This window comes from Oncorhynchus mykiss, chromosome 20, assembly GCF_013265735.2.
Source record: "Oncorhynchus mykiss isolate Arlee chromosome 20, USDA_OmykA_1.1, whole genome shotgun sequence".
NCBI classification, from domain to species: domain Eukaryota; kingdom Metazoa; phylum Chordata; class Actinopteri; order Salmoniformes; family Salmonidae; genus Oncorhynchus; species Oncorhynchus mykiss.
In genome coordinates, this window is record NC_048584.1 from 535,017 (window position 1) to 607,105 (window position 72,089).

General features: G+C 43.1%; 1 protein-coding gene and 1 non-coding gene across 5 annotated transcripts; one reads left to right on the top strand and one right to left on the bottom strand.

The window, feature by feature from the left end:
- Nucleotides 1-470: 470 nt before the first annotated feature.
- Nucleotides 471-39,522, top strand: LOC110498790 (leucine zipper putative tumor suppressor 2 homolog). 4 transcript variants are annotated; one of them, XM_021575413.2, is made up of 6 exons: nt 471-940; nt 19,267-19,387; nt 32,782-33,375; nt 33,544-34,131; nt 34,355-34,618; nt 37,243-39,522. In XM_021575413.2, exons 3-6 carry the CDS (start codon nt 32,815-32,817, stop codon nt 37,981-37,983), a joined length of 2,154 nt encoding a protein of 717 aa, XP_021431088.1. In that variant the 5' UTR covers nt 471-940; nt 19,267-19,387; nt 32,782-32,814; the 3' UTR covers nt 37,984-39,522. The 4 variants fall into 4 exon arrangements, with proteins under 4 accessions (XP_021431088.1, XP_021431089.1, XP_036811474.1 ...); XM_021575414.2 differs by lacking the exons at nt 471-940; nt 19,267-19,387 and adding an exon at nt 26,060-26,342; XM_036955579.1 differs by lacking the exons at nt 471-940; nt 19,267-19,387 and adding an exon at nt 26,799-27,232.
- A 31,424-nt stretch (nt 39,523-70,946) lies between these two features.
- LOC118942461 lies at nt 70,947-71,062 on the bottom strand. Its single transcript, XR_005038397.1, has one exon. It is a non-coding gene; the product is annotated as a U5 spliceosomal RNA (small nuclear RNA).
- Between the last annotated feature and the right edge of the window lie 1,027 nt (nt 71,063-72,089).

The following is a 72,089-nucleotide window of genomic DNA, read 5'->3' on the forward strand; positions in this document are numbered from 1 at the left end:
TGTGTCTGTGTCTGTGTCTGTGTCTGTGTCTGTGTGTGTGTGTGTGTGTGTGTGTGTGTGTGTGTGTGTGTGTGTGTGTGTGTGTGTGTGTAGGGAGCATTGTCACTAGGCAGTGTCTCGGGATAGTGTAATGGGGACCCGGTAACGGGTCATGCTGAGTTCAACAATAGAAACGTTAGTATGTGGAAGAGAAATAACATTCTACCACCGTATATTACTGTATATATGTGGGCTTGTTTCATTTCAGTGAGTAAAAGCCAGTCTATGACGATAGAGGCGAGTCCGGTACGACTTGGTTTTACATATTTAGAATAGAGGGGAAGCTGTTGCGCTAGAACAGGTAGGGAAACTGTGTTACTTATCTTCAGGACAAACAATTGTATAATGAAGTCACCTGTTCATTTACTTGTGACTTAAAGTAGCCTATGACAGTCAGAGTGACATGCTATATGTGTAAAATCTTACACTGAAGGTCACTCACTATTGGTTGTTGTGAGGTGCTGTTATTGTCAGGAAATCATCATTTCCACTTCCATTTGCACATACAGCATCACAAAAACAGCGGTCATAGACAAGGCAAGAGACCCATTTTTCAACTCATTGGTCATCCCATTAGTTGAGCCAGTGGTGGTGTAGCTATTGGGGGCTGGGCTCAGTAAAACAGACTCAACGGGCATTTTTCTACAAGCGTTCAGCACAAATTCAGCAGTCGGAACAGTGTGCTAGAGCGCTCACATCAACAACACGCGACATCGCGTTCGTTACAAAGAGGAAGAGACGGAGATGTTACGCACGAAAACTTTTCCAGCTACAAACGATACATTGAAAGATCAGTTCAAGAGGACAGAACACCCACGCCAAACAGTTATTTTATAAAGAGTTTTTTTTTTTTTTTAAACGGTCAACCTCATCCTGAATTTATGCAGCGAGGCTTTTCATGGTAAGTTTTAATTTTTAATGCTGCAATATGTAACTTTTTGGGCGACTTGACAAAATTCACATAAACGTGATATATCGATCTGTCATTCTCATTGAAAGCAAGTCTAAGAAGCGGTAGATGTATTCTATGTGCTTTATTTCTGTTTCATGTTTTTAAGATTCGTTTTTGCTATCTTTCATTTTTGTACACCAGCTTCAAACAGCTGAAAATACAATGTTTTTGGTTATGGAAAATATATTTCACAGTGGTTCAGATGGTACAGTGATTCTCTGCACGATAATTGCTTGTTTGGTCACATTAACTGAAATTAGGCGAACTATTAGCATTTTTGCAATCAGGAAATGGTGCGATTTCTGAAAAGGGCATTTGTAATTTATACAATGTTGCAGCCTGTGTTATATGTTGTGTAAATGTACTTTTATAATAGTTTTTGTTCACAAGAGACTGAGCGTCCCATATGGGAATAGTAGAAATGTTGAAAGAAGGCAGGCAGTATAGCCTTTTGACACAGGTTTCGGCTGTCATACTTAACTGTCAATTTCTACATGACTTCTTTCAAAAAATTAACTTTTCTGATAGGTTTATCATTATACTGTCAGGCATGTAACATGCATGTCGTGGCATGTTAACTGATGTATGTCTTTATCCTGATAGGTCAATAATGCAGAGCAAGTTGTCAATAACTGGCTCAGGACAGGAATGCATAATGGCAATATTGAGTCCTTTTCATTTTACCGTCCAAACGCATGTATGCAGCCGGCAATACATTTGTGGACCGTTCGCTAAACATTCTCTATTCAGCCTGCATCGGCTTTGATTTCCTCCAAAACTTTATTTAAAGGGCAAGAAAGTTGAAACAGACTGGGAAAATATGCATACTTTCCTTATGAAACACAATTGTCCACCACCATGCTAGAATGGCTAAACGCTAATCCCAAACTGTGTGTATCGCGTTCAGCCAATCAGGTTGAAACTACATCCCAGGGGTTCCGTTTAATTTACGCCTGCTGTGCAGCGGTAGGTTCGGGGTGAGAAATCACACTGCTGCTGCAACACACCTTTCGGGATTAGCCTTTAGCGACTCTAGTATGGTGGTGGAAAATGGTGTTTCATAAAGAAAGTATGCATACCCCCCCCCCTCCCCCCTCCCCTCCTGGCCATTAAATGAAGTTAAGGAGATAATCGAAACCTATGCAGCCTGAAGGGAGAATGTTTTAGGTACGAATCGGTCCACGAGGGATATGTATGTATGGCCAGCTGCACCCAGTGCGTTTGGACGGTAGAATGAAAACGACTCAATATCGCCGCCGGCCTTTGGGCTAGGTTTACAGGAGACGTTGAATATAGCGATTTGCCTTTATGCCCAGGAAGAAGCCATTCAACTTTTCAAGCTTAATAATGTCAAAATACTGTACAGTGCATTCGGACAGTATTCAGACCCCTTGACGTTCCCCACATTCTGCTACGTTACAGCCTTATTCTAAAATGTATAGTTTGTTTCCCCCTTATCAATCTACACACAACCACAATTTGGAATTTATGACCAAAATATTGTTGGTTAAAGCAACAGGTGGATAGTGTTTTTGAGTGCTTGTTTGTGTAATTTGCTAAAAAAGCATTTCCTCTTGTCTGTATGTGCAGCCTGTCCTCTGACAGGAATCCTCTGTAAATAAAGACAGAGCACTTTGCTAGCTAGGGAAATGGTGCCTTCAGAAAGTATTCACACCCCTTGACTTTTTCCACGTTTTGTTATTAACAGCCTGAATTTAGATTCCATTTAGATTTTGTCACTGATCTACACACGATATCCCATAATGTCGAAGTGGAATTCTATTTTTAGATCCTATTTTTAGTCCGTACGTATTTACCCCTTTATAGCAAGCCAAAATAACTTCAGGAGTAAACATGTGCTGAACAAGTCAGATAATAAGTTGCATGGACTAACTCTGTGCATTAATCGTGTTTAACGTGATTTTTGAATGACTACCCCATATCTGTACACCGCACATACAATTATCTGTAAGGTCCCTCAGTTGAGCAGTGAATTTCAAGCACAGATTCAACGACAAAGACTAGGGAGGTTTTTCCAATGCCTCGTAAAGAAGGGCACCAATTGATAGATCGAAAAAAATGTAAAATAAAAGCTGATATTGAATATTTTTGAGCATATTGAAGTTATTGGACTTTGGATGGTGTATAAATACACCCAGTCACTACAAAGATACAGGTGTCCTTCCTAACTCAGTTGACAGAGAGGAACGAAACCGCTCAGGGATTTCACTGCGGCCAATGGTGATTTTTAAACCAGTTACAAAGTTCAATGGCTGTGATAGCAGAACTGAGGATGGATCAACAACATTGTAGTTACTCCACAGTGCTAACCTAAATGACAGAGGGTAAAGAAGGAAGGCTGTACAGAATATATATTTATTTATATATTGCACAATACAAATGTATTGCCAGCTGCATACTATGCAGATGAAGGTTTGCAAAGCTCTCAGACTTACCCAGAAAGACTCACAGCTGTAATAGTTGCCAAAGGTGATTCTAACATGTATTGACTCTGGGGGTTTAATACTTATCTCATCAAAATATATTAGTGTTTTATTTTCCATTAATACAATAACAAATAATACAAATCTTCCACTTTGCATTAGAGTATTTTATGTAGATCGTTGACAAAAAAAAGACAAATCCATTTTAATCCCACTTTGTAACAACAACAAAATGTGGAAAAAGTCAAGGGGTGTGAATAGTTTCTGATGGCACTGTATGTTGTTAACGTTTGAATTCAAGTCAAGTGCTTACTTTAGCAAACAGCCTGGGGGACAATGGAGGACGCAAACATTTGCAGAGCCAAGGGTTATTTACATAGCAGACTTCTTTAGAGACATTGTAGGCAGATACAGTGTCTCTTCCAGGTCTTTACCAGGACTGCAATCTCAGCCTTGGGACGCTTTAGGTGTTGTCAAATTCCTACATACAACCTTTTGGACATGCAATGAGTCATCTGAAATTGTTCCCTTTGCTACAGTGAGAGACACTGGTCTTGTTTAAAATATATTTGACCAAGGACTTTGACTGAGAACTCATTTACAGCAACAAGCTGGAGAATAGTTACTGGGGATGGATGAGCCAATTGGAAGCTTGGGATTTTATTTTATTTATATTTCACCTTTATTTAACCAGGTAGGCAAGTTGAGAACAAGTTCTCATTTACAATTGCTACCTGGCCAAGATAAAGCAAAGCAGTTCGACACATACAACGACACAGAGTTACACATGGAGTAAAACAAATATACAGTCAATAATACAGTATAAACAAGTCTATATACGATGTGAGCAAATGAGGTGAGATAAGGGAGGTAAAGGCAAAAAAAAAAGGCCATGGTGGCAAAGTAAATACAATATAGCAAGTAAAACACTGGAATGGTAGATTTGCAGTGGAAGAATGTGCAAAGTAGAAATAAAAATATAGGGGTGCAAAGGAGCAAAATAAATAAATAAAATAGATACAGTAGGGAAAGAGGTAGTTTCAATGACGGCCTAGGAACGGTGGGTTAACTGCCTCGTTCAGGGGCAGAACGACAGATTTTCACCTTGTCAGCTCGGGGGATCCAATCTTGCAACCTCACAGTTAACTAGTCCATCGCAATAACGACCTGCCTCTCTCTCGTTGCACTCCACAAGGAAGTTGCTAGCTAGCATTAAAATTATCTTATAAAAAAACAATCAATCATAATCACTAGTTAACTACACATGGTTGATGAAATTACTAGATAGCATATAATCTGACTGAGCATACAAGTCTCTAAGTATCTGACTAAGCGGTGGTAGGCAGAAGCAGGCTCATAAACATTCATTCAAACAGCACTTTCGTGCGTTTTGCCAGCAGCTCTTCGTTGTGCGTCAAGCATTGCGCTGTTTGACTTCAAGCCTATCAACTCCTGAGATGAGGCTGGTGTAACCGAAGTGAAATGGCTAGCTAGTTAGCGCGCGCTAATAGCGTTTCATTATTTACTTGAGGCTAAATAGATTTTATTGATGTATTATATTAAGTTAAGTGTTCATTCAGTATTGTTGTAATTGTCATTATTACAAATAAATAAATACAAATCGGCAGATTAATCAATATCGGCTTTTTTGGTCCTCCAATAATCGGTATTGGCTTTTTTGGTCCTCCAATAATCGCTATCGGCTTTTTTGGTCCTCCAATAATCGCTATCGGCTTTTTTGGTCCTCCAATTATCGCTATCGGCTTTTTTGGTCCTCCAATAATCGGTAAAAAATCATAATCGGTCGACCTCTAAGTACTTTGATCTTTAGTGACCACAGAGAGTCAGGACACCCGTTTCACTTCCCATCCAATAGACGGCACCCTACAATGTCCCCAGATCACTGCCCTGGGATCTTTTTATTTTATTTTTTAGGCCGGAGTAAAGAGTGCCTCCTACTGGCCCTCCAACTCCACTTTCAGCAGAATCTGGTCTTCCATCCAGGGACCGACCAGGACCAACCCTGTTTAGCTTCAGAGGCAAGCCAGCAGTGGGATGCAGGGTGGTATGCTGCTGAAAGTATCCTCCCAGCACCTCCCTTCCCACTCCCACTCTTGCATTGTATTGCTTTGCACAACAATTTACTGCTGTTGGTGCATTTTTATGGATGTGCAGTATCAGTATTTGTTATACATAAGGCAGCAGAGAGCAGGCTTTAGATGTGCTTCTCTGAGACAATCCTCACGCAGAAGAGGCTGCATCTCTTTAATGAAGCTAAAACTGTAATGCCTAATCTGGGCTCGAGGACCAAAGGGAATTTAAGACCGGATCTGAAAGAAATGCTGTCATTTTTCTTCTGTTCAATGATCAAGTTCATTTTTGTAACCTGTTATACTGCACTGTATGTAGCATTGGACTTGTTTGGAAAAGGGATCAAGCTCTTCAAGTAGTGAAAAAGGGTGAGGTAGAGGGCTTTGTCAATATTTCAAAGTAGTCTTTGAGCATTTCGCTGTGTCATGGAGGAATTCCCCTTGTGGGACAGAAGGAGCTTGGGGAATATGAGGAAGAGGGTTTGTGTTGTTTATTGTAACCAGGGCCGTGTCCCCTTCCCTGTTCAGTGGATGAACTGCTTGTGTAGATACATTGTTTTTGCCCTTGAAAGATATTGAAACTGAAGGTCAAGTCCCTCTAGATAAGAATACCAGTAGTATGGGGGATGTTTGTTTGTATAACAGGGAAGGTAAAGTGCCATTGTGTTTCTGTGATTACTGTAGTTCATTTCAAATGGTGCATCTTGTAATGTGCTTGGACAGGTACTTTTTCCCCATGTCTTCAGGGTCTGTGGGTTGTCTTATGTTTCTCTCCCGCTGCTGAGTCCACCTCCTGTTTCTCATTCTAATTTCTGATGTTGCATAGTCTCCTTCCCACTCACTTCACCACAGTATGTTAAACAGTTTAAAACAACAACGCCATGGGTGGAAAAGTCTTGTTCTTTGTATATTTGGGTTGGGAGAAGTCTATGAAATGACTCAATCGTTTACGAGTAGAGGGAGGGCTGAGCTGAGCACTGACGACTTTATCAGATTGACGACTTTATCAGATTGACGAGATCAGAACTTCAGGGAGGCTCGGCCCCTAACCTGAAGGCTAATAAAAGGTTCTGCTTGTGTCTCGCTTCTGTCTCAACATACTGTTGAGATTTTCAGGTCTATTGTGTGTGTGTGTGCATGTGCGAGTGTGTGCCTACCACCTATCGACTTCTATCGGTCTGTGTTTGTAAAAGATCTGTCAACAGTACCACCTACCTTTTTAGAATGGATCCTTTCCAATGCTCGATGATAGACCACAGATCAGGGCCACTGTCTTAGCCCCAGGCTTTAGTGATGTTCTAAGCTCAGTGAACAGCTGGGCCACACAGGTGTCTGAACGGCATAGACGGACAGGGGACAGTCAAAGGGACAGGGGGAACCCACCAGTTCTCAGTCCCTGTGAAAGGTTGAAGGTCTTCTGAGCCAAAATGTTGGTATAAGATCCAGATAAACTGGAGATGGATTTTAATTGAAGGCTCAATACTGTACGTCATGTCTCATCTTCAGAGGCAGGAGTTTTTCCTGGTCTGGTCACGATATGGTTAGGGGCCTTGCAAAAAAAAAATTCTGAGTTGTATAGTGTATCCCAATGAACTAGTCCTTCGAGCCGGATCATAAACAGGGTCTCTCTGCCTCATGTTGTAAGCAGCTCTCTCAACCTCAGTAATCTCCTTGAGTGTCAAACGCAGACAACCGGAGTACAAACCCTGATATCTCCCGACTGTATTCAGTCAGTACTCCACCACTGTAACTACATTAACCTCTTTATCTTGCTCCAAAGCTCGCTCTTTCTTTTACATATCCCAATATTATTTTGGATGATATTATATAGATACTTTGACTCCAAGTTTCCACTTTTTCCCCCCCTATGTAGCTTTAGCTAGCGCTTGTCGGTTGTACCTGTGCCAAAACTCTTGTGTATTTCATTTTATAGCATGTTGTCCATCTTATTTTTAAATAGTGAGCCAACATGTGTCAGCACTTTTATTTCCATGACTGATCAAAGCTAATTGTTTTTCATGATCATCTCGTCTCTTTGCAGCAGACATACACTGAGTGTACAAAACATTAAGGACACCTGCTCTTTCCTTTACAAAGACTGACCAGGTAATCCAGGTGAAAGCTTTGTTCCCTTATTGATGTCACTTGTTAAATCCACTTCAATCAGTGCAGATGAAGGGAAGGCTACCGGTTTAAAGAAAGATTTTTAAGCATTGAGACAATTGAGACATTGATTATGTATGTGTGCCATTCAGAAGATGAATGGACAAGACAAAAGATTTAAGTGCCTTTGAACGGGGTATGGTAGTAGGTGCCAGGCGCACCAGTTTGTGTCAAGAACTGCAACGCTGCTGTGTTTTTCACGCTCAACAGATTCCCGTGTATCAAGAATGGTCCACCACCCAACTTAACACAGCTGTGGTAATCATTGGAGTCAACATGGGCCAGCATCCCTGTGGAACGCCTTTGACACCTTGTAGAGTCCATGCCCCGATGAATTAAGGCTCGGAGGGCAAAAGGGGGGGTGCAACTCAAGATTGAGTTCTTAATGTTTTGTATACTCGGTGTGTAGTGAGCAATATGTATGGCGCATCAAATCTCAATAAAATCACAGTATCAAATTGCAATAGCCTACATATAGAATCGTGAGAATCGCAATACATATCGTATCGGTACCTAAAGTATCGTGATATCTTATCGTGAGGTCCCTGGAAATTCCCAGCCCTAATTTTTACACGGACTGTCAGTCACAAGTCTCATGGTCTTTGGTGATTGAATGTCAGTAAAATACTACTTTTGTGATGGTTCATTGCAGTACTGTTTTGCAGATAGGGATGTGTTATTACAGAAGGAAGAATGACATTGACTAGGCGGCTAGGATAGAGCTGGGTGAAATCGACAAAAATCCATATTGTGATGACTTAATGTAATTCTTTAAACTATCCTTTTCCATCAAATACTAGTTTGCTGGTTTTCGCCATCAATTGTCCCAATAACAATGACCCATATTAGCAAACTTATTTTATTTCAAAATTCACATTTCTATAATATAGGCTACTTATCGTATTGAACGATATCTGCAAAATGCCTGGGATAAGTGGTCGGTGTCGATATTTTTCAGTTTATCTTCTCGGCTCTAGGCTAGGACCCAGGGCTGTTCGTTGGGGACAGTTAGACAGTCTAGCACCTTGTCTTGGGTCTGGGCCTTGCCGATTTCAATCAAGGAATGTTAATAATAGGTTAGCCTTGTGTCTGTTCTGGTTACTGTCAATTCAGATGAATAAAATACTCTGGATACAAATTGTAGAGGTTGAAAAATAACATGGTTAAAATGCAAAGTCCTTCCTGAGTGCTTTGTGATTGGCCGCGGTAGTTTGTGTGATGAATACATTCCCAGCTGGTGTGGGACGGCCCTCATGGACTATACTCAAATACTCTTGCTGCTTTTCACTTTCCCCTCCCTAAAGTTTCCTGCAGCCGTCAAGGTATTAGCCAGGCTTATGGAACTGGGACGACCCTTCCCCGAGGTTGTTTGTTTGGTTATTTTTAAATACACTTTCTCATTGCTCTTGCCTGATTAGCCTCCCACTAAGATAGAAAGGCAGATGTGTATATACACACACGGGCACACACACACAATGAAAAGCAGACACTGGTCAGGTGTAGGTGACCCTTTGATAAGCAGAACATAATAGTAGTTGTCCTGTAGGAAGAAGCTGTTTGAGTGATTGGGTGCGATAGGCGAATTGAAGCAGGACGTGTTGTAGGTGGGAGGCAGAGGGTGATGTACGGGGGGGGCTGTTGGAGCAGAGTGGAGGACTACGTGGGGGGCAGACGTGTCATACCGTTGCATAACGGCTTAAGCTGAGGGGAACTGGGTCTGAAGTAATTTGTCTGGAGAGGTGGTCTGCCTCTACTGCTGACACACACAGTGGGGTGGCCACCTACAGTGGGCTTTAGTTACTGACTACCTCCCTGTAATCTCTGTTCTTTTCATTCACCAAGGAGGGGAGTCGTACACTTGACTCCACATGACCCTTGATTCACAATGTGCAGTGGTCTCATATTCCATTAAAGGGTAATGTAGGGAGTAGCACAAAACCTACTCCCTACATTATAGTTATAGTAGTTATAGTTTTAGCATATGGTCATTTTAGAATGTCTATGGAAGTATCTATGCAATTCCGAACCCAGTCCTTGTGTCTGACGATATTCCCTCCGTACCCTCCAGCCACTCTACTGTACATTAGAATTTGGAATGGTATTGTCCTCTTATTCTGCGTGTTTTCAGGACAGGGGAAATTACTGAGGTTTCGGTTGCTCTTTTCCCTAATGGATAAGTATACTAGTGTTCTCCTGGGCAGATAGATGCCTGTATAATTTCTGTGCCATTCCGTCCATAAACAAATGCTATCTCTTGGACAGAATGACACATTTACACATTCGTACAGTTCAGCCTTGCTCACGCAACCTTGACAGTGGCACCTAGTTTGAACTGGTGGTATTGGAGCTGGTAGAAATGGCCCCTAACTGCCTGTCCATGGTCAGATTTTAAAAAATCCTCCTCATATTAAAGGGTAGAATTTTGGACGAGGTAACCTGATCCTAGATTGGTGGTTAGCAAGAACCTCTACCTCGACTGTTTACATTACAATCATGGACCAACTGTTGTTTCATCACTTCCTTATTCCACCTCTGTGGCCATTTCCTTAATTCCACCTAGGGTGTGGTCCCATCACTGCTGAAGCCTTTAGCCCGATACCAGATCTGTTTGTGCTGTATAGCCAACCAACTCCTTGGCACGCGGCTGTGCAATAACAAACCCTTGTGGGGAGTCTGAATCCAACTTTGAATCAGACTTAATTGAAAGAAAATGCCATTTAAACACCGGGGGATGCAGAACAGTAAAATGGACACAAACTATTTAATCCAACTGGACATTCATGGCCCACTTTGTCTCTCTAGATGTTTAAGGGTGTTTTTAAATGATGACCTTGATCTGAAGGGTATGTAGCCTATGTCTTAATGTTTAGCCTAGTGTGGAACACTGAACACTGAGATGCAAAGTGTGATCTGACTCAGTCTGATCTCAGTCCTGGGGGATCCCGGGGATTTTTGGTCAGATTTGGATGATAGATTGCTGGTTGTCCTGCCTGCAGATTATAGGGCTTAATCTGTCCTTACTTTTTTCTCTCTTTTGCCGTTCCTCACAATCCCAAACTGTCAATCAACGAAGTCTGTTTTTGAAGGGCACGTTATCTTGTCACGCATACCCTCAAACAAAAGTATGTTCATCAATTCTTTAACTGAGCAGCGTAAACCCTTGACCTAGAACGGAATGGTTGCATATTTAGATGTGTCCTTTCCTTGCTCTCCGGCCATCCAAATACACCCTGAGCCCCAGCACTGAACAGCAGGCTTTTTGGGCAGGGTGCTCTTGGCCAGGCTTTTATCATGGAAGTGTGTGGTAGCTTCAATCAGGGTTCAACTCCCCCCTAATGACCAATATCCAACAGCTCGCCATGGGGGTCTGACCTGACCTGACCTGGGCCCGGCAGGATGGACACTATGACTGCGTCCCACATCCTGGCATTTTAGTCATTCTCAAAACGTTCTTCTCTCACAGACTAAAACTATATTAAATAGTAATGTATGAGAATCGGGACATTATGGACCTGATGTTTGTGGCAAGAACAGCTGAACCCCCTGCCTGATAAGAATTAGATATTGTAAAGTTGTACACTTCTCTTTTTTTCTTTTTTTTCCGCTGTACATCACATCCTCTATCTTATCAGTTACTGGTCATAAATACTATAACCAGGTGATATGTACATTTATGGCTCAGCCAAGGTTTTGTCCTACTCCCTGTTTTCTCTCCTCTGGGATTTCCTTCCCTAGTGGGTGACTCAAATCGTCTTTTCATTTCTGTCTGAAACTGAAGCTGCAAGTTATGTTTTATGCATGCTTTGTACCAAGGCAGCCGACAGGGGGTGGAGAAAGAGCGATAGTGAGAGAGAATGAGATGAAGAGCGAAAGGGGAGAACAGAGATTATTTGTGGAAACAGACATTTATTCACACTAAAGGCACAATTGAGTGCCATATGCACAGCCAATGACTTTGCAAAGCAGAGAATTGACCTAATACTTCCCCTTTTAGGGTAGGTTTATAAGTCCTTGCAAACACCCTTAGTATGTGACTAAATCAATCAATATACAGGTTAGATATCCAAGCATACCCTCGGCTATGAACCTGTAAACCTCTCCCCTCAATAAGAGATTATAACAGATAAGAGATATCAAATAGCTGGAGATCTCCATTACTTCACTATCCTACACTACTGTTAGATCTGGGATTCGAACTGGTTCGCTAGCCCGCCTCTTCAACCCCAAGGTAGCCTGCTAAAAAGGCCTGTCGATAGTAATGGGTCAGAGGTTAGAGTTATCGATTGCTGTCTATGAAGGGTCTTGTTTGGCAGATGAATAATGAAATGGTAATCTGAGAATTATCTCGCTTTCTCTCTCTGCATGGCGTTTAATCCCACTCTCTTTGGCAGCTGGTGGGGCAATAACGTGGATTACTGCTGCCAATCGATCCAGAGTAGGAGGTAAGAGAGGGCTGTCGCAGCTAAGCAGCTAGTGGGCTGTGTGTGGGACAACAATCAGCCTCCAGGAGTTACTATGATGTTGTCATATCATCTGATATGTCTTGGAAGCATCTCTCTAGCAAACACTGCATACCAAGGGTATTATCCAACACTGGCATTATATTGCCACAGTGATGTTTATGAAGCCAGTTTTAAAGCCTGGATTGGCTTGAGCTGCATTATGTGTGGGAAGCCACAGTCCTCTTAGCAATTCCATCTGTTTACCAACATATTTACTCTGCCTGGCTGAAGGAAAAAATGTAAATAGGGCTCAAAGCATTTTCCAATATTCCTTGCTTGTAATTGAAGAATCAAGAGCTTAGCGAACATCTCTGATATCCAGGATATATATTAAAGGCCCAATACAGTCAAAATTCAGTTTTCATGTGTTTTATAACATATTGTACAACAGGTGAAACTAGCTAACACTGTTAAAGTGTGAATACATTTGATCAGTGTTATTTCCTGATGGTTGCTAGTTGAAAATACAATCTACACAGTACCTTCTAATCAGCAGGTTCTGCATGGGTGGAGTTTTGTCTTTGCCTGGTGACATCACCAGGCGGTATTTAAGCAATAAGGCACAAGGGGGTGTGGTATATGTCTTGGATACAGCCCTTAGCTGTGGTATATTGGCCATATACCACAAACCCCAGAGGTGCCTTATTGCTATTATAAACTGGTTACCAACAAAATTAGAGCAGTAACAAGAAATGTTTTCTTACCCGTGGTATATGGTCTGATATACCACAGCTGTAAGCCAATCAGCATTCAGGGCTTGAACCACCCAGTTTAGAAAAGTTCATATAGACCAATAACAAAGCGAGTTCCAAACCACTGCCAATGACAGATTTTTTTTCAGATAACATATCCCACCCATACTATTCCAAGATAGTACTAGCACAATTCTTGCTTGAGAAATAGTTTTTGGCTAAAAAGCTATTTTTCTTTTTACCATTTTAATGGGAAACTACTACAGTAAGGTACTTCATTGTTACTCCAAAATGGTTTGATATTGAGATCAAAATGGCTGCAGTGCATTGGGCCTTTAACCAGTTACCTACTTATGTTATTTCAGCTTTAGTGTCACCACAAAAATGTACACAATGTTTTCACCAAACAGCAAACATCTTACAAGGTAAGCTTCAATTTGGTCTGCGTTTGAGCTATAGCTACATGGGGGGTATCAAATGAATCCCTAGATTGGTAGGAACAAATCTAGCTTATTTCCAATGTTATCCGATGATGATGCATGACGTAATGGCAACATCGAATGTCCACCTAGTTACTTTCTTTTTGTGCATCAAAAATATGATGTTGCCTGCTTACGGCATGAAGCAGGTATCCATATCCCCTGTATGTCCCACGACACCACCACAATGTTTGAGAGAGGTGGTTGTAGAAATGTAGTTTTTATAGTGAACCATAACTCTTCGGCAAAAACAGTGCAATTACCACATTCGGACACTTTGGAGAGGTTGAAAGGACACGAATGTACCCTGGATACCCCATAACACCACAGTGTTTGCGTGAGGTTGATATGGTAGAACATTTATTTTTATATTGAACAAATAGCATTTAGTGATTGTAATTATGTAATATGACTGGACTTGTCTAATTTACAGACATATACCACTGACCTCACCTGACACCACTTACTAAAACATCTGCCCATTTCTAGTTGTTAGGTCTATCAATCACATTTTTTTTCTGATATTTTTCACATGTTGTGGAAGCCATCTGATGTGTTTTCAGCTCTGGGGAATCAATAATTCACTTTTAGCTTTTCAATGAAAGATGACTTTGAAAAACGGTTTTGTGTGTGCTTGATCTTGTGTCTTCTGATCATTTGCTCATAATCTCCCATATGTCTTCTTACATGTCAGAATCATGTAATTACATATGAATAGCAGTTACTTTTGGGTATGTAGAAATCTACATTTTGCAATTCTTGCTTGAGAAATAGATTTTTGGCTAAAATGCCATTTTTCTTTTTGCCATTTTAATGGGAAACTAGTACTTCATTGTTACTCAGAAATGGTTTGATATTGAGATCAAAATGGCTGCAGTGCATTGGGGCTTTAACCAGTTACCTACTTATGTTATTTCAACTTCAGATTCACCACCGTTTTTCAATGTTCCCCTGAAATTAAGTACAAAGATCATTTGAGGAACTACCATTGTTTTCGAGCCTTGTTAGGCACTAACTGACCCCATGGGATTAACGATGCCTATGGTTTTTGTGTGAAAATGACACCAGAGTGCACTGGACAGAGGTGGGTTGTAGTGTGTACTTAAGTACATTTCTGGAGGAACTAGTACTTTTCAATTTGCTCTCTGTGGGCTGTACTTGTACTCAAGTATTTTGACTCCCGTTACATTTTGCCAAATCACTTCAGTTACATGGATTTATATTATTATATCGTCGCTGTCAGATTGTCACTCTAAATGTTGTGATTTCTTTTTTTTACATGAATCGATACTATAGGTTCCACTTTACGTCTGTAAGAACGTTTCATAACCTCTTGACCTGTTACACCCTGATCTGTTTCACCTGTCTTTGTGCAATGTCTCCGCCCCACTCCAGGAGTCGCCCATCTTCCCCATTATTCCCAGTGTATTATACCTGTGTTCTCTGTTTGTCTGTTGCCAGTTCGTTTTGTTCATCAAGCCTACCAGCGTTTTCCCCCTTGTGACTGTCTGTTTCTATTTCCTGTTTTCACGGTTTTGACCATTGTGCCTGCCCTGAACCTGAGCCTGCCTGCTGTTTTGTACCTTGTCACATCACACTGGATTATTGACCTCTGCCTGCCCTTGACCTGTCGTTTTGCCTGCCCCCTGTTCTAGTAATAAATGTTGATACTTCGACACGGTCTGCATCTGGGTCTTCCCTAAACCCAGAGGTCAAGCTGGCCTGGGGCGAAGGTTCACCTTCCAACAGGGCAAAGACAACGCAGGAGTGGCTTTGGGACAAATCTCTGAATGTCCTTGAGTGGCCCAGCCAGAGCCCGGACTTGAACCCAAATCGAACATCTCTGGAGAGACCTGAAAATAGCTGTGCAGTGACGCTCCCCATCCAACCTGACAGAGCTTGAGAGGATCTGCAGAGAAAAATGGGAGAAACTCCAGGCAGAACAGTTGAAACTGGAGCAGCAGCACGGCCAGGTGGACTGGGGACAGCAAGGAGTCATCCTGTCAGGTTGTCCTGAGGCATGGTCCTAGGGCTCAGGTACTCCGAGAGAGGGAAAGAGAGAATTAGAGAGAACACACTTAAATTCACACAGGACACCGAATAGGACAGGAGAAGTACTCCAGATATAACAAACTGACCCTAGCCCTCCAACACAAACTACTGCAGCATAAATACTGGAGGCTGAGACAGGAGGGGTCAGGAGACACTGTGGCCCCATCCGAGGACACCCCCGGACAGGGCCAAACAGGAAGGATATAACCCCACCCACTTTTCCAAATCACAGCCCCCACACCACTAGAGGGATATCTTCAACCACCAACTTACCATCCTGAGACAAGGCTGAGTATAGCCCACAAAGATCTCCGCCACGGCACAACCCAAGGGGGGGCGCCAACCCAGACAGGACGACCACATCAGTGAATCAACCCACTCAGGTGACGCACCCCCTCCAGGGACGGTATGAGAGAGCCCCAGTAAGCCAGTGACTCAGCCCCTGTAATAGGGTTAGAGTCAGAGAATCCCAGTGGAAAGAGGGGAACCGGCCAGGCAGAGACTTGTGTTTTAAAAACATAACAAGAAGTCAAGAGATCTAAATACATTCCAACTGCACTGTAAATAGCTAGTTAGTGATATCATAAGCTGGCTAATCTAGTGCCAACCATGCAGCTAGCTGACTAATGTTAGCTAGATCAACCAGTCAGCCCAGTGTAGAATCCTTCCTATTCATTGTTCTCTGTCATTGTGTGTTTAGTGTATGTCTAAATGTCATTCTGTTTTAATGACAAGGCCTATAGGCACATCCGTCATGCAGTGAAACATCTCAGTAAGCTTTTTGTAACATATACAGTGCCTTGCGAAAGTATTCTGCCCCCTTGAACTTTGCGACCTTTTGCCACATTTCAGGCTTCAAACATAAAGATATAAAACTGTATTTTTTTGTGAAGAATCAACAACAAGTGGGACACAATCATGAAGTGGAACAACATTTATTGGATATTTCAAACTTTTTTAGGCACTGTAGCTACTATAGTTTGTTGGTGTATTTTTCTTTTTATTTACTTTTATGCTGAAATCTGTCTGATTTGCATACTAGTAACATGATTCATAGTGAAATTTCAGTATTTATTGTTTGACATCACACTTGGTGTAAATATTTCTAGTACGCATTCACCATCACATGTTCTTGAAACTATATTGTAAAATACATTTTTATTAATGCTATTGAAATTGAGAAATTATGCCAACATCTCAGACCGTTTTACTAGGCATGGGCGGTATACAGAATGCCATGCAATACCTTCATAGCAACTCTGTGCCATATTGGGATATTCGGTAATACCGGTACTGAACCCAGGGGGCGCTATTTTCTAACCACACAGCCTCTGTAATCCGAAGGTTAGCAATGCTAACAAGTACATGTAAAATCTCGTAGAGAATGCTAACGAGCGCATTGTGAATATTTTATACAGTCTCTGACCTAAACTATTTTCAGGACAAACATCCCAGCTCATAAAGTTAAACAAGTAACCAACATTTTTTTGCTTCATTTTTTTGCTTCAAGCACAAAACAAATATTAGACAGCAAGGCTCTTGATCCAGGAGGGGATTCTCTGCTGTTACCAAACAAAGCTTTATTTCTAAATTAGAAAACAAAATGCACAACTGCAATGGATTTCCTCTTCCGAGGAGGAAGGAGAGATCGGACCGCAGCGTGGTACGTATCCATAATATATTTTAATGAGAATGAATACAAAATACAAAAAGAACAAGAGAATCAAAATGAAAACCGAAACAGTGGTGCAAACACTGAAACGGAAAATATTCACCCACAAAACACAGGTGGGAAAGTATGATTCTCAATCAGAGACAGAGGCTGCACAGCAGTGAGTGACTCACAAGGCTCTGGTCTCTCTTCATTGGTTGCTTGTAAACAAACACCACATGACTGGGACTACCGGTAAGCTTCAAAATGAAAAGTTGTGACAGGTGAAATGAAGAACGCAATCTTCTTTATCTCCTAACGCATTGCACATATTGACTGCAGGTATTTAGTATGAAACATGTATGCACTCACTGGATAAAATGCTGTTTTTTTTAAATACAAAAGTAGCTACAAATATTCAAGTTTAGAAATTGTTTTTGACAGTACTGAAAAACTATCCTGTGACTATTTCCAAATAACTTAAGTCGTTTTCTGACCGGATATTTAAGTAGTTTCTTAAGAGGGTTACATTTACTTTTACTTGAGTAAATTACAATCTAAGTAACAGTACTTTAACTTTAAGTACAGATCTTCCACAGATCTTCTATCCACTTCTGGCACTGGAGGCAATGAATTACAGTGGTTCAGTCCTACAAATGTGTGTGTGTGTGTGTGATTCAATTAGCATATATACATTGAAAAATAAAGGAGGGAGTGACTCAGTGTGGAGAATGGGGTCAGGGGAATTGATCCTGGCCTGGGTCACATTGAGGAGAGTGCAAGGTATTGAACGTCACAGATAGAAATTCCATGAATGGTGCTGACATGCCAGAGATGTTGATATCTGAACATTCCTCAACATTATGCCCAGCCCTGGTTAGCACAGACAGTCAGCCAGAGTGCTGTGGTTGCCATGGCTACTTTCATATATGAATGCTTTCTCCAGCATAAGTTTGCACTGCAAGTTTGTCCTGTGTCGCCCCTTAAAGAAATGGAGGAAGGAAGGATGTACTATCAGAGTATTAGAACAGCGGCCCAGTCCAAGAGCCTGCTAGGATGAATTCCTGTGATCTGCTGGTAGTCTGATCCGCTTCACAACCAGGCTGCCATGGCTACCAGAGGGCTTTATTTCCCCTTGGAAGCTCTGTATGCCGGACTTGAGTCTTGAGTTTCACCCATACTCTGGCTCTCAGAGGAAGACAAAAGAGGGGACAGAGGCGCTTTAGAGAGGACTAATGAACATAGTGGAGAGGTGAAGTATTCACTCAGCGCTGTCGTAAATGAGGGAAATTCAGTTCGTTAAGTGTTCTCTTATGTTTGCATGGAATTCTACTCTGCGTTCCACCATCATTGACATGATGACTCAGATTTTCCTTGGAAAGGTTACTTCCTCCTTACAAAACAAGAGTAGTATTTCTACACACTCATTACTACACTCATGACCCTTCAGGTTTTCCGGCTCAGTGTTGGTACTGTAGTAGTTTTAGCTAAGATCCTGTGTTCGTGGGTTGTGCTTAGGACTGCTACTGTGACCATATTACCGCCACACCGGCGGTCACGAGTCATTATGGCAGTCAAATTCCACCTGACCATTTAGTTACAGTAATTAGGTCATTAGTAACCTACCAAACTTGCTAACTGCCTGGTACTCCGCACTCTGTTGTCCCTCTAATCACTCTGACATCAATGCAAATGTCAGAAATCAAAAATCTAATCAAACTCTTCATAAGAACCCTGCAGAACATTTCTATGGGCAATTGCATGAGAAAACAGGGAGGGCCTATTAAAAATAGGAAGATCCCCTCCGCTTTCTATAGGCTAGGCCTACTATATTTATCTCTCACCCTTCCTAATATTAAGCACATTGCTTCTCTTTATAACAGGTTGGTATGAAAATGAACCACGGGAGTAGCGTCCTCCATTCACTATTTAAGTGCATAGACACGTATTTTTTTCCACTGCCCCTGTTTCGAGACATTCGCATGATAATGGTCCATTCCAAATCAAAACAAATGTCACACAATTACATTATTTAGCAAAGACTAGATTAAATCAATAATCATCTGATGGGTGATGATATTATCCTCTCACATGTGAATGATGTATTTTCCACTATTAAATTCAAGGCATTATCAAGTGCTTGTCAAATCGTGAATGAGTGACTGGTGCTAATTTCATTTTTCTTTCTGTTTGTTTCTGTAGTCCATGAGCAGAGAGGGAGTAGAGCCCCAGCAGCGGCAGTGAGTCCATGGGATGCACGGCCGACCGGTTCCGCTTACTTCTCTCAGGCCTCCAGAAGCTGAATACAGGGTGCCATTGAGAGGTGAGCGAGCTGGAGAACCCAATGTGCTTCTGATTTTATGTGCTTCGCTCAGTTGGTTCTCCTAGAAAGAGATGGCTTTCTGTCTTTCACATACCTTTTTTATTTTGTCCTGTACCTTGAAGTTACACTCTGTGGAAACATTCTCAAATGACTACCGATATTTATTCTCTGTCAGTGTTACTTTAGAGCTCACAGCTGCTTTTGTCTTTCTGCTCTGTTTTAAGCTCTCAGATAGTCTTCTAGAAGTCACTGCAGCGCTTGGGCTATTGCGGCTCTACGCGAACCACACTAAGACATTATAAGGGTGTTGCTATACTATGTGTTGTAGAATGCATTATGCCCGGTGGGCTTTCAGTAAAGTGCTACCAAGTCAGTGTGTAGTCAAGCCGTTTTGTCCTCTACGTGTGGTTGTTGTTCTCCTAATTCCAGCCGTGCGTGCGAAGTAACCATTTAAATCACTTAACCACACTAGCCTACTTCTCTAGCTACCCCACCTTAGTCTACACTGTCGGAGCATACAACTGATTAAAACAAAACGTTTTCATTGATTGAGGTCAGATGGAGGATTTGCAGGTCATGGCTGAGGCTGAATGGTGTCCCCACTTGACCACACTAAGTGCTGTACCTCTTAAAATGGAGGCGTAACCCCTAATCTCTTTGGCACACCATACTGTAATCCAGAGTACGAGTAAGTAAGGTGTCTTCCAAGTGAATACTCTACAGAGTTGCACTGTATACTGAAACTAGTACAAGAAACTGTTCGGTACTAGAATTTCTGTTACTTTCGGTACTTCTGTCAAATGTGTCTCATGTCATATGTGGATTGAGAGGTTCGAGTCTTGTCGAGTAATTTGTCTTTATCTTCTTAAGGGAGCAGTAGTAAGCTAGCCAGGCTGCTCAAGCCATTTTGGGCAAGCGAGAGGAGAGCGAAAATACTGACAGCATTTTTCCAGCGAAACATAATATACCACGTCCGCAGCTGGTTGACAAAACTGCCGCCAGAAGCAAACTATGGTAATGTTTTGCTTACCAAAACAACTATGCTAAATGTGTTATATAGCAGTGCAGTGCAAGAGGTTTAGTTGAGAAACATTTTTTTTACACATGACTTTTTGCATTGCAACGTTATTCTACTACCAACTAAATTCAAATTCCTTTTTATAGTGACAATGACATGAGCATTATAGTATGATTACAACCCAAAAGTAATTAATCTGTGACCGCAATATATTTAAACTACTTCACTAGCAGTTTGCTAGCAGTCACCACTAGCCAGCCAGCAGCCCTGGGTCATGGCTAGAAGGGATCCAGCTTCTGTCAAATTAACGTCAAAAGTAGAATTTCTTTGTATTTTAGTTACAATTCCTAACCTTAACCTAATTCTCCTAACCTGCTATGTTAATTTTCCTAACCTGCTGATGTTAATTTGACAAACGCAGCCCTGGGAGTTGAAATGTACTCTAGGAAAAGTAGTATACTGTGTAAAATTCATTGGATTTCTATGTTGTGTAGACTATTGCAATATACAAGCTTAGGAAATTAACTTTAAAGTGCTTTTTTGTTATTTTGGAACTAAATGATTAATTCAATATATTACATTATTTAGCTGTAATGAATCATAGAATCATTACCCAAGAACGCCAAGGTAACCTGTGTAAATTACTACCACCCCGTAGCACTCACGTCTGTAGCCATGAAGTGCTTTGAAAGTCTGGTCATGGGTCACAGCATCATCCCAGAAACCCTAGACCCACTACAATTCGCATACTGCCCAATAGATCCACAGATGACTCAAACTCCATTGCACTTCACACTGCCCTTTCCCACCTGGACAAAAGGAACAGCTACGTGAGAATGCTCTTCATTGACTACAGCTCAGCTTTCAACACCATAGTGCCCTCAAAGATCATCACTAAGCTAAGGACACTGGGACTAAACACCTCCCTCTGCAACTGGATCCTGGACTTCCTGATGGGCTGCCGCCAGGTGGTTAAGGGTAGGCAATAACACATCTGCCATGCTGATCCTCATCACAGGGGCCCCTCAGTGGTGCATGCTCAGCCCCCTCCTGTACTCCTTGTTTACCCACAACTGCGTGGCAACGCACGACTCAAACACCATCAAGTTTGCCGACGACACAACGGTGGTAGGCCTGATCACTGACAATGATGAGACCGCCTACAGAGAGGAGGTCAGAGACCTGGCAGAGTTGGTGCCAGGGCAACAATCTCTCCCTCAACTTGAGCAAGACAAAAGAGCTGATCGTGGACTACAGGAAAAGGGGGGCCGAACACGCCCCCATTCACATCAACAGGGCTGTAGTGGAGCAGGTCGAGAGCTTCCAGAGGGTAGTGCGTATGGCACAGTACATCACTGGGGCCAAGCTTCCTGCTATCCAGGACCTCTATACCAGGCGGTGTCAGAGGAAAGCCCCGAGGAAGGCCCCACCCTAGTCATAGAGTGCTATCTCTGCTACCACACAGCAAGCAGTACCGGAGCGCTAAGTCTAGGTCCAAAATGCTCATTAACAGTTTCTACCCACAAGCCATTAGACTGCTAAACAGTTAATCAAATGGCTACCCGGACAATTTGTATTGACCCTCTTTTTTTAAGCTGCTGTTACTTACTGTTTTATCTATGCATTGTCACTTTACCCCTACCTACATGTACATATTGCCTCAATTACTTGAACTAACATGTACCACCGCTCATTGACTTGGTACCAGTACACTATATATTGTTATTGTGTTTCCTTTTTTTCTGTATTTAATTTTTTTATCGTTTTTTTTTTTTTTTTTGCAAATATTTTCTTACTTTTAAAATAATTATTGGTTAGTTCTACACCTGTTGTTTTCGGCGCATGCGACACATACAATTTGATTTGATTTTGATTTAGGTCTAATGAATGTCATATGACCCAATATTATGGTCATAGATTGAATTAACCCTGATATGTATCAAATTAAATTTGAAAACCATTTAGATTTAATTGTACAATGATTTTTTTTGTATGCTCCAAGTCTCAGATATGGTTTTTGCATTTAAACAATGTTTCTGTTACTTAATATGGTTAATTTTTTTTTTTTTTTTTTATTTTTTGAAAGAAATAGAAAATATTTTATTTATTTTAGTAGTTATCGAAATGCTTATTTGTAGGTTCCTTCTCAACAATACAATAAGAAATAATACAAGATAAGAATATTAACATAAAGTAAATGGCTCCATAGAATAGAATAAACATTTTAGCGTAAGTATAATACAGAAAGGCACAATTTATAGTACAATATTTACACATTTATCAGAGAAAGGGAAGGATTGTTTAAATTGTACATTATTAGTAATAGTAAATAAGAGGCTGGTAGGAGCAATTGTGGTGTGTGGATGTGTGCTAAGGTCCAGAGTGTAATTGCAGGTGATCAGTCCAGTTCAAGTTTTCAGCAGTCTGATTGTTTCTACAAGCTGTCTCGGAGCCTGTTGGTATCTATCAGACCTAAGTGAGAGAACAGCTCGTGGTTGTGTGGGGTCCTTGATTTTGTGGGACTTCCTCAGTCGCTGTTTCAGATGTCCTGGAGAGTGGGAACACGGCCCCAGTGATGTACTGGGCCGGATGTAGCAATTCCCGAACATAGAAATTACCATCCCAGGCTGGGATGCAACCGGACAGGATGCTCTCAATGGTGCAGCGGTAGTATTTGGAGAGGACCTGGGGTGGAATGCCGAATTTCTTCATCCGCCTTAGGAAGTAGAGACGCATTTGCGCCCTATTGACAAAAGTGGTGGTGTCGTTAGTCCCTCTTCTGCTTCCTGAAGTCAAAAATCAACTCCTTTTGTTTTGCTGAGGTTGTTGTCCTGGCACAACATTGCCAGTTCACTTACCTCCTTCCTCCCTACAGGCTGACTTGTCGATGTTGTTTATCAGGCCTACAACCGTGGTGTCGTCAGCTGATGGAGTTGGTCTTGTGCGAAGCCATGCAGTTGTGGGTGAACAGGGAGTACAGCAGAGGGCCGAGGACACACCTCTGAGGGGCCCCTGTGCTATTAGAGCTCTTACTAGGAATAGCGATTTACTGATTTTTTTTTCATATCCACTAAGGCAACTCCAGTTAATGCCAATGTCTTTTTCTTGTCAACTTCAAATAATGGAAGTGCCAAGCGGTAAACATCTGGGTGGATTTATTTGTTGAAGCATTTGGGATCATTGTATTTTGATGGTACTAGCCTTGGAATCACAACTGAATCATGCTACGTTAACATTCACTAGTTTTAATTGTGAAGCTAAGTAATTGGTGCCATAGAGAGGGATTTTTGGGAGAGGGTTTTGTTAGGCAGTTTTAGCTCCAGCTCGCGCAGGGAGTGATGTCGTGAAGCGAAAGCAGACCATACACTGATGGATGGCCTAGCTTTCTGTTCACCACAGACATGAGCCTTTTTTATGAAAATATAATGGGGGAACAGCCAGATGGGTACACTGAGATGGCAGGTCTCTCATTGATGGATGAGCACTACCAGCATCAACTTTAAATATAGATCAGCAAGGGATTTGGGGATGACTAAATGTTTTGGTTTGTCCTAGGTAATACCATAATGTCCCAAGTACAGACTGGGGGATTTGAACTGTGAAGGAAGTCATGCTGGAAGTGTTTGTTTAACCTGTTGGATCTCTCCATGCCTCCTTAGCTAGGCTATATCCTGGGGTGTTTCTCAATAGAGTGAAGTGGCATCCTCTCTGATTTACTTTCCTTCATCCAAAGGGGGAAAAAATTAACTGGTGAAAATAATTACCTGGTAGCCATCCACCATATTGCTTTCACCTCTGTAAAACCTCTAAATCAGCCCTTTGAAGGGTCACTGCTGAGTCATGTTAGGTTGTCCGCCACTCCCTCCTCCCCACTGGCCCATAAAGAGGCTGCTGTGTTAATAGTGGCAGCAGTGGAATCTGGGATGATTTGCTGCTATAGGCACTTTCTCTGTCTGCTGGTGGCCTTGGATGGGTGGGCGACTGGGCTCATGATTGATTGTCACCCAGTCTGGACACTCGTGGGGGGTTAGGGGGTTAGGGGGGGGGGGGGGGGTTCTCGTTGTCCACTCTCCTGCAGACAACTTTAGAGCTCTTTTATAGTACCGGATTGGACCAATCACCGGGGTCATGTTCAGTGGCGTAGAGCAGTTTTGTGACCCACCCAGCAAAATCCGAGCCATGAGGCTAAGAGAAAATGTTGCTATTTTTCCTGCTAGAGATAATAAATTACGTGTTTATACAGTGCCTTCAGAAAGTATTAACACCCCTTGAATTTTTCCACATTTTGTTGTGTTACAGCCTGAATATTTAATTGAGATTTTGTAACTGGCCTGCACACAATACCCCATGTCCAAGTGGAATGATATTTTTAGATTTTTTTTATAAATTCATTCAAAAGGAAAAGCTGAAATGTCTTGAGTCAATAAGTATTCACCCCCTCCCTATGTTATGGCAAGCCTAAAGAAGACATTTGAATATCCCTTTGATCATGGTGAAGTTATTAATTACACACTGGATGGTGTATCAATACAACCAGTCACTACAAAGATACAGGCATCCTTCCTAACTCAGTTGCTGGAGAGGAAGGAAACCGCTCAGGGATTTCACAATGAGGCCAATGGTGACTTTAAAACAGAGTTTAATGGTTGTGATATGAGAACTGAGGATGGATCAACAACATTGTAGTTACTCCACAATACTAACCTAAATGGTAGAGTAAAAAGGAAGCCTGTACAGAATACAAATATTCCAAAACATGCATCCTGTTTGCATTAAGGCACTGGCTACACCAGTGGTCACCTTGCTGCACACCCCTATCTCACCCTCACTTTGGTGTCCCTCAAGGTGAGTGGCGAGGTCTACCTTTTCAAACCCTTGCTGTATGAAGGACACAAGCAGAACACTGGGCAGTGTGGCCCACTTGTAGGCCCTTAGAAATTGTGTGTGCTCTAGCCTACTTCTCTAGTAACTACCCTACTTTAGTCTACTCTGTCACACGGCTTAAAACTGATTGAAACACTGTTTTTTTTTTTTTTGATTGTGGCCAGATGGAGGATTTGCAGGACAGTGCTGAGGCTGGGTGGCATGTCTGTTTGGAGTATAGTATAACTCCTCTGGAAACAAGCAGGCTGGAAACCGGGACTGTCTGGGTGTCAGAGGGTGTTTGGACTTCACTGTCTGTCGGTTTCATTAGGCGACTGTTACACACTCAGCGACTGATCTGAAGTGGGACCCTGCTATGAACTGTATAGGGTCCTGTTGCTTGGTTGTGGCATGTTCCCCTCCCCCTTAGCACTAGACAGATATTTATCTTTTGAGGTGAACAGACCATATATCTTTTACACATGCACGGGCACACACAGATACTGCCAGTTATCTGATTCGTTAGGAAAGTATGTCTGCAGCAACATCAAGGGAGCCATAAAAATGACCCTATATCAGCATGCTGGCCCAGTTTCTTTCTTTCCCTCTTTAGACTGGAGTATGGCAGAATTCCCATACGACTGGCCACTCTCTCTCTCTCTCGCTCTCTCTCTTCCTATTTTTACTGCCTGACAAAGGCAGAGAGGCACACTATGCTGTGTGGAGCCTATTTGGTCAAAGCCGCACAGGAGAGAAAAGTGGAGAGAGAGTGGGCGCCAGCCAAGGAGAGAGAAAAAGAGAGGTGGAGTGGGGGAGTTTGTGTGAGGCAGAAGGAGGGGTAGAGAAGGAGGGACCGGAAAGTCCATTCACATTGGTGGCATTTGGCCTGAGCAATGAGCCGCGTTTGGACTCAGAGTGAAGTTTCCCTCAGGAGAAGAGAGTAGAGAGACCGACACAGAGCTACGGGAGGATTGGAACAAATTGAGTGGATATAACTCTTCTGGGAGCTGAACGACTTTGAAGTGGACGAGAGGAGGCCCAGTGCAGAAGCAGCTATGCGGGGGTCAGCTTGGGGTACGTGAGTAGTAACTCTGTGCTGGGGAACTTTTGGGGCTTTGAATAGGGCACTGGGGAAAAGGAAGTTTGATGGAAAATAGAAACAGGCGAGATGGTTTCCACCAGAAACTGTAGACGTAGAACATTTGTAGACCGTGTGAGCCATGAGGGTTAACTGTTACCCTTGATGCCAGGTGGTGTAATTAACCTCTCCTAGAGTTGAGGGCTTTTTATCTATTAGATTTTTGTTTAGTCACACCTACATTTAGTTTAGTGCACTTATTTTGAGTCAGTTGGGATAAGCGAGTCTGCTAAATTATAAATAATAATGGGATGGAAGTGATCAATCCAATGACCAGAGTCATCTAAAATGGGATAGTAGCCAAGGCAATGTCCCATCTCTACTAAAGATCAGTGGTTCCTGGTCCTGGGGACCCAAAAGGGTGCATTTCTGTTTTTGCCCTAGCACTACACACCTGATTCAAATCATCAAAGCCTTTTGATGAGTTGATGATTTGAATCAGCTGTGTAGTACTAGGGCAAAAGGACCAGGATTGAGAACCAGTGCTATAGATGACTATAGCGTGGGAGAGCGCTCTCTCTCTGCTCACTGAAAACAAAAACAAAGACCGTGACAGGCAGAGAAAAGTTCTCCAGGAATGTGTGTGTGTGTGTTGCGTGCGCATACATGGGAGAAGAGGCCTCTCTTCCTCACTGGTCTCATCCTTGGCCATGCTCCCTTAATTTGTTAGGCCACAAATGGAGAGAATGGCATTCAGTACGAGTGTAGGACTGACCTCATTATCCATAGAAGCATGATGACAGTCCGTATCATGATGACAACCTAACAATGTGGGATTTAGCACACTGACTGGGGCTGTGAAAAACGTGTCAATTGTCTTGGAAAGGTAGGTTGTCTGTTGGACCAAAGTAGCAATGTCACATTTTTTCCTCCGTGGTCTACTTTCAATTTTGGACACTGAATCAAGAGGGAAAGAGCGAGGGAGAGTGGATTAGATTAGGAGGGAGATGGAAAGTGGAGGAGGGGATTTCCAGACTGTTTGTTCCCAGCTGCTCATGCATAAACTCTTGCTCTTCATTATCTCACTTTCTCTCATTTTCTCTCTTCTCTCCCTCTCCTCTCTTGTTCTAAATCAGAGGCGCTGCTCTCCGTGCCTGAATCCAAACCAGCCAGTAAAACAGAGCAGACTTTTTACTGCCCCTGACACATCCCCTCTTGTGCACTATTTTTACACCAAAACCCCTCTGGCTGTGTGTGTGTGTGTGTGTCCAACTGACTCACACAGAGGGATTTACTGCGTCCTCTTGGTTTGTATCAAAGAATGTTTGTGTGACGTTGCATACTAGCCAAGCAGGGTCTGCTACACCTATATGTTTGTGTCCATGCATTTCTGTGTGTAACACCCATAAATGCAAAGCTTTCATGTTTGGTCTGCCCCTGTGCTTAGTGTGGACCAGGCCTATACAGCAGATTTCACAGCAGTGAAAAAGTGAATAAGCTAAATGAATGTGCTGCTCTGCTGGCTTGCAGCCTGCATCTCTCGGTCCAGTAGTCTATAACCCCCTGCATCTCTCGGTCCAGTAGTCTGTAACCCCCTGCATCTCTCGGTCCAGTAGTCTATAACCCCCTGCATCTATCGGTCCAGTAGTCTATAACCCCCTGCATCTCTCGGTCCAGTAGTCTATAACCCCCTGCATCTCTCGGTCCAGTAGTCTATAACCCCCTGCATCTATCGGTCCAGTAGTCTATAACCCCCTGCATCTATCGGTCCAGTAGTCTGTAACCCCCTGCATCTCTCGGTCCAGTAGTCTATAACCCCCTGCATCTCTCGGTCCAGTAGTATGTAACCCCCTGCATCTCTCGGTCCAGTAGTCTATAACCCCCTGCATCTCTCGGCCCAGTAGTCTATAACCCCCTGCATCTCTCGGTCCAGTAGTCTATAACCCCCTGCATCTCTCGGTCCAGTAGTCTATAACCCCCTGCATCTCTCGGCCCAGTAGTCTATAACCCCCTGCATCTCTCGGTCCAGTAGTCTGTAACCCCCTGCATCTCTCGGTCCAGTAGTCTATAACCCCCTGCATCTCTCGGTCCAGTAGTCTGTAACCCCCTGCATCTCTCGGTCCAGTAGTATGTAACCCCCTGCATCTCTCGGTCCAGTAGTCTATAACCCCCTGCATCTCTCGGTCCAGTAGTCTATAACCCCCTGCATCTCTCGGTCCAGTAGTCTATAACCCCCTGCATCTCTCGGTCCAGTAGTATGTAACCCCCTGCATCTCTCGGTCCAGTAGTCTGTAACCCCCTGCATCTCTCGGTCCAGTAGTCTATAACCCCCTGCATCTCTCGGTCCAGTAGTATGTAACCCCCTGCATCTCTCGGTCCAGTAGTCTATAACCCCCTGCATCTCTCGGTCCAGTAGTCTATAACCCCCTGCATCTCTCGGTCCAGTAGTCTATAACCCCCTGCATCTCTCGGTCCAGTAGTATGTAACCCCCTGCATCTCTCGGTCCAGTAGTCTATAACCCCCTGCATCTCTCGGTCCAGTAGTCTATAACCCCCTGCATCTCTCGGTCCAGTAGTCTATAACCCCCTGCATCTCTCGGTCCAGTAGTATGTAACCCCCTGCATCTCTCGGTCCAGTAGTCTGTAACCCCCTGCATCTCTCGGTCCAGTAGTATGTAACCCCCTGCATCTCTCGGTCCAGTAGTCTATAACCCCCTGCATCTCTCGGTCCAGTAGTCTATAACCCCCTGCATCTCTCGGTCCAGTAGTCTATAACCCCCTGCATCTCTCGGTCCAGTAGTCTGTAACCCCCTGCATCTCTCGGTCCAGTAGTCTATAACCCCCTGCATCTCTCGGTCCAGTAGTCTATAACCCCCTGCATCTCTCGGTCCAGTAGTCTATAACCCCCTGCATCTCTCGGTCCAGTAGTCTGTAACCCCCTGCATCTCTCGGTCCAGTAGTCTGTAACCCCCTGCATCTATCGGTCCAGTAGTCTATAACCCCCTGCATCTATCGGTCCAGTAGTCTGTAACCCCCTGCATCTCTCGGTCCAGTAGTCTGTAACCCCCTGCATCTCTCGGTCCAGTAGTCTATAACCCCCTGCATCTCTCGGTCCAGTAGTCTATAACCCCCTGCATCTCTCGGTCCAGTAGTCTATAACCCCCTGCATCTATCGGTCCAGTAGTCTGTAACCCCCTGCATCTATCGGTCCGGTAGTCTGTAACCCCCTGCATCTCTCGGTCCGGTAGTCTGTAACCCCCTGCATCTCTCGGTCCGGTAGTCTGTAACCCCCTGCATCTCTCGGTCCGGTAGTCTGTAACCCCCTGCATCTCTCGGTCCGGTAGTCTGTAACCCCCTGCATCTCTCGGTCCGGTAGTCTGTAACCCCCTGCATCTCTCGGTCCGGTAGTCTGTAACCCCCTGCATCTCTCGGTCCGGTAGTCTGTAACCCCCTGGATCTCTCGGTCCGGTGGTCTGTAACCCCCTGCATCTCTCGGTCCGGTGGTCTGTAACCCCCTGCATCTCTCGGTCCGGTAGTCTGTAACCCCCTGCATCTCTCGGTCCGGTAGTCTGTAACCCCCTGCATCTCTCGGTCCGGTGGTCTGTAACCCCCTGCATCTCTCGGTCCGGTGGTCTGTAACCCCCTGCATCTCTCGGTCCGGTGGTCTGTAACCCCCTGCATCTCTCGGTCCGGTGGTCTGTAACCCCCTGCATCTCTCGGTCCGGTGGTCTGTAACCCCCTGCATCTCTCGGTCCGGTGGTCTGTAACCCCCTGCATCTCTCGGTCCGGTGGTCTGTAACCCCCTGCATCTCTCGGTCCGGTGGTCTGTAACCCCCTGCATCTCTCGGTCCGGTGGTCTGTAACCCCCTGCATCTCTCGGTCCGGTGGTCTGTAACCCCCTGCATCTCTCGGTCCGGTGGTCTGTAACCCCCTGCATCTCTCGGTCCGGTGGTCTGTAACCCCCTGCATCTCTCGGTCCGGTGGTCTGTAACCCCCTGCATCTCTCGGTCCGGTGGTCTGTAACCCCCTGCATCTCTCGGTCCGGTGGTCTGTAACCCCCTGCATCTGGAGAAGACAAAGGTAGTGTTCCATTTTTTTTTTTTACCAAATCTGCTAAAGACATGTCCATTTTGATTAGTTAAAATGTCTAAAAATATCTGATGGGTAAGCTGCCATTGCTTCTTTGCCCTTTACGCCCCCTATAGCCGTGTCATGTGAGCGACGACACGCAGTGGTTGTTGAATCAAGGTGGACTGGCCTGGAGCCCTTCCACCTACCAGTGTTATTCAACTGAGAAACCAGTCGTTACGTGGCTGCAGATTCCTATTGCTGAGGGAGTGTCTGTCTGCCTGAACAAATACCTCCAGGGCTTTTCCCAGACAGACACAAACAATCTGCCCAGAGAGCGTCTATGACGCTGCAGTCAGCTGAGTTGAATGAGAAACATGGCTCTATTTTGGGGCCGATGTCCTCCATGACGAAGCAGCGCTGACTTGATGTCTTAACTAGGCAGTGTGATCGGTCTATCTGGTCTCCTTCAGAGTCTTTGAGGTGCTTAAGGAAAGGGTCCTGCCAAATACGAGTCCGCCCCGCCCGTGTGAAACAAAAACAGGACATGCGGTTTGGGGGCTATCAAAGCTGTATAGGAGACGAGTTGATTCTTTGAATCTGGTGTGTTTCCTAGGAATGCGCTGATGAACACTAATCCACTACTCTCTAGTCTGGACAGTCTCACCCATAGTTCAGGGATTACAGCTTCAGAAGAAGACAACTGGGCCCCAAACTACTATGGGTGGAATGCATGGACAAGGCATAAGCAGTCAACCTGCTTATCCTCCCAAAATAGTGTTAGACAGTGTACTTCTGCGAGCACAAATTTGTAAGAGAGGGAATGTGTGTTTTTATGACACTGCACGTACAGATTTTCATACATCTACAGAATGCGTTGTACTTTACTCTGTATGTAGGCCTACAGTATGTCTGTTTGTCATACAACTGGGCCAACCTTCTGAGTCAATCCATTATGATCCAATACATTAAGTAGAGATCACATTTACAACCTCTCCCCTCTGTGCTAATTAGAATGTAGTAATCACAGTTAACCTCAGTTGTAGGCTTTTTTTGTCTTGGCAGGGTGGCACAGTGCGTGGGCAGAGCCAGCAGTGGCCGTCTGGTGCCAAACTGGCTGGCTGTTTTTAAATAAGGAGCTGGCTGGTTGATAGACACGCCACAGTCCCATTAATCATTTTCATGATCTTAACGTGTGTGTGCGGATGCATGTCTATTAGGGGTGTAATGATACACGTATTTGTACCGAACCACATAGGCGCAGGAAGTAGGGGTGCTGAGGGGTGCCGCAGAAGTCACTCCCTGATGAATCTAAATTAAAACTCCTTAAACATGTTGACACATTTGCACCGAAATCACCCCAGGATTCCTAACACCGTATCAGAGTTTACATCCTGACTTCGTAGAGCTCTGACACTCGGCTGTCTCCCACAGGACACACCTGTCCCTGGGACATCCGTGCTGGATGACTCATACAATAGTGATGATGTGTTTATCATGTGCAGCTGGGTGCCAGCAAACACAGAGCGTGACCTCATCGTCACGCGCCTATGTCCTGTCTACTATTGTCTTCATTTCCCCGGCAAACGCTGTGCCTTGGGACTGATGATGTCAGTGTGTGTACTGTGTAGTATCACTGTTTGGATGAGGAGATCATCTGATTTAGATGAGATCACTGGTTGGTAGGAGTCGGTTGCCACCTCACTGGAGCAGGCTAATTGGGACCCTAATAAATCAAATCACTAATAGTTGTTTACCAACCTGTTCGTGAACAGTAGCTTTTGACTTTTTAATGAGAGATGTCATTACCAATTGAGTGCCCTACGATGTTAATTCTCTCCCCCTAGTTTGCACGTCATTGTTTTGAAAGGAGGTTGAAGGGATGTAGGGAGACGGACAGTTGCTTCCCGTCATGAGCATCATGTCAGAGACCATTTCCGATATGAGGCCTGAAGCCAATGTTTGTGCTGCTCTGTCTGTCCATCTATTTTTCATCTACTGTATGTCTACCTGTTAATTTAACTGTAGGAGGAGAACATATTTTCTTTGTATCCGTGTAGTTTTATGGTTTGTTGGTGATGATGAGGTCACAGAAAGTTCAAACATTTATTTTCTGTAATGTTGAATATTTTACATCACAACAAAGCATGTCTGTGAACATTTATTTAGGGAATCATGGAGTCATATATCAATAGAACAATGTTCAGAATGCTGAGCTCTCCTTAACACGACCCTGGATGGTTCGATAGTTCAAACATGCTCCCTCTGATACATATTCCCGCTGTAAAGATTTGCTATCGCTTTGCTACTTTGAAAGTTCCCATTCATTTGACAATGTGTACCCCTGTTTCTCCCTCTGTCCCCCAGATCGTGTGGGTGTCCCACTGAGCAGCAGCCATCATGGCCCTGGTTCAGACTCTGTCCATCCCTGCTGAGTGCCACCACACCCCCGGCCTCAGCGGAAACCCCCGCCCCCGCCCCTCTGCCCCCCACACACCCCCCAACCTCCCCTCCACCTCCAACTCCCAGGAGGCTATGGGCTCCGTCAGCAGCCTTATCGCCCAGCGCCCCGGCCCGGCCCACCTGGTGCGTCACTACCGGCCCGTTGATGTTGTCCCTGAGCCGGGCGCCACCAGGCTCCACAGAACCACGTTGGGCGCCACTTCCTGCCTGGCCTCCTTTGACACATCTCAGGATCCGCTGCTCAGTAGCCTCACTCCGCCTGGCAACAGGAAGCCTTTGATGGTGATTGGCTCCAGTAAGGACAGCGGGACCAATGGGAATTACTCATATCTGAACCAGGACTATGTGGGAGACTGGAATGACAACACTGTGGTTCATGGTAGCCATGGGACCGGGATTGACACAGGGGAGGCCAAGGATCGGCAGCTTGGGAGCCTCAACGGGAACGTGGAAGTACCCCCTCCCAAACTGGTCCCCGTGTCAGGGAAGCTGGAGAAGGTGAGTGTGGCCCAGGCTATATGGAACAGTCATTCAGTCTCTTTGAAGTAGATCAATCCACTCTCACAATAACATGATTAGAAGAAATTAATGAAACATTCACTGAATATACATTAGTTACAACCTCTTACCCAACAAACCATTTGGTCTTTCCCTCTCACCTCTCAGAACATGGAGAAAACAGTGATCCGGCCCACTGCCTTCAAACCCGTCTTCCCCAAGAGTCACAACTCCATGCAGTTCCTTTCCCCTCGCCACGACAGGGCCAGTCTATCAGACTGCCAGAACAACCTCAACCTGTTGTCACCTGGTAGCCAGATGGACACCTTGCCGCCCTGCTCGGAGAATCGCAACTCCTACAGCGGCGGGCGCCACACGGGCGGGGGCAGCCAGACCTGCTCCATGTCTGACTCGGGACGGAATTCCCTGACGAGCCTGCCCCCCTATGGCAGCATCCCCTGCAGCCTGGCCCCCGCAGACTACCCGCCTGGCAGTGCCCACCTGGAGCCCACGAAGACCGCACACGGGCACTCCAACTCGGACAGTGGGTGCTCCTCGTCCAGTAAGAGCACAGGGTCGGTGAGCGGACGTGGCCAGCCCCTGTCGGACAGCGGGTCGAGCGAGCGCTCGCCAGCCCCTGTGGAGGGGGGGTACGAGGGGGTAGTGAGGGACCTGGAGGATAAGCTGAGGGAGAGAAACGTGGAGCTGCAGCAGCTCCGAGACAACCTGGATGAGAATGAAGTGGCTATATGCCAGGTACGTGGTGGGGTAGATGGACAAAAGAGCATTGGACACATTATCTTGTCATATATTCTAAAAAGCATGAAGACACCAATCTCTCTCTCTCTCACACACCATGTACCATCACACACACAATGACAAATGTCATGACTTATTGGGACACTAAAACCCTTACAATCACCACACACACACAATGCCACCTTCACCTACCCAACCCCAGTCTTCCCTCTTTCCCCAGGTTTATGAGGAGAAGCAGAAGCGCTGTGAGCTGGAGCTGGAGGAGTTGCGTCAGAGCTGCGCCACGCGGATGCAGACCCAGTCCCAGAAGGCCCAGCGTGCCCAGCAGGTGCTCCAGCTGCAGGTCTTCCAGCTGCAACAGGAGAAGAAGCTGCTCCAGGAGGACTTCGGCCAGCTGCTGCAGGAGAGGGAGAAGCTGGAGGAGCGCTGTACCTCCTACGAGAAGATTCAGTTAGGGTCCAGGCTGGAGGAGACCAAGTGGGAGGTGAGATAGACCCTCATTGTCTGGCCCCATTCCAAATCCACCCCTACTTTAGTCCCTACCTCCTAGGTCTTAGGCACTTCTGTAGATCTTGTTGATGAAGTGGCTGAGGGTCTGCCTCAATGCTAGCAGTATGTGTCTACTCAGGTACTCTGGTATAGACAATAAAGACACAGTGAATTTTACACAATCCATGAATGCCACTGTAACTCCTTTTGAGTAATTGTTGTCACAGTCGGACAGGCATTTTAAATGAAATGATTCAGTACAATGGGGTACTGATAGTGTAGTATAAATGGTACCCTCAGTAATATGCTTCCCCAGGCATGTTTGGCAGGCTAGAGCCTGGCACGGTGTCCCACCGTCATCAATCACATTATAACAAAGACACCAAGCTCCCTGCTCTCTCTCTAATATAATTCCTCATACACTGAGTGTACAAAACATTAGGAACACTTTCCTATTATTGAGCTGTACCCCCTTTTGCCCTCAGAACAGCCTCAAAATGTAGGGGCATAGACTCTACAAGGTGTCAAAAGTGTTCCACAGGGATGCTGGCCCATGTTGACTCCAATGCTCCCTACAGTTGTGTCAAGTTCGCTGGATGTCTTTTGGGTGGTGAACCATTCTTGATACACAGAGGAAACTGTTATGTGTGAAAAACACAGCAGCGTTGCAGTTCTTGACACAAACTGGTGCGCCTGGCACCTACTACCTACTGTTCAAAAGCACTTAAATCTTCACCCTCCTTAATGGCACACATACACAATCAAAGGCTTAAAGATCCTTTTTTTAACCTGTCTCCTCCCCTTCATCTACACTGATTTGAAGTGGATTTAACAAGTTACATCAATAAGGGATCATGGCTTTCTCCTGGATTCACCTGGTCAGCCTAAGTCATGGAAAGACTTACTAATGTTTTGTACACTCAGTGTGAGGGAATATGAGGGAATATGTGAGGGAATATATTCAAATGTTTACACAGTATACAGTGCATTTGGAAAGGATTCAGACCCCTAGACTTTTTCCACATTTTGTTACGTTACAGCTTTATTCTAAAATGTTTTTGTAATCGTTTTTTTCCTTCATCAATCTACAGACAATACACAATACCCCACAATGACAAAGCAAAAACAGGTTTTTAGAATTTTTTACAAATGTGTTAAAACATTTAAAAAATATATATATGAGTGTGTTCAGACCCTTTACTTATTCAGTATTCAGACCCTAGTACTTTGTTGAAGCACCTTTGGCAGCGATTACAGCCTCGAGTCTTCTTGGGTGTGACGCTATAAGCTCGGCACACCTGTATTTGGGAAGTTTCTCCCATTCTTCTCTGGTTGGATGGGGAGTGTTGCTGCACAGCTATTTTCAGGTCTCTCCAGAGATGTTCCATCGGATTCAAGTCCGGGCTCTGGCTGGGCCACTAAAGGACATTCAGAGACTTGTCCCGAAGCCACTCCTGCATGGTCTTGGCTGTGTGCTTAAAGTCATTGTCCTGTTGGAAGGTGAACCTTCACCCCAGTCTGAGGTCCTGAGTGCTCTGGAGCAGATTGTCTTCAAGGATCTCTCTGTACTTTACTCCTTTCATCTTTCCCTTGATCCTGACAAGTCTCCTAGTCCCTGCCGCCGAATAAACATCCCCACAACATGATGCTGCCACCACCATGCTTCACCGTAGGGATGGTGCCAGGTTTCCTCCAGATGTGACGCCTGGATGTGATGTGACGCATTCAGGCTAAAGAGTGTAATCTTGGTTTCATCAGACCAGAGAATCTTGTTTCTCATGGTATGAGAGTCTTTTAGGTGCCTTTTGGCAAATTTAAAGCGGGCTGTCATGTGCCTTTTACTGAGGAGTGGTTCTGTCTGGCCGCTCTACGATAAAGGCCTGATTGGTGGAGTGCTGCAGAGATGGCTGTCCTTCTGGAAGGTTATCCCATCTCCACAGAGGAACTCTGCAGCTCTGTCAGAGTGACCATCGGGTTCTTGGTCACCTCCCTGACCAAGGTCCTTCTCCCGCGATTGCTCAGTTTGGACGGTTTGCCAGCTCGAGGAAGAGTCTTGGTCGGTTCCAAACTTCTTCAATTTAAGAATAATGGAGGCCACTGTGCTTTTGGTGACCTTCTATTTCGCAGAAATATTTTGGTACCCTTCCCCAGATCTGTGCCTCGACACAATCCTGTCCCCGAGCTCTACGGATAATTCCTTCGACCTCATGGCTTGGTTTTTGCTCTGACATGCACTTTCAACTGTCGGACTTTAAATAGACAGGTATGTGCCTTTCCAAATTTATAACCAATCAATTGAATTTACCACAGGTGGACTCCAATCAAGTTGTAGAAACATCAAGGATGATCAATGGAAACAGGATGCTCCTAAGCTCAATTTCAAGTCTCATAGCAAAGGGTCTGAATACTTAAGTCAATCATTCTAAAAACCTGTTTTCACTTTGTCATTATGGAATATTGTGTGTATATTGATGAGGAATTTATTTTATTGAATACATTTTAGAATAAGGCTGTAAAGTAACAAAATGTGGAAAAAGTCAAGGGGTCTGAATACTTGTCATATTCCCACATATTTGTGGTGTGTTTCCTCTATATGACACTAGTTGTGTTTTCATCCAGGTGTGTCAGAAGTCTGGGGAGATCTCCCTGCTGAAGCAGCAGATGAAAGATGTCCAGGGGGAGCTGGCTCAGCGCATGGGGGAGATCGTCTCTCTGCGTGGACAGCTTCGGGACTCCCTTGGCGAGCTCACCACCAGCCAGGGCCTGCTGCAAGAGGCCACCACTGCCGGCCACACGCGCACCATGGAACTGGAGGTGTGCCAGAACGAGCTGCAGCGCCGCAAGAGTGAGGCCCAGCTCCTACGCCAGAAGGTGGGCCGACTGGAGGAGGAGACGGCCCGCCTCCGTGCTTCCGCCGCCAATCAGACAAGCCTCCAGAGCCCCGCCCACAATGGTGGTGGAGGCAGGCAGTGCCAGGCCTTCCCAGAGGGGGAGGAGCCACACTTGTTGACCTATGAGAGCGACGAGGCCAGGGTCTATGAGAGCGAGGCCCTCCAGAGCCTCCGGCTGCAGATGGAAGGTCTGAGGGCGGAGTTAGTCACAGAACGCCAGCGGGGGGAGGAGCAGGCGTGTAGCTTTGAGGAGGAGCACAGGGTCTGGCAGGAGGAAAAGGACAAGGTGATCCAGTATCAGAAGCAGCTGCAGCAGAACTACGTGGGGATGTACCGGAGGAACCGGGCGCTGGAGCGCATGCTGCGCAAGCTCAGTCTAGAACTGGAGACCCGGGACGAGCTGGAGGAGCAGGATGAAGGCAGTGGCAACGAGATCAACTTTGATGAGATCACAGCTACTGAGATCTGACACCACCACTTTTTCTCTCTGTCTCCTCCGTCTCCCTATCAGCCATATACAACTGATCCCCTAGGAGCGTCTATAGGAATCCAGATGGCCTCTATAATGACTTAGTAGGTCAGGATCCTCCCTTATGGTTCCTTCAGGGTCTCTACAGTATGTAGTAGTCTGTCTATAGTTGGTCTACTCTCCGTATGTTCCTGCTTTTCCATGCCGTCTCACTGTCTCCTTAGTATGGTTGACTCCTGCTGGCTAATGTCGATACACACACACACACATACACTAAAGAATGCACACACACACTTCTGTCACTCACAGACATGGTGAGTTGATGTGGTTGAATGAGAGTTCACTAACCGGGAGAGTGATTTTGAAGTCGGTTGAGTCTCGTACAGTGTGAAGGGAATACATCCAGTTTTTTTTTAGTTTTTTTATTTTATAGCTATTCCTAGAATTACTCGCTGAACATCATGTAAACACATAGGGGGGCTCGGCTCTCTTCCTAGGAATTTGTACTTCCTCGTCATTCACTGTGGGTGGTCTTGTGTTCTTGGTAGGCAGAGCTTGATAACACTAGTGTTCTTCAGCATGTTCTCAGATACTTCAGGTTCAATGGCAAAAAAAGGGAAACGCTTCAATGTTACCAAAAGCCTCCTCATTCCATGTGACACATTTAAGTATCTAAATATGGACCTTAGTGATCTTGAATTTTGTATCTATACAGTATCTCTAGCTAGAAAACGAGACACCGTGGAAATTCAAGGTAAAAGTCGCTAAAGCACACTCCGATATGCTTTCTATTATTGTGAAGAGAATCGACTTTACCTTTGATCTCCCTTCAACGAAATACAAAAGCATGGATGGATGAATCTCTATGGATCTTTGTGTTTCTCTGGCAATATTTGTACGCTGCACTGGCTGTTTGTGAGGGTGCTTTTTGTACAGGCTGTGAGAGAAGACATGCACTAAGTGAGCGACGTTTCGGGCTCTATTCAATCCACATTGCGGAAGTTCCGAGTAATCTAAATTTAAAGGCAATGTTCCCGCGTTAGCAGAGACGGCATTCACAGTAACCACTATATATGTCGGATCAAGCTCTACCGCTTCAGTGACACAGGTTTAATAGAGCCCGTCGTCTTTTAAAAAGTTAAATTACACTGACCATGATAGGACTTATCTTTTCATCAACTTCTGTATAGAAAAACACACCCATTCACAAGAGGATGACACTTAAATGTCCCTTATCGCTGTTAACCCTTCATTGTAGATATCCTTAATACTGACATCGTATATGGTGAAATATCATAGATTTCTTAGAGATATAATCTATTTCAAAGTAAACATAGCCACTGTGAATAGACCAAAGCAATGTCACATGTCCTGTTGGTTCCTTACAGTACCATGTCTGCATATTGGTGTATGTGTGAATGCTACTCATGGTTCTACAGTACAATTTTTTACATTAAATGTGTATTTTCTTGCTGTAAATGTCTTGTACCAACTGACTATGTTTTTAATAAAACGAATAGCTGCTTTTCAAATGGATTACTGATGGTTGGCTCTAAACTTCACTTTATGACAAACTGTTACATGATTACAACGGTTTGGTTAAATTATCATAAAGCATGTATTGAATGGTTGATTCTATTCGGTCAGACAAGGAACATCAAGCCACAGAAGTAAAACATGATCAGATGCTCTTTTATTTTATGATGCCCTGTTTATACACGTACATTGTGATAACATGTCACTCTCCTCCTTTATCTAGGTTGTATCGCCTGTGTAGACACTTCTCTTCTCTATTAGGTCAGACAGTGGTAACATGTCACTCTCCTCCTTTATCTAGATTGTATCGCCTGTGTAGACACTTCTCTTGACACCAAGAATTTGAGAAACTTAGGGCATGTTTATAACTGATATCAACATGTTCATGACTGACAGGTGGATGTGATCTAAGCCTGCCATCTTCTGGTCACTAGCAGCACTCCCACCCACCTCTCCGCACTGGCTCAGACAAACAACCGTCAGTTTACTTCACAGGGGTCCTGAAAGGCAGTCGGATTACAGTTTGCATAAATTAGCTGGTGTGTTAATGATTTAAGTATAATTCTAAGAAATGTCTATATATAGATGTGTATATTTATTTTGCATAATTTTCGAAAGTGTCTGTGATAAATAAAATAACATAACTAATGTAAAAGGAAGAATTGTGTGAACTGGTCTACTATTGGCTCAGAGTGGCTTGATGCTTTAGGACAGCACACAAGTCACTGTCTGCTGATTCCCATGGCGGCAGGTCTCTTCCTCCCCTCGTTTGATTGGTCAGATCCTCCTGGGTCCCCATAGAGGGAACAGAAGTTTCCTATTAGCTCACATAATTCCTTCAGACCTTCACTTTTCACTATAGCCTGTGGAGCTTCTGTTTGTGTTGCTCCTAGGCTTTAGGTCTTGGAACTCTAAACCAACCCCCATTTTTCTGTGAAGGGAGTCAGTCTTTAGTCAGGGACTACAACATTAGTGGGTAGATTATCTTTAATATTGCAGATAGATTGTGGCTTCCATCAATGTAATTGTCTGCATCATTTCCAACACCTCATATTTTTGGGGTAAATATATAAAGTACCAGTCCAAAGTTTGGACACACCTACTCATTCCAGGGTTTTTCTTTATTTTTACTATTTTCTACATTGTAAAATAATAGTGAAGACATCAAAACTATGAAATAACACATGGAATAATGTAGTAACCAAAAAAGTGTTAAACAGATTCCTCAAAGTAGACACCCTTTGCCTTGATGACAGCTTTGCACACACTTTGCATTCTCTCAACCAGCTTCATGAGGTAGTCACCTGGAATGTATTTCAATTAACATGTGTGCCTTGTTAAAAGTGAATTTGTGGAATTTCTTTCCTCAATGCGTTTGAGCCAATCAGTTGTGTTGTGACCATCTTCGGTGGTATACGGAAGATAACCCTATTTGGTAAAAGACTAAGTCCATATTATGGCAAGAACAGCTCAAATAGGCAAAGTAGGACTACAGTCCATAATTACTTTAAGACATGAAGGTCAATCAATCTGGAAAATTTCAAGAACTTTCAAAGTTTCTTCAAGTGCAGTCACAAAAACCACCAAGCGCTATGCTGAAACTGGCTCTCATGAGGACCGCCACAGGAAAGGAAGGCCCAGAGTTACCTCTGCTGCAGAGGATAAGTTCATTAGAGTTACCCGCCTCAGAAATTGCATCCCAAATAAATGCTTCAGAGTTCAAGTAACAGACACATCTAAACATCAACTGTTCAGAGGAGACCGCGTGAATCAGTTCTTCATGGTTGAATTGCTGCAAAGAAACCACTACTAAAGGACACCAATAAGAAGAAGAGACTTGCTTGGGCCAAGAAACACGATCAATGGACATTAGACCGGTGGAAATCTGTCCTTTGGTCTGATGAGTCCAAATTTGAGATTTTTGGTTCCGATTTTTTTTTGGGGGGGGGGGGGGGGTGGCAAAATGACGCCATAGAGAGAACACTGTGTTTCAGCGAGCTCCCGTGGCGTTCGTAAATTTATATTTTTACATTAATCTCCTAGCTTGAAAAAGTGGTAGAATTGGCTAAATACGTTATCCTACAATGAGTCTTGACGGCTATTTCTCAAAAATCTCCAACATGCCCAATAGAACTTCCCTTTTAAATGGTCTCCCTCATGTTTTATGTATCTGGGTATATTTGTAACTCCTAAATCCCAGCAAATGTACAAAGCCAATTTGTTCCCTTATTTGATACAATAAGATAGGATCTGGAGCGCTGGAACTCTCTCCCGATTTCTTGGTTGGGTAGAATATCCCTCTTGAAAATGAACATTTTACCTAGACTACTTTACCCAATCCAAATGATCCCAGTATTACTCTCCAATAAGGTAATAAAGGATGTAAATGGATGGCTAAGTTCCTTTATATGGAGTAAATGCAAGCCAAGACTTAAGATGGCAATATTGCAGCTGCCAAGTTCTATGAGTGGCTTGGACCTGCCCAATATCAGGTTCTATCAATGGTGTGCCCACCTTTGTTATATTTCTGACTGGATCACAAATGATGACTCCTCTATTTGGTTAGACATTGAGACTTCTCTTTCAAAATACCCCTTACAGGATATTTTATTTTTCAGAAGTTTCAAGTCTGTAGAAGATCACTGCAATAATCCCGTTACACTTAACACACTCAAAGTATGGAGGTCAGTTCAAAGCTTCCTGGGAAGGTCCAAACTAACCTCTGCTCTTACCCCAATACTTAACAACCCAGATTTTGGTCCAGGATTTGTAGATGCTGGCTTTCACTTTTGGCTTAATAAGGGCATACGCAGACTAAATGACTTATTTGCTGATAAGATTTTGTCATTTGAGCAGATGGTCGAGAAATATCGACTCCCAAAGCAGGACTTTTTCCGCTTCCTACAAGTAAGACATTATATTCTGAAGAGCACCACCTTAATTGGTAACCATGATGTGTCTGTCATTGAAAGAATGCTTTTTTTCCCACAAAGGAAAATGTCTAAGTCTGTTTTATGATGTTGTAAGGTCCTTTTCTGCTGTCAACACACAGAGGGTGAAACAAGTGTGGGAGAAAGAATTGTCTGTTACTATTGACGAAGAGATGTGGGAGGACATTTGGAGTTATGCAAAAACAATAACTATATGTAATCGTACTAGAGCAATCCAGTTAAGAATAATACACAGATTGCATATATCCCCAAATCACAGACATGCTTTTAACACCTCTTCCTCTTCTCCTCAGTGTCTTAAATGTAAAACTGATACAGGCACCCTAACACATTGTTTATGGTCATGTACCAAAATACAAAGATACTGGTCTGGTGTTCTGCAAGAAATTGAAAAGATCCTAGGGGTTGATCTAGAATTGGACCCAGTTTCTTTACTGTTAGGTCTCCCTAGTAGGCAGGTTACTTCTGTGGGTAAAAGGAGGCTTTACAACATCATTTGCAGCGAGGAAAAACATCATTTTACAGTGGATTAGTGATAAGGTTCCTTCTATTAAAGATTGGCATAAGATACTATTTGATTGGGTGCCTCTGGCTTAGTGGCCCAATATCTGACATGTACATTGCATTCTAAAACAGATCAGTTCTACAAAGTATGGGAACCTTATCTAAATTACCTAGAACCTGAGGTATCAGCTATTATGCTACAAGGATTCTCTTAGAATGGTGGTGATCTATGTATTTCAGAATTACACTGTACATTCCATGTGTGGAACTTCTTGGTTTAAACTGAGCTTTTTTGTTTAATTTCTGTTTGTAAATTTGTTTAAAATGCATGTATTGAGAGACGCAATGATGGGGATGGGGTGAGAGAAGCGCCGAGCGGGAAGAGGAAAATGGTGTATGTGTGTGTGTGTGTGTGTGTGTATGTATGCAGCCCCAACTCAAAAAACATCCTAGATACATCATGCTGAACTGAATTTGCCAAGCACTACGGTACTGATGTTAAAACAGAAGAGATGTTGGTGGCCAGAAACTTTCTTGCACGGAAAAGAGAGGCTGGATGTCCTCCCAAAGATATGCTTGCTGTACATAACCTCCTGGATGATGATATGTTTCCTTCTCTGAAGGAAATCATTCGGGTTGCCCTCACAGTTCCAGTGAGCAGCTGCTCCTGTGAAAAGGTCCTTGAGTGCACTGCGCCGGCTGCACTCCTGGTTGCGTAAGACAATGGGTCAGAAAAGGCTTGCAAGTCTTGCAGTCATGTTCTTTGCGGGTGAAGTGCTTGGGCCACTAAGCCACAATAGTGTTATTGACCACTTTGCCACCTTTAAAAATAGGAGATACACTTTGATGCATCCAACCACAAAATAACCATCAAAAGAGAGAAGCAGGAGGAGCAGTTCTGTAATATAGGTTGTAATATTTTCTTCTTTCTTTTTTATAAGATTTATAATTATTTTTCTGTTTTTTAAATTTTATTTAGCTCATTAGTTGAATTTAGTTTTACGTGGATGATACTGTTTAAATATTAGATCGGTGTCTACCTCAAACTATACTTTTAGCCAACCTTGACCAAAAATAACTAACCTTATTTTGATGTATTTTTAGAGTAACAACAGGTGTAAAATCTATGATGAAAAGATATATATATATATATATTTTTTTTTAATCCTGGGGGAGTATGCCCAGACACCCCTAAAAGAGGCTTAGCCCCCCTATCCATGAATCTCTAGTGACGTCCCTGGCTCAAGGTCATCGGCCACAGATAAAATGAGGTCAAATCACGTTATGTCTACAGTCGCTTTAATTGGACTGATCATGTCAACATCATACTTTCTCAATCTTAGCTAGCAAGCTAACAAGCAGTTATCATCATGAATCACATCTACAATCTACTGGCAAATCCCTTTCAATCCTCCAATCCTCAATCCTTGTCATATGAAGATAAAGTATAGATAAAACGTATCGGTGCTCATCGGCCATAAACATTACACAACTAGTCGGAAATTGCAAATTCAACAATGAGTGGTTTGAAATGATTCAGTGGCTAACTGCAAGCATCTCAAAGCAATCACTATTGTGCTTCCCCTGCCTGCTATTCAGTGGAGGGTGTGTGGTCCAAGTCTGGGTTTAAACATGTCTGAAATGGTTTATTTTCCATGTTTAAAAGGACAAACATTCACATGAAACATCATGGGCCAGAAAAGGTTGAATAGATTGGCCATGCTGTCAATCCAATCCAGCATGACTTCTGCTGCCTTCAAAACAACTGGAAACGCGGAACTCGGAAATCTCAGACTTAAGTGAGTTCAAGACACCTGGGAACTCGTAAAAACAAGCTCGGACTGGGAAAATAGGTTTTGAATGGTCATTCAACTCGGAGTTCCAAGTCGGGAACTCGGGCCTCTGTCCAGAGCTCCGAACTGAAGATCACTAACCTCATGATTCAACCTTGTCGTCATGATTCAGTTGTTTTGAAAGCACCATTAATCCAGAGAATGACAAAGTTTGCCCACAAGGACAGCCGTGCCACATTTGAGTAAGCACAGCACAGTCCAAGAATACGGCTTGTTTACTGCTGCATAAATTATGTAATAAGCAAGGGAGATATGCACACAGTAGCTAATAAAGTAATACTAAGTGTTGTGTAGCAGTAAGCTGTTAGTAGCCCATGTGTCTCCCCCAAATAATTTGGTACCTCCCTATCAGAACTTAGCCTACCTTTCTGACTTGGTGGTGCACATGTAGCCGATAGCCTGTTTTGGAGAAACATCATCATTGAATATTGTAACAGCTTTCATTATCTGCATCTACTGTATGTCCCCGTTCTTTTTCCTACGGTTCTGACTTGGTGGGGGTGGGGGGGGGGGGAATACTGTAAGAACAGCCCATGTTCAGAATTATGTTGCTGTACACTTCAAAAGTGCTGAACAAATACTGCAATTGACTACTCGCTCATTAATGTCTTAATGGAAATTACGGCTTGCCTCTTATCAGCTCATTGTTCCCCCTTAGTTTGTAATTGTCAATTGTTATTTCTTAAATACAGTGCATTCAAAAAGTATTCAGACCCCTTCACTTTTTCCACATTTTGTTTTACATTACAGATTTCTTGTTAAGTTGATTAAATAAGACATAATACCCCATAATGACAATGTGGAAACAGAAATTCCTTATTTACATAAGTATTCAGACCTTTTGCTATGAGACTTGAAATTGCTCTCCGGTGCATTCTGTTTCCACTGATCATCTTTGAGATGTTTCTACAACTTAATTGGAGTCCACCTGTGGTAAATTCAATTGATTGGACATGATTTGGAAAGGCACACACTTGTCTATTTATGGTCCCATAGTTAACAGTGCATGTCAGAGCAAAAACCAAGCCATGAGGTCGAAGGAATTGTCCGTAGGATTCTGTCGAGGGAAACAGGTCTGGGGAATGGTACAAAAACATCCCCAAAGAACACAGTGGCCTCCATCCTTCTTAAATGGAGGAAGTTTGGAACCACCAAGACTCTTCCTAGAGCTGGCCACCCAGCCAAACTAAGCAATCGGGGGAGAAGGGCCTTGGTCAGGGGGTGACCAAGAACCCGATGCTCACTCTGACAGAGCTCCAGAGTTCCTCTGTGGAGATGGGAGAAACTTCCAGAAGGACAACCATCTCTGCAGCACTCCACCAATCAGTTCTATGAGAAACAAGGTTCTCTGGTCTGATGAAACTAAGTTTGAACTCTTTGCCTGAATGCCAAACGTCGGGTCTGGAGGAAACCAGGCTCCAATCATCACCTGATCAATACCATCCCCACGGTGAAGCATGGTGGTGGCAGCATCATGCTGTGGGGATGTTTTTCAGCAGCAGGGACTGGAAGACTAGTCAGGATTGAGGGAAAGATGAACGGAGCAAAGTACAGAGATATCCTTGATGAAAACCTGTTCCAGAGCGCTCAGGACCTCAGACTGGTGTGAAGGTTCACCTTCCAACAGGACAATGACCCTAAACACACCGCCAAGACAACGCAGGAGTGGCTTCGGGACATGTCTCTGAATGTCCTTGAGTAGCCCAGCCAGAACCCGGACTTGAATCCCGATCTAACATATCTGGAGAGACATGAAAATAGCTGTGCAGCGGCGCTCCCCATCCAACCTTACAGAGCTTGAGAGGATCTGCAGTTTTCCACACGGAACTGTTTCGGTTTTGTTTTGTCACGTTGTCGTTTATTGTTTTGTTCAGTGTTCTTATTAAAAACCAAGATTACCTCGCTGCGTATTGGTCTTATCATTACCACGCTGCGTATTGGTCTTATCATTACCACGCTGCGTATTGGTCTTATCATTACCACGCTGCGTATTGGTCCGATCCTCAGAAGAGGAAGAGGAAAGCCGTTACACTTCCTTTGTAGACCACATAGACCTAATAAAATACTAACATGCTGTGTAGTGGCATTGCATCTAAAAAAAAATAGGTTGGTTGGTTGCCCCACCAAGATTGACATGCTAAAATTGCCATAGCACACCACTATTGGGTTTCTTTATGGTACCCAAACCAAAAACATATTTCATTTATTGCTCAGTTATGTATAGAGCCATTGTGGAATGCTCTGCCACCAGAGTTTACTCAGGCAAAAAGCAAGTTTACCTTTACAATATATTTTTTTATCTGTATTTTATCACAGCGCCTCTCCTCTTTCTAGAGATCGATTTTAACTGTACTGTACATATGAATATGTATATATTATATATGAATAGTGTGTAAATATTATTTGTTGTCTCTTGGTGTATTTCCTATATATAACTTTTATTTTATATATAAAAAAATATTTTGAATTTAATGTAATATCTCATGTTGTTCTCGTCTATTACTGTTCTGTACTTTGTCATGTATTTGCAAATTGTATGCGGACCCCAGGAAGAGTAGCTGCTCCATGTGCAGTAGCTAATGGGGATCCTAATAAACAAAATAAACTGAATCAGATGTAGAATGTTATAACCTATAGATCTTTATGCTATCATTGCACTTCTTTGTCCAGATAATGTCATGTAGGAAAATCAAAATTCCACATCTACTAGTCCTCCTCTTCCTCCTGAAAAACAGAATAGGATTTAGATGGAAATTACACACTTCACTGGAAAGTGTAGGCTACTGACATAGCTGTGGGAAAATCACATTTTTTCAATCAATACTAATAATAATGCCAAAATGTTTAATTTTTGTGTACTGGGCCTTTACTAGTCCTGTATTAGCAGACCGATATAGCTGCCTGTAGCGCAGGTCCCCAAAGATTCGGCACCCCCACCAACAAACATCTTCCCGCAGATAAGGCTATAGATTTGTACATTACTAAACCTGTTTATACCTGTATTCCTCAGTCATTCACTCTACACTTGATTATAACGTCTCTTATCTTATGCATGATATTGTAGTTGTACAGTGTAAATGTGTCTCCGTGTTGTGTTCAAGTGACATCTCCGCTCCCTCCTCAGATTGCGTCACATCGGGTTTGACGTCATCCTTCTCTGAGACTTCTTGTGTGGGATCAATAGGTTCACTTGTGATACCGTCACACATCGGCCTCCTATGTTGAGTTTGTCAGAGGGAAACTGGTTGAGTGAGAAACCATGTTTTAAGCCCGTCGCTCTCATTTTGTGGGTAACCTTTCTCTGACATCACATGCCCTATCTCCTTCTCCTCTGAGATTATGATCCCTGTCTGATATCTCTTGGCTGGCTGAACACCTCACAACACATTTCTCCTTCAGACTTGATTCCTCACTGTATTTTCTAGACATCTTCTTCTTCGGCACCCATTTCTCCATGATCTTTCCTATTTATTTTCCTGGTTTGTCATCCATTTATTTAGTATTTCCTTCCCTGAATGAAATGTCAATTGCTAAGTCTTTGGGTAAAAACAGAAGATGGAAATACTCAGAATATCTATAAAAATACATTCTAAATCATAATCAATAATTGAAATCTGTCTTGGGTATGTGTCACATGAAGCCTTCTCTTGGTCCTGATGGTCAGATGGAGGTTTGTCTCTTGTGGGTCCTCAGTCTGAGTGATTCTCGTCTGGTTTGACATCATCATTCTCTGGTCCTGATTCTACTTGTGTAGAATTATCAGGTTCACTAGTTTCTGGTGTATCAGGTTCATCAATCACCTGCTGAAAATATTTGTTGGAAAGAAATGTCTTGGTTCAGATCACTGAATGCCCTTATTCTCCCTCATTTGCTGGTGTTTCTTTTCTGACAGCAGTCCTCTAAATGTTTGATACTGACTGGCCAAAAATCTAAAAAGAAGATATGTTTTTCTGATTGATTACTCTTCTCTTTCCTGCTTCTTGTATTCTTGCTTCTACTCTCTTTTCTATCATTCAGTCCTGAAAACAACATTGACTGTCTCCCACTGGCTATCATTTTTTCAGTAATCTGTTAACTTTCTCTGTCTGTCCAATTTATCCCTTCTGTCTTGTATCATTCCCTCTCTCGTCTGGTACACATACCTATATGTTATTTCTAATTTCCCTCATCTTTGTTGGGTATAAAGCCATCATCTTTTCTTGGCCCTGATGGTCAGGAGAAAGAGGTTTGTGTTTATCTTGTGGATCCTCAGTTTGTCCCCTCTCAGAGTGAGTCTCGTCCGGTTTGACATCATCATTCTCTGGTACTGAGATTGACTCAGCTTCAAATTGGGTAGAATCAGCAGGTTCAGCAGGTGTATAATTCACCTGGTGACCAGTTTGTGATACAAAACAACATTACAATCATTGCAGAAATTCATCCATATCTATAGATTTCTCCACTCTCAGCTCTAGCCTGCATATCTAGCCTTTCCAAATCTTATTTCTTAACCTTAGGGAGAGGGCAAGCCTTTAAAAGAATGTGCAGAAGCAGTCACCATCAACACAGGTTAGAACCAGAAAAGCCCTTAAATGATACAGAGAGGTGCGAAAGATAGGATAATATAGAAACCACCAAAGGCACCCAGGTTTTTGCAGAGTATTCTTGTGATCAGTTAAGATGTCACCTCCTGTTCTGTGTTATCTTTGTCTAGAATTTCTTCAGTGACCTGCTCATTTTCATAGGTGGAGGTGCTGGGTACCTCTGATTTCTCCATGACACCTGGTGATATGACCCAAGTGGTCTGACCAGACCCTTTAGGGTCCTCTTGAAATTTCTGCTGATATGTTGACGGGACTAATAACCCCCTTGAGTCAATTGACGCACCGGTGCTTCAATCTAAGTAACGTAACAAAAAAAAACCATCAAAATCTGTCAGTTTAAGCAAGAGATATCCTTTTTGTTGCATTGGATGCGTCTCAACCCACCAGATCCGCCCATGTCGCACTTCCACATCTGCAGTGGAAGGTGGCAGAGCTACAGCTGTGTTTGACAGACCAGGAGACATCCCGAAAATCTGTCTTCTCAGAAAACATTGGTAGTGTTCCTGTCACGTTTCTTCAAAATCGAACCCAGAAGCAGACCAGGACAAGGAGAGTAGGAAGAAGGTGAGTATTTATTTACAAGTGAATGTGAATGGGTAGATATATCCAGGTGGTGTAGCGGGTAGCGGTGGTGAGTTGATGGGAGTAAATAGGTGGATCCAATGGGGAAGCGGATCTGATCTGATACCGGTCAGAAACTCTAAGGAGGACCTTCCTGGCCCGATGCCAGGAAGGCAACGACGAATGTGGGCCTGGACAGAAGGGACCGAAAGATCCCTCTCCTGAGAAGGAAACAAGGGAGGTTGGTATCCGTACAGGCATTGGAAGGGGGACATCCCAGTGGCAGATGAAGGAAGGGTATTATGGGCATACTCGACCCAGGGTAATTGAGATGACCAAGAGGTGGGATCAGAGGAGACAAGACAACGCAGCGTGGACTCCATCTTCTGGTTGGCTCTCTCCGCCTGACCATTAGATTGGGGGTGAAATCCAGATGTGAGACTGACTGTAGCTCCAATGGCCAAACAGAAGGATTTCCAGACAGCAGAGGTAAACTGAGGACCATGGTCAGAAACAATGTCACAGGGCAACCCGTGGACCCTGAACACCTCCCTAACCAGGATCTCGGACGTCTCAGTGGCAGAAGGCAGCTTGGAGAGGGGAACAAAGTGGGCAAACTTGCTGAATCTATCCACAATGGTCAGAATAACCGTGTTACCAACAGAAGAGGGCAACCCCGTGACAAAATCCAGGGCCAGATGCAACCAAGGTCGCCGGGGAATAGGTAGGGGGTGAAGAAGCCCAGAGCTGGCCCGATTGGTACTCTTATTCTGCGCACAAACAGGACAAGCGGCAACAAACCTCTGAGTATCTTCTCCCATGGCAGGCCACCAAAATTGTCTGCGCAGTAGCGCCATAGTCCGAGCAACACCAGGGTGACAAGCTATCTTGCTGGCGTGGGACCACTGAAGGACAGCAGAACGAACCGACTCAGGCACGAACAACCGAACAGGTGGACCGTTACCGGGCCCGGGCTGTGTCCGAAGAGCCGCCATCACCTCCTCCTCAATCCTCCATGTAACGGCTCCCACGACAACGTTCTGGGGAAGAATCGTCTCAGTCTTGGCCTCACTCTCCTCCGTCTTGGAGAACATCCGGGACAGGGCGTCCGCCTTCCCGTTCTTCGACCCAGGTCGGAACGTCAGGGAAAATTGAAGCGTCCAAAAAACAAAGCCCACCGGGCCTGACGAGAGTTGAGACGTTTAGCCGATTGCACGTAAGCCAGATTCTTGTGGTCAGTCCAGACCACAAACGGTTGCTCCGCTCCCTCCAACCAGTGACGCCACTCCTCCAAGGCAAGCTTCACAGCGAGAAGCTCCCGGTTACCCACATCGTAGTTTCTTTCAGCTGGAGAAAGATGACAAGAGTAGAAGGCGCAGGGATGGAGTTTACCGTCAGTGGAGCTACGCTGGGACAGGATGGCGCCCACCCCCACATCAGACGCATCCACCTCCACAACGAACTGACGGGAAGTGTCAGGTTGAGAGAGAATCGGGGCGTTGGTGAATCGGCTCTTCAAATCTAGAAATGCTCGGTCTGCCTCAGGAGACCAACAGAACTTTCTGGTGCAAGACGTCAGTACAGTTAAAGGAGCGGCCGGCCACCCGGCTGTAATCACGGATAAACCTCCGATAAAAATTTGCAAATCCCAGGAATCTCTGGAGCTGCAATCTCGAACCGGGCTGGACCCAATCCCGAACCGCCCGAACCTTCTCTTGGTCCATCTTGATCTCTCCCCTGGAGATGATGTAACCGAGGAAGGACGTCGTGTGGGCGTGAAAATCACACTTCTCAGCCTTCACGAACAGACGGTTCTCCAATAACCGCTGCAGGACCTGCTTGACATGTTGAACGTGGCTAGAAAGCTCCTTCGAGAAGATGAGGATATCATCCAGGTAAACGAACACAAAAATACCAATCATATCTCTCAGAACGTCATTCACCATACTTTGGAACACAGCAGGAGCGTTGGTCAGTCCAAACGGCATCACCTGGTACTCGAAATGTCCCATCGGAGTATTGAACCCAGTCAACCACTCGTCCCCCTCTTTGATCCGAACCAAATGATAAGCATTACGTAAATCAAGCTTCGTAAAAACCGTAGCACCCTGTAAAGAATCGAAAGCCGAGCTCATCAAGGGCAGGGGATACTTGTTCTTGACCGTAATATCATTCAAACCCCGATAATCAATACACGGTCGAAGAGTGCCATCCTTCTTGCTCACAAAAAAAAAAATCCTGCTCCCAGAGGTGATGACGAGGGCCGAATGAGACTTGCAGCTAGAGACTCCTTGATGTAGGTCTCCAAGGCCTCACGTTCAGGTCGAGAGATACTGTATAACCGTCCTTTGGGAAAGGCGGCTCCAGGAAACAGATTAATCGCACAGTCATAAGGTCGGTGGGGAGGAAGGGACTGAGCCTTCTGTTTACTGAATACTTCACCCAACTCGTGATATGTTTCTGGAACCAGGGACAAATCAGGAGGAGCAGAGTCACTGACCTGACTGGAAATGGCAGGAGAACAGACAGTCCTAAGACAGTTAGCATGACAATCAATGCTCCAACTAGTTACCTTACCCGTCACCCAATCAAACGAGGGATTGTGTTCCTTCAGCCAGGGGTAACCAAGAACCAGAGGAACATGGGGCGAGGACAGAATGAAGAAGGAGATAAACTCTGAATGATTACCCGACAACAACATCTTAACCGGTTCAGTCCTCATAGTGATCTGTGCCAGACTACTGCCGTTCAGAGTGGTTGCTTCAATGGCTTCCCGCAATTGCTCCTTGGAAAGCCCCAGCTGTTCCACCAAGTCAGCATCAATAAAGCTGCCATCGGCACCTGAATCGATAAAAGCGTTCATCTCTAAGCTCTGATCCTTATTCATTAGGGTCGCAGGAAAACGGGGTCTGACAGGATTCTTGAGAGGTTGAATCTGGCTCGCTAAAATTCCTCCCAAAACTAGCGAGCCGGGCAGTTTAACGAGCGCTGTGGACAAGCGGAGATGTAATGTCCTGAGCTACCACAGTAGAGACAGCTGTTGGTCTCACGTCTACGTTGGCGCTCCTCCTTAGTTAGCCCGTGTCGCCCCACTTGCATTGGTTCAGGCTCTGGTGGCAAGACCCCTCCACTAATCCTGTGTGGGGAATAACGATCAATACTTTCTGGTTCACTTCCTGAACCGAATGGTAACAGAGTTGCTGATTGATTGGATGGGCCCCACTGCTTCTCCCTCCTTCTCTCTCGGACTCTATTATCTACCCGAATAGATAAAGTGACCAAGCTGTCTAGGTCACTAGGCTCTGGATAGGATATCAGCTTGTCCTTGAGTTGCTCCGACAACCCCTGGTAAAAAGCTGCTTGTAGTGACTCCTCATTCCAACCACTCTCCACAGACAATGTCCTGAACTCGATCATAAAGTCTGCCACACTGCGAGCTCCTTGGCGAAGAGTGAACAAACGTTTAGCTGCGTCCTTACCTCGGACTGGATGGTCAAAAAGCCTTCTCATCTCTCCCGTGAATTCCTGGTATGAAGCCATGCAGGTCCCCTGACGTTCCCAAACGGCTGAAGCCCATTCCAGAGCTCTTCCACGCAGCAGTTCAATAACAAAGGCTATCCTAGCCTTGTCAGTGGCGTAAGAATGGGGCTGCAGATCAAACACTAACCCACACTGCATAAGAAACGAACGGCATCTTCCCAAATCCCCTTCATATTTATCAGGCGTCGGTACCTTGGGTTCACGGAAGGAAACCGCATCAGGCAGGTGAGTATTTATTTACAAGTGAATGTGAATAGGTAGATATATCCAGGTGGTGTAGCGGGTAGCGGTGGTGAGTTGATGGGAGTAAATAGGTGGATCCAATGGGGAAGCGGAATCCTCCGACGACCAGGCGGGAATGGGGTAAATGATCCGGGTGAGTAACTGAAGACAGAACAAACAGAGGTAAGTTCAAGGCAAGTAATACGTAACAAACAACAAAACAAATTCTATCCAACTTGAGGCTGATACTCTGGCACAACATACTGTTCATGGCTAACGATCCGGCAGGGAATGGATGTCAGGTCCGGGCTTATGAAGAGGAGAGATGATGATCAGGACCAGGTGTGCAGATACAGTGCCTTGCGAAAGTATTCGGCCCCCTTGAACTTTGCGAACTTTTGCCACATTTCAGGCTTCAAACATAAAGATATAAAACTGTATTTTTTTGCGAATAATCAACAACAAGTGGGACACAATCATGAAGTGGAACGACATTTATTGGATATTTCTAACTTTTTTAACAAATCAAAAACTGAAAAATTGGGCGTGCAAAATTATTCAGCCCCCTTAAGTTAATACTTTGTAGCGCCACCTTTTGCTGCGATTACAGCTGTAAGTCGCTTGGGGTATGTCTCTATCAGTTTTGCACATCGAGAGACTTCCATTTTTTCCCATTCCTCCTTGCAAAACAGCTCGAGCTCAGTGATGTTGGATGGAGAGCATTTGTGAACAGCAGTTTTCAGTTCTTTCCACAGATTCTCGATTGGATTCAGGTCTGGACTTTGACTTGGCCATTCTAACACCTGGATATGTTTATTTTTGAACCATTCCATTGTAGATTTTATGCTTTATGTTTTGGATCATTGTCTTGTTGGAAGACAAATCTCCGTCCCAGTCTCAGGTCTTTTGCAGACTCCATCAGGAGCAAACAGATTTCGACCAATTTAATCAGCAGCCATTTAGAAACAACAAATCGTCAAAATAAAAAGGTAATTTCTTTAGTGAATCGGCTATTTCTTGAAAAAGAGAACAGGGACATGCTTTTCGTTTAGGTTTACACAATTTTCTGAAAACAAATATGGTTAACCATGACCAGAACATTTTTACGGTTGATTGCTATGTGTCATCGCTGCCGCCGCGGTTCATCACACCGGGTACTAAGGCGACCAATGTGCATGCTCACCAAGTAATCAACCTTGTTTAATAATGAGTTATCTGAGGCAAGCCTACTAGTTTTACGTGGGCAGGTCTCATTGGCAGAACTGGCAAAACGGGCACTGTGACCCAGAACTTGGGCTGTGAATAGGAACGAAATAGGCGAAATGATGCAACAGTGCTCAACATAACTAATATGAGCTGGCAGGGTGAAAAAATTCCTTAAAATAAGGCCTGTTCTTTCGCCATTACTTCAGAACTACGGAAAGCAGCTGGGCCATATGATAATATTACGAAACTGGACTCCACGGCGGATGCAATGGACTAGTGTTTAGCTGAAAAGGGCGTTGTTAAAAATGTAATGTGTCCAGCCTAATATAAACATTGTCGCAGTGGAACAGTGAAATTGTCTTGACAACATTTGGGTAAAGGCTGCCCCCTACTGGCAATAAACTGAAGAACATTACTCACTCTCTTCTCAAGGTCCATGATTTCTTTATACTTGTAAATCCACTGTGCAAGAAACTCGATGGGGTCCATGGGGCGATACTCAGCCACCTCAGCTAATCCTTCTACGATACATGTTCCCATACCCCTTTTCAAGTATTCTGAGTCCATTTTCCTTTATGAAAGAGGATACCATATATGAACACAATAGCTACACGTGTTGCAGCTAAGACAAGTGGTAACAAATATGTTCTACTTTTTCCTGGTTTGTATTGGTCAAACAACAAACTTTATGAGGATGGCCACATTTAGCTCAAGCGTTCAGCAACCCTACCTATGAACAATAAAACAAGGTTTTCCATTTTAAAATGTTCCTATTAGTTTGTAAATACGCTGTAAACAATATGCCTCGACACAAAATAGGATTGTTTACTTAAATGTTACTATTTTATAATAGGATAAACCACCTCAAAATAGCTAGAAGTGTTTTGATGGTTCATGCTCAACTGAATGCATTGCATCGTGTTGAATCGTGCCTTCTTTTTTCAGTCAGACATGTCTTCATTAGAAAGCATGGATGCCAGCAGCTACTGCCAGTGCTGGGCATAACACTCTACTTGAGTCTGACTGTGTACACAGGCACAGTTATCCTCCCTGGAAAGTGAGGGTCCCCTTGTGAAGAATATATTTTTTTTTTAAAACCTTTAATTAAATAGTTGAGTCAGTTAAGAACACATTTTTCTCTACAATGACAGTCTACTGGGGAACAGTGGGTTACCTGCCTTGTTCAGGGGCAGAACAGCAGATTTGTACCTTGTCAGCTCAGCGATTCGATCCAGGAACCTTTCTGTTACTGGCCCAACGCTCTAACCACTAGGATACCTGCCGCTCCAAGATAGAATACGGGGAAAAACAAGAGGTAGGGAAAAGACAGGAGAAGCTGCTCCATAAAATGAACATTCATTTTTCACATTAATATAAAACACCACCCCATCTGGTGACTTTCTATGAACAGGGCATTAAATGGATAAACCTCAAGTAAGGCCGCGGTTGGATGGAAGATTCCACAAGGAGTAAAAAAAAATGTATCCCAGAAAATGTTGATTCCCTCCCTCCTTTTTCTCTCTTCTGGATGGTCTTAAAGGCCGGTTCACATGACCCCTTTCACCGAGAGTGTGTGTGAGTGTGTATGTTGTCTTTGCCTTATATAGAGGAGTGTTGTGGCTCCAGTAAAGCCTCTCACATTCCCTCTTTCCTTCTTAGCTCTGTGCGCAGAAGGATGCATCAGCCTCACTGCTCTACCTGTTATTTATAATAGTTGTCTCTCTATTTAGTTTTTTTAGCCTACTTAGACCGCATACCACAATGAACGGGCCAGTGAACGGAATGTACGATGCTGAGCACTATAGGTCATGCATGTTTACCTCCGAGTCTGTGGGAGAAGGACATCCAGGTGAATAGACAGGTCTAGTATGGATACAGTCATTTCCATGTAAAAGGACCCATGAGCATCAATGTGTAAAGATTATAGAAGCATTTCGAATGTGGTGTTAAATGAAAACTAAGAGTTCATATTTTTGGTAAATGGCATAGATATGTTTTCCATCCTAAAAATTAGGAATAAGCAAAGGCTTTGATTTCTGGTCACACAGATGGAAAAGGTTTTTAAAAAAAACATCTGTAGAATATTGACTTGCGCCAGTTTTCTACAGCAGGAAAATTATCCTGCAGCAACAGGAAATGCTATTATGTGGATTATCATTTTTGTTGGGGTTGATCCATTTTTTGTTGGGGCAAATCAAGTCTGAAATGTCAAAGTGGAAATTACAAACTTTTCAAAACTCAAATGCACTACATGTTTTATTTTCCTGATGTGCAGGAAAGTTCTCAGCAACAAAAGAGTGATCAAATTAAGATCCTACATCTGTAATAGAAAAAGTCTTAAACGGTCTTAGAAATACATCAAAATGCAATAATGTTGAAGCCCCCTGCAAACTAATATCAACATTTGCATTTTGTTTGCATAATAAATCCTAGAGGATTTAGGGAGAAGAGGAGAGAGGGATGAAGTGACGGAGAGACTGTTATTGAGAAAATAAGGTAGTTCAAGGGACAGTGTTCAACAGGAATCTGCCTTCTGTAAGTTTAAGAAATACTGCCTTGTGTCTTGTCTTTCTGTTACCCAAAACCCACATATCTTTGATATATTTTTGAATATCCTCGTGAGGGTTATGAGTGTTCACAGAAGTAACACAAAGGTAGACCTACCAATGAGTTAGTGTTTTTACTGATAACAATTTTGTTTATTAATTATTGAGTGATTGAAATGGGGCGGCAGGGTAGCCTAGTGGTTAGAGCGTTGGACTAGTAACCGGAAGGTTGCAAGTTCAAACCCCCGAGCTGACAGGGTACTAATCTGTCATTCTGCCCCTGAACCCTCTGTTCCTAGGCTGTCATTGAAAATAAGAATTTGTTCTTAACTGACTTGCCTAGTTAAATAAAGGTAAAAAAAATAAAAAATGCATTACTCTGATACCAAATTGTTAGCACAGTGACCAAAAAATCTGTAACAGAAGGACTGTAATTGATTTGGCCACAATAGGAAATCATAGTAGTCAAACCACAGTTGCAGTAGAGAACAGTACAGCACAGCACAGTAGAGCACATTAGAGTACCATACAGTAAAGAAAAATAGAATATAGTACAGTACAGTAAAGGACACATGAGTAGACTAGAGTTCAGTATAATGTAATATACTCTACTGTTCTGTACTGAACTATACTCTACTCTTCTGTGATGTACATTGCTCTGCTGTACTGAATTATACTATACTCTATTTTTCTCTGCTCTACTGTCCAAACTTGTGAAACATAAACATAGTCCGGACCAAGCAAATTTGGTCATGTTTGGGGGCGGCGCTCATTAGAATAATGATTACATTTTCCACCGTTGTCTACCTATTCAGGATACATCACCATGAAGAGAATGGAATTCATAATTATGCATTTCTCTATGTGCTGAACAAAAAATATAGAAACATGCAACAATTTCAAAGATTTTACTGTTACAGTTCATATAAGGAAATCAGTTCATTGAAATAAATAAATTAGGCCATAATCTATGGGTTTCTCATGACTGGGCAGGGGTGCAGCCATGGGTGGGCCTTGGAGGGCATATAAGCCACTGGGGAGACAGGCCCTGCCATCAGAATTTAGTTGGATGCAGGAGCGGCTTATGGTAGAGAAATTAACATTTGATTGTCTGGCAAAAGCTCTGGTGGACATTCCTGCAGTCAGCATGCCAATTGCACGCACCCTCAGAAATGTTGACATCTGTGGCATTGGGTAGTGTGACAAAACAATCTGTTCCCGGGTTTTGATCCACTTCACTAACTGTAGGTCAATAACAAAAATATTTGTTTTCAAACTCAAGGGGTCATATCATAGCTGACATCCCATTCTTTGAATCATAATTCAGAGTAAATGTTTAAAAGAGTTTTTGGAAAACGTGGTCACATAAAAACCTGATGATTTTACCGTCAATCTGTTACCAAACTTTGCATCTGCACTGTTCCTCTAGTAAATGTGTTTTAGTGAAATTGTCAATCAGTAGAACCTGTCTCGACCTTCACCTCTCCCGAGTCCTTTAGGGGAATTGCAGCAGTGGAAGCAGCCTGGAACGGACCGAGTGGGGCAGCGGTCTAAAGCACTGCATCTCAGTGCAAGAGGCGTCACTACAGATCCTGGTTCAATTCCAGGCTGTATCACAACTGGCCGTGATTGGAAGTCCCAAAGGGCGGTGCACAATTGGCCCAGTATCATTAGGGTTGACCCGGGGTAGGCAGTCATTGTAAATAAGAATTTGTTCTTAACTGACTTGCCTAGTTAAATAAAAGTCTGTAAACTACCAATTGGATACCACAAAAAAGTGGTAAAAACATACAGTACCAGTCAAAAGTTTGGACACACCTACTCACTCAAGGGTTTCTTTATTATTACTATTTTCTACATTGTAGAACAATATTGAAGACATCAACACTATGAAATAACACATATGGAATCATGTAGTAACCAAAACAGTGTTAAACAAATGAAAATATATTTTATATTTGAGATCCTTCAAAATTAGCCACCCTTTGCCTTGACATTCTCTCAACCAGCTTCATGATGTAGTCACCTGGAATGCATTTCAATTAACCTCTCTGGGATATGTGGGAGCGTCCTTTGCCAAAACATTTCAAACTACTTTTGTAATACAACTTTAGGTATTTTTTTAAGTAAATAATTGATAGAATTGAAGACGGGATAATCTGTGTTCAATACAGGAAGAAAACAAACTGACGCTACCTTTCTGGTCACGCGCCTCTATCTAACAGTACACTTCAAGTGACCCTCGATTTGAACAGGGCTACTTCTTCATTCCACAAAGGAATAACCTCAACCAATTTCTAAAGACTGGTGACATCCAGTGGAAGCAGTAGGAACTGCAAGAAGGTCCCAGAGAAATCTGGATTCCCAATGAAAACCCATTGAAAAGAGTGACCAAAAAATAAAAAAAAATCTGAATGGTTTTTCCTCAGGGTTTCACCTCCTACATAAGATCTGTTATACTCACAGACATAATTCAAACCATTTTAGAAACGTCAGAGTGTTTTCTATCCAAAACTACTAATAATATGCATATCTTATCTTCTGGGGATGAGTAGCAGGCAGTTGAATTTGGGCATGCATTTCATCCGGACGTGAAAATACTGCCCCGTCACCAAGAAGTTATGCCAGGTCAGTTCTCCGCACGTGTGGTGGGTGGGACAAAGGATCTAAGGCTTGTTGAGCGGGACCCTACGGTGAAATTAAACAATAACTAATCGAAACAGCAGTAGACACATTGACATTAGAGAGAGGCATAAAGCAATCACGGGTGTTGATCAGGAGAGCTAAGACAACAACGGGTAAATGGCGATGAATGGGCAGAGAGGGTCAGTTAGGTACACACAGGACCTGAGTTCGAGGCTGTGGCCAACCGATAAACACAATGAGGTACTGTGTTAGTGAACAATCCAGCAGGCATCAGCTGTGTAGCCGAGTGATCATAGGGTCCAATGAGCAGCAATAGGTGAGTCAGGGAGCCGCTTGGTAGTCGCTACTACGCTAGGCGAGCGGGAGACACGGCGTTCGAAAGCTAGCGGGCCGAGGCAAGCAGATGGGTCTTCGGCGACATCGCAACGGAAAAGCCTATTGAAACCACATTGGACGATTACGTCGGCAGACCAGTCGTGATGGATTGGCGGGGTGCTGTGTTGACAGTAAAGGGTCCAGGCCAATTGGTAAAAGAGGTGTTGTAGCCCAGGAATTAGCTGGGAGATGGGCCTAGCTCGAGGCTAGCTCAAGGCTAACTGGTGCTTGCTTCGGGACAGAGGCATTAGCCAACAATAGCCACTCGGTTGCAGCTAGCTAGCTGCAATGATCCAGTGTAATGGTCCAGAGCATGCGGCAGGAATCCGGTGAGGTGGTAGAGAAAAGCAGTCCGATATGCTTTATAGCGCGCTGTGCAGACTGGCAGGTATTGACCGAGCTAAACCCAGATGGTGTCTGAGCTAAAAGGTGAAGACAGCTAGCAGTGACTAGTAGCTAGTTAACTGGAACCTCCAACAGGAGCTAGCCAGCTATATCGTATGAAAATAGCAGATTCGTACCACATTGGGTGAGGCGGGTTGCAGGAAGTATATTTAGTTCGCAGATGGAAAGTGACATTAAAATATATATTTTTTAAAATAAAGAAACAGACTTACTATATTTACACGGGACAAGACAAACACACGTCCGAATGCTACGCCATCTTGGTTCCAAATACAGAAATAGCAACAACAAAAAAATTGTACACTTCCTATGCATCATGTAAATACTCTAAAACCGGTTCATCGCAATATCTAATGCCCTTCATCTGCATTGATCTGATAAACACAGGATAGGTGTAGTATTTCATCAAATGAGAGACAATTTCAACCAGTAGAGAATGTGAAACACTTTATTGAAAGAAGATCATTATCCAAGTGTTATAAATACATGCATTAATATTATAATTGTAATATTATGAATAGAAGTTCAATCTGTTGTGCATTATAAAAACAGAGGAATAAAGAGATGGCGAGAGAGGTGTAAAAGACAAAGAGGTAAGAACATAGGAGCAGGGATATGATTAATGAATCAGTCCTACCCAAATATTATCTCAGTTCATCACAAATACATAACCTTAAGGCCGACTAGAGACACTTATCTTAAAAGCAGGTGATGTGGCGATGATGGGACTGGCATCCTCTCTCACATCAAAACATGTCTGCAGACGAGAGACAGATGGAGAGAGAGAGCATGTTTAAGCCTTGTGGTTTTATCTTTTATTCTAACATTGTTACTCATCATAATAATCAGGAGGTGAAATGCAAAACTGACCTTGGATCATTAACTCTGGGACTACTGCATCTCTATTTCAATGCAAATCATCTCTTTAATAATACTTCCTGTTGACCTGACCAAGTGACCTCTCACCTCTGATCATGCTATGTAGCCAGTTCAGATGCGGGAGGGGTTCACCGACACAGCTGATATAACCTAGAGGATTTAGGGAGAAGAGGAGAGAGGGATGAAGTGAAGGAGAGAGACCGTTATTGAGAAAATAAGGTAGTTAAAGGGACAGTGTTCAACAGGAATCTGTGTGTGGCCTCACCTGGTGTCCACACCACACTAAGTGGCTGCAGAGTACTTTATGCTGAAAAACATGAACAGACACAAGGAAAAACAACATAGCGTAGTTATAGAAATAATGAAGTGCCTTACTATTTTCAATGGTTGGCCCTCTTGCCTATTCTTTGAACGTGGAAGGAGCCACAGTTATACACCTGAGCCTGCTTACTGCACAACACAATCTATCAATCAGATTGATACATGAGTGTGTAGGTGTGGGTTATAGGGTGTCTAATTGTTCTACATTTTTTCAATATGGGTGATTTAAAATAGCCTGTTTTGATATTTGTACAGACATCACACCCTTACATAAACAGCACCCTCACATGAGAAGTAGAAATCAAAAGGACAGAAACTGTGAATTGAATAACTGCAGTTGTTGACATAGCTAAGTAAATGGAAGAATACTCTTATTGCAATGTGGATGGCTCTGAAAAGAGCCTTTGGTTGTGCATAGTGTAGTCTATGTTGTTGCCAGGGAACAGCACCCTCTTCGAAGTAGTAGGTGAAGATCTCCCGCACACAGATTGCCTCTCTTGCTGTGTTGTTGGACCCCATCTTTTAAACATCCTACAGAGCAGCAGACTCCTCCTCTGGCGAGCTGCAGATCCGCTCCTGGTCCTCGTGTCCATCCTCATGAAGTTATGCAGGACACAGGTAGGGTTCACACACCTGAAGTCCTCCAGGAGGCAGTCCCAGATGGCCCTGGTCACCCAACCTTGCAGTGCCCTACACGTTAATTGTATCCAATTGTTTTGAAGGAATCTGTAGGAATATGGAAGATAATGTCATTATTAGACTTTTACATCCCCAGGTCATTGTGGATTACTAAAGTATAACATCCCACAAACCATGATAACGTTGGATTGATAGATGCATGGGCACACACGTGCATATGCAGCATGTGGCAATAACAGAATCATAACAAGGATAGCATCACAAATGAATACATAAATACCACTTGAAGCTTGATGATGCCTTGATCATTTGAATCACCTGTGCAGTTCTAAGGCAAAAACAAAAATGTGAACCTCTAAGTCCCCAGGACCAGGACTGAGAACCACTGCTCTTCATTGGGACCTGTTCATCTGTAGACAGGCTTTCATAGCTCTCTTTATCTGAGGGCAGGAAACCTCACAAGAAACACACTTCATTATAATCAAATTACACCACACTGAATATTATGTTACTATTATCTCCGTCCTTACTTCTAGGGACAGGAACTACACAAAAGTACCTGCCCTATCCAGAATAGCCTACTCTCTCACTTTGAAAGTTGGGGCTGCTAACATTATCCTTTCACCCTCCTCCATGGCTGTTAACTAGCTACCTACAAATGGATTTGGAGTTTGTTTTTTACAGTGATAAATACATCAAGATAGCTAGCTAATATGAAGTTAGGTAGCTGGTGATATTTCATTCACTTAGCTAGCTATATATACAGTATGTCATGTTGGTTAGATAGCAAGCTAGCCAACTAAAGTTAGCTAAATTAGAAAATTTAGCAGCTCATTTTAGTTAGCCTGCACTGTAGCTAGTTAGCTAATAATACATTGTTTTTTAAAAAACATTTTCTAAATGTATTGACTTACTTGAATTAGGTTCTCCCAGCCATGTGGGCAATTGGAAACAGGGCAGCAAGTTTGTCACCAGAGTGTTTTAGAGGATTTCACTATTGAACTATGTACCCATTTAATAACCAGACCTTCATACAAACTGGCTCTGCTGAATTCTTGATGCAATTTCGAACATGCTGCCTTAATATGCTGCCTTAATATGCTGCCTTAACATGCTGCCTTAATATGCTGCCTTAATATGCTGCCTTAATATGCTGCCTTAATATGCTACCTTAACATGCTGCCTTAATATGCTGCCTTAATATGCTGCCTTAACATGCTGCCTTAATATGCTGCCTTAACATGCTGCCTTAATATGCTGCCTTAATATGCTGCCTTAATATGCTGCCTTAACATGCTGCTTAATATGCTGCCTTAATATGCTGCCTTAATATGCTGCCTTAATATGCTGCCTTAATATGCTGCCTTAATATGCTGCCTTAATATGCTGCCTTAATATGCTACCTTAATATGCTGCCTTAACATGCTGCCTTAATATGCTGCCTTAATATGCTGCCTTAATATGCTGCCTTAATATGCTGCCTTAATATGCTGCCTTAATATGCTACCTTAACATGCTGCCTTAATATGCTGCCTTAATATGCTGCCTTAACATGCTGCCTTAATATGCTGCCTTAATATGCTGCCTTAATATGCTGCCTTAACATGCTGCCTTAATATGCTGCCTTAACATGCTGCCTTAATATGCTGCCTTAATATGCTGCCTTAACATGCTGCTTAATATGCTGCCTTAATATGCTGCCTTAACATGCTGCTTAATATGCTGCCTTAATATGCTGCCTTAATATGCTGCCTTAATATGCTGCCTTAATATGCTGCCTTAATATGCTGCCTTAACATGCTGCTTAATATGCTGCCTTAACATGCTGCTTAATATGCTGCCTTAACATGCTGCTTAATATGCTGCCTTAATATGCTGCCTTAATATGCTGCCTTAATATGCTGCCTTAATATGCTGCCTTAACATGCTGCTTAATATGCTGCCTTAATATGCTGCCTTAATATGCTGCCTTAATATGCTGCCTTAATATGCTGCCTTAACATGCTGCTTAATATGCTGCCTTAACATGCTGCTTAATATGCTGCCTTAATATGCTGCCTTAATATGCTGCCTTAACATGCTGCCTTAATATGCTGCCTTAATATGCTGCCTTAATATGCTGCCAGCACGCCCACAAGCGAGTCACAATGGGGGGCCTATGCAGCACACGGCAATTTACGGACCATCCTCATCTGTATGCTGTCTGTAAACTTCTGTATCATACATGTATATAGCTTCTATGTTATTAGGATCGTTCTTCTTCCTACAAAATCTAAAGTTAAGCTTTTCCTGAAAACCAGGCTTGAGAAACAATGATCTTCTTTGAGCATCAATTTGAACCTCCATGAAGGATGATTCTGATCATGTTTCTGAGATGCTGCAGGTCAGACGTTGCAATTGTTCACTCTCTACTGACGCAAAACATTTGCTGCAATGCTCATGCATCACAATAGGGGAAGATGCAGGGCGGGGATAAAAGTCTCTGAACTTCTGTACACTGCTCAAGCAGTCTGTGTTGAGACTATCTGCACAACGCAATGTTGTTCATTTGAGCAAATCACCAAGGGCCTTAACAGTTACTTTATGACCGTTTGCGTAAGCCATGATTACCAAAAGGCACTCTCCAACGGTTCTGGATGTATTGTCATATAATGGTTTGCCTGTTTTTGTTGTGTCATTAGATGCACCCTCCTCACTAGACACCTTTTCAAATCCCTCACTGAAGATACAGTTATCATCGTAGATCCATGAGATTAGGCAACATTTCCTGAAAAGATTCAGATGGATCATACTGATCAGTATTGTCACATACAGTTGTTGGGACATCAGGAGTATCTCTGCTGGCTGATCTGAGGTTGGCTCTTCGTTTTCAATGCTAAAGTCAATGATTGAAACATTCTCTTGTGCCGGTAACAGAAGATAGTAAAACAACAGTTTAAGTGTATGTTTAGACACCATCACTGCGTGTACACATGGGTCTCAAAACAACTTGGCAAGATAACACACACAGACGTGATAAGCAAATTAGGTGTTTATGCAAATATATTTCTAGTACAAGAGGGTGCTACTTACTATAAGGCATAGGGAGTGGAATAAGAATGTATGACTTACATTGTGTTTTCAGTATCGTCTAGAAAGAAAACCTCTAGGGATGTGTGTACAGGAATGCATTTTTAGCTAATAGCCTATACAGTACTTGATCCTGCAGAGCTGGATGCTGATGTGACCTGCTGTGACTTCTTGGGGGAGGTTAAGTCTTTAAACATTGGTTTAAGACTATACCACTCATCATATGACACCTCCAACCTGTAGTGTGTTTTGTTTTTGCTTCCTTTTTTGATGTTTCAACCTCTCTTCTTCAGACCTTAGTGAATGAATGATATACATTCAATATGAAAATATATTCAGGTGAGTCTGGCTACAGTGAAACAAATGATTTTAAGGATGGGAATGAAAGGTTTTTATGATGTTCAAGACTTACTGCATGGGAAAGTTCTGCAGGAGAGCTAGGTCCCACCATCACCTAATTTGCTGCTCCTTTGAAAAAGAAAATCACACAATCGGATGGGTATCCAAAAACACATTGTATCCACTAGTGATGAGAATTTCATAATTTATGCATACCTCAGTGAAATCACACTGTGCTTCCATTGCAATGTACAGAGCGTACTGTAAGTTAAGAAATAGTAGGTTGTTAAGTTTGATAGTTATGATAACAATAATGATAATAGTAAATCATAATAATAATACCACCCCCCCCCCAGGAATATATTTCAGGATGTAGAAGACATCCCCTCCCCCAAGAAGTCACAGCATGTCACATCAGTATCCAGGAGTTTGATGTATGAATTGTGTATGTAGAGTAAAAACTGTAAGAAATCGGTCCCCAAAAGTGTCAAGAATAATAAAAAATAATAACTTTTATCAATAACGACAGTGTGCTCTGCCTGCTGCAAGCACAGAAATAATAATAACTTTTATCAATAACGATAGTGTGCTCTGCCTGCTGCAAGCACATGAATAATAATAACTTTTATCAATAACGACAGTGTGCTCTGCCTGCTGCAAGCACAGAAATAATAATAACTTTTATCAATAACGACAGTGTGCTCTGCCTGCTGGATGCACAGAAATAATAATAACTTTTATCAATAACGACAGTGTGCTCTGCCTGCTGCAAGCACAGAAATAATAATAACTTTTATCAATAACGACAGTGTGCTCTGCCTGCTGCAAGCACAGAAATAATAATAACTTTTATCAATAACGACAGTGTGCTCTGCCTGCTGGATGCACAGAAATAATAATAACTTTTATCAATAACGACAGTGTGCTCTGCCTGCTGCAAGCACAGAAATAATAATAACTTTTATCAATAACGACAGTGTGCTCTGCCTGCTGCAAGCACAGAAATAATAATAACTTTTATCAATAACGACAGTGTGCTCTGCCTGCTGGATGCACAGAAATAATAATAACTTTTATCAATAACGACAGTGTGCTCTGCCTGCTGCAAGCACAGAAATAATAATAACTTTTATCAATAACGACAGTGTGCTCTGCCTGCTGCAAGCACAGAAATAATAATAACTTTTATCAATAACGACAGTGTGCTCTGCCTGCTGCAAGCACAGAAATAATAATAACTTTTATCAATAACGACAGTGTGCTCTGCCTGCTGCAAGCACAGAAATAATAATAACTTTTATCAATAACGACAGTGTGCTCTGCCTGCTGCAAGCACAGAAATAATAATAACTTTTATCAATAACGACAGTGTGCTCTGCCTGCTGCAAGCACAGAAATAATAATAACTTTTATCAATAACGACAGTGTGCTCTGCCTGCTGCAAGCACAGAAATAATAATAACTTTTATCAATAACGACAGTGTGCTCTGCCTGCTGCAAGCACAGAAATAATAATAACTTTTATCAGTAACGACAGTGTGCTCTGCCTGCTGCAAGCACAGAAATAATAATAACTTTTATCAATAACGACAGTGTGCTCTGCCTGCTGCAAGCACAGAAATAATAATAACTTTTATCAATAACGACAGTGTGCTCTGCCTGCTGCAAGCACAGAAATAATAATAACTTTTATCAATAACGACAGTGTGCTCTGCCTGCTGCAAGCACAGAAATAATAATAACTTTTATCAATAACGACAGTGTGCTCTGCCTGCTGCAAGCACAGAAATAATAATAACTTTTATCAATAACGACAGTGTGCTCTGCCTGCTGCAAGCACAGAAATAATAATAACTTTTATCAATAACGACAGTGTGCTCTGCCTGCTGCAAGCACAGAAATAATAATAACTTTTATCAATAACGACAGTGTGCTCTGCCTGCTGCAAGCACAGAAATAATAATAACTTTTATCAATAACGACAGTGTGCTCTGCCTGCTGCAAGCACAGAAATAATAATAACTTTTATCAATAACGACAGTGTGCTCTGCCTGCTGCAAGCACAGAAATAATAATAACTTTTATCAATAACGACAGTGTGCTCTGCCTGCTGCAAGCACAGAAATAATAATAACTTTTATCAATAACGACAGTGTGCTCTGCCTGCTGCAAGCACAGAAATAATAATAACTTTTATCAATAACGACAGTGTGCTCTGCCTGCTGCAAGCACAGAAATAATAATAACTTTTATCAATAACGACAGTGTGCTCTGCATGCTGCAAGCACAGAAATAATAATAACTTTTATCAATAACGACAGTGTGCTCTGCATGCTGCAAGCACAGAAATAATAATAACTTTTATCAATAACGACAGTGTGCTCTGCATGCTGCAAGCACAGAAATAATAATAACTTTTATCAATAACGACAGTGTGCTCTGCATGCTGCAAGCACAGAAATAATAATAACTTTTATCAATAACGACAGTGTGCTCTGCATGCTGCAAGCACAGAAATAATAATAACTTTTATCAATAACGACAGTGTGCTCTGCATGCTGCAAGCACAGAAATAATAATAACTTTTATCAATAACGACAGTGTGCTCTGCATGCTGCAAGCACAGAAATAATAATAACTTTTATCAATAACGACAGTGTGCTCTGCTTGCTGCAAGCACAGAAATAATAACTTTTATCAATAACGACAGTGTGCTCTGCCTGCTGCAAGCACAGAAATAATAATAACTTTTATCAATAACGACAGTGTGCTCTGCCTGCTGCAAGCACAGAAATAATAATAACTTTTATCAATAACGATAGTGTGCTCTGCCTGCTGCAAGCACAGAAATAATAATAACTTTTATCAATAATGATAGTGTGCTCTGCTTGCTGCAAGCACAGAAATAATAATAACTTTTATCAATAACGATAGTGTGCTCTGCCTGCTGCAAGCACAGAAATAATAATGACTTTTATCAATAACGATAGTGTGCTCTGCTTGCTGCAAGCACAGAAATAATAATAACTTTTCATATGTTATAACAGAAAAGAGGACAAATATAATATACTGAATAGCATCTTACCATCAAGTAGGTCTACTAGTGATAGTGGTGGAGCCAGCACCTCCACACGTTGAGATGTATCCACTCAGTCAAGTAGGCCTGCTAGTGATAGTGGTGGAGCCAGCACCTCCACACGTTGAGATGTATCCACTCAGTTAAGTAGGCCTGCTAGTGATAGTGGTGGAGCCAGCACCTCCACACGTAGAGATGTATCCACTCAGTCAAGTAGACCTGCTAGTGATAGTGGTGGAGCCTACACCTCCACACGTGGAGATGTATCCACTTAGTCAAGTAGGCCTGCTAGTGATAGTGGTGGAGCCAGCACCTCCACACGTAGAGATGTATTCACTCAGTCAAGTAGGCCTACTCCGTGACCCACAACAACGCAGTCTTCTATGGACCAGTTTATGCCAAAGTCTATGTCTGTAGCAAAACAAGGCCAAATTGATATTGCATCGGCTAAAATGATTGCCACTGATTTCCAGACATTTTCGATCGTGGAGGACAGAGGTTTTAGAAATTATAGCAATAGTCTAAATCCAATGTACACAATTCTAAACAGGAAAGCCCTTTCAAATCACTTATTCCACAACTGTACGAGAGCACACAGGCTTCAGTGCGGGAAAGAGTCCAAAAAGCTACTGTAGTTTGCCTTACCACTGACTGCTGGGCATCAAAGGTAACCACTTCTTACCTGTCGGTTACATGTCACTTCATTGAAGATTTTTCGATGTCTAGCTAAAGACTAAAGTCTACACAACTCCAGATGGGGATGCCTGAGCTGAGGCCTAAACAAGACTGCACTACAAGGTGGAATTCAACACATTTTATATGTTGAAGTGGTTTCTTGAGTCAAAGGATGCCATCATCTCTACCCTGGCCATTGTCAATGCACCTGTTGATGCTCTGACCCAAGAGGAATGGGAGGTGGTGGAGGAGGTGTGCAGAGTCCTGGAACCCTTTGAGCAGGTCACTGTGGAGATCGGTGGAGAGAGGTACAGTAAGCAGTTATTACTACATTAGTTAATCCAGTATTATATATGTAGATGAGAATGTAGTATCAGTAGACAAAGCATGAACCTGAACTATGTGACATCCTCAAAAATGATACTCCTGTGTAAGGGTCTGCAGCGAATCACAGCCAGTCGCCAGAGAGAAGCAAATGTAACCACAGGACATGTGACAGAGTTGATGGACACCCCATCTTCATCAATGAACAGAAAGTTCCACAGAATGTAATATAATCACGTGCTATCAGAAACCACGGCACTTGACCCCAGGTTTAAAAAATATGGAGCAATATTCTATTATTATGTTGTTCAGATTATATTCATTTTGAAATGTTACATTTATATGCACTTTGTTTACATACATTAAAAAAGTTATACTTTAAATGCACGTGTTATAAATGTTAAATGTTTAATAGTATTATTTTTCACTGAATAATTTAATTAGAATTGTTTTAACACCAATCATAGTCAAACTATCGAAAACTGTTTGACTTGAAAAAATACAAAACATATATCTTTCAAAAGAACCGTTTGGGAGCCAAAAGAGCCGGCCCTTTTTGGTGAGCTGAGCCGAACAAACCGGTTCAATGAAAAAAGCCGGAATACCTATCACTACTTGGGATCCAAATTAAGGGTAAATCAACCAGACAATGTTGAAACGAGACCAACTAGAACAAATAAGGTCAATAGTTTTTTTTTTCCACAATAAAAGGAAACCCCGCCGTAAAACAGGGCGTCAAAAAATTAGATAATACTCATAATGTTCCTCTCCACGGAAATCTTTAGTAAAAGGCGAAAGATTTATGCGATATGAAGAGAAACCTGAGTTTCTGTAACTAGCTTACAATAAAGTCAATCTGGAGAGAGATTCACGGACATGACATTCCCTATAGCGATTATATTAATATCGGCACCCCGAACCAAATCTCGTACCCTGTTCAACGTGTCCAGTCATAACCATGTATTGCATAGTATTAGGATGGTATAAATATATTCCTGTTTTAAAATATGATAGTAAAGAAATAACATTATTTCACGTCAGGTGCATGATGGGTAACGTCGTACGCATGCGCAGTTGAATTTGCACTAGTGAATCTTGTCAGTAGGTGGGACTCTTGTGCTGATTTGGCCTTGGATTACATTAGAGCGTGAAAAAAATCCCTGTTTTAAATCAGTTAGGATCACCACTTTATTTTAAGAATGTGAAATGTCAGAATAATAGAAGAGAATAATTTATTTCAGCTTTTATTTCTTTCATCACATTCCCAGTGGGTCAGATGTTTACAAACACTCAATTTGTATTTGGTATCATTGCCTTTAAATTGTTTAAATTGAGTCAAACGTTTCAGGTAGCCTTCCACAAGCTTCCCACAATAAATTGGGTGAATTTTGGCGCATTCCTCCTGACAGAGCTGGTGTAACTAAGTCAAGTTTGTAGGCCAACTTGCTTGCACATGCTTTTTCAGTTCTGCACACACCTTTTCTATAGGATTGAGGTCAGGGCTTTGTGATGGCCACTCCAATACCTTGACTTTGTTGTCCTTAAACCATTTTGCCACAACTTTGGAAGTATGCTTGGGGTCATTGTCCATTTGGAAGACCCATTCCAAGCATTCACTTCCTGACTGATGTCTGGCTTTTTGATGTCTGGCTTTTTTGTGAAGTACACCAGTCCCTCCTGCAGCAAAGCACACCCACAACATGATGCTGCCACCCCCGTGCTTCACGTGCTTCACGGTTGGGTGTTCTTCGGCTTGCAAGCATCCCCCTTTTTCCTCCAAACGTGACAATGGTCATTATGGCCAAACAGTTCTATTTTTGTTTCATCAGACCAAAGAACATTTATCCAAAAAGTAC

What these genes read in the sequence shown, in the direction of transcription:
- LOC110498790 (XM_021575413.2), top strand. Translation starts at nt 32,815, where the DNA reads ATGGCCCTGGTTCAGACTCTGTCCATCCCTGCTGAGTGCCACCACACC. An exon ending in TGTCAGGGAAGCTGGAGAAG is followed by an intron (nt 33,376 to 33,543) that starts GTGAGTGTGGCC and finishes CTCACCTCTCAG; the next exon opens with AACATGGAGAAAACAGTGAT. An exon ending in TGGAGGAGACCAAGTGGGAG is followed by an intron (nt 34,619 to 37,242) that starts GTGAGATAGACC and finishes GTTTTCATCCAG; the next exon opens with GTGTGTCAGAAGTCTGGGGA.